The sequence below is a fragment of the Eumetopias jubatus genome, unplaced genomic scaffold, assembly GCF_037043125.1.
Source record: "Eumetopias jubatus isolate StellerSeaLion01/CBP00866 unplaced genomic scaffold, mEumJub1_p1.0 scaffold_15, whole genome shotgun sequence".
NCBI classification, from domain to species: domain Eukaryota; kingdom Metazoa; phylum Chordata; class Mammalia; order Carnivora; family Otariidae; genus Eumetopias; species Eumetopias jubatus.
Genome location: NW_028274821.1, coordinates 61,886,875 through 61,947,822, shown reverse-complemented (window position 1 = coordinate 61,947,822; position 60,948 = coordinate 61,886,875). Strand labels below are relative to the sequence as shown.

At 43.3% G+C, this 60,948-nt stretch overlaps 1 protein-coding gene across 1 annotated transcript; it reads right to left on the bottom strand.

Moving 5' to 3' along the window:
* Positions 1 to 2,701: 2,701 nt before the first annotated feature.
* On the bottom strand, positions 2,702 to 27,930 carry ANP32B (acidic nuclear phosphoprotein 32 family member B). The gene is made up of 7 exons (XM_028108822.2): positions 27,560 to 27,930; positions 17,265 to 17,414; positions 13,666 to 13,788; positions 8,045 to 8,234; positions 5,604 to 5,728; positions 4,312 to 4,381; positions 2,702 to 3,280 (listed from the first exon to the last, which is right to left on the bottom strand). Exons 1-7 carry the CDS (start codon positions 27,611 to 27,613, stop codon positions 3,213 to 3,215), a joined length of 780 nt encoding a protein of 259 aa, XP_027964623.1. The 5' UTR covers positions 27,614 to 27,930; the 3' UTR covers positions 2,702 to 3,212.
* Between the last annotated feature and the right edge of the window lie 33,018 nt (positions 27,931 to 60,948).

Below are 60,948 nucleotides of genomic sequence, written 5' to 3'. Positions count from 1 at the left end.
TAGCCTAAGCGTAGAACTACTTTTGTGGTTCTGTCTCACCTTTCTCTGGGGGTAGGGTAATGGAGCCCAAGTAGGAATGCCAGAATGGAAACATGGACTCTGCTGTAACTACCCTCATGCGAGGGGTGCTAGTCAGGAGTCCCTGTGCTGGTGATGGGGGTGGGGGCTAGCATCTCACACAAGATGGGTCTGTGTTCCCATCAGAAGTGGCTAGCACTCTTGGGCAGAATGAGGAAACTGAAGGTAAGGGCACCAAGTTGAAAACAGGGCCATATGGTTTCGAGGCCAGGTTCTTTCACTTCACCAGGAAACCTTTGGGCCAGTCCTTGACTCACCCTCTCCTGTGCCTCAGTTTCCCCATCTTTGCAATGAGTATTGGTTCTCTTGTATTTTTAAAGGATAAATGCTTCAGATGCAATTGTGACATTCCAACATATCACACAGGGAGAGCAGCTGCTGTGGCTGGAGGGCAGGTTTGTGGAAGACACACCCCCTCTCACCCCGCACCAGCCATCCAGCCCAACACAGCTCCCACCCAGCATAGACAGTACATTTGTAACTCGGATATTCACTGCAAAAGCTGGAAGCAAACCCGCTCAATGAGGGTCTCCTTCAGATGGGAGACAACTCCAGAAATATGGTCCACTCTGTGACCTCATCACCAAAAAGCTTGCTTCTCAAGAATATAAAGTCTTTAGTCAAGAGCAGCTGAGCCTCAAGGCCCTTCCAGAGGTCAGCATGTCATAGACTTCTGGAAAACCCCATTTTAAAAGAAAAAACAGGGGGCGCCTGAGTGGCTCAGTCGTTAAGCGTCTGCCTTCGGCTCAGGTCATGGCCCCAGGGTCCTGGGATCGGGCCCCGCATCGGGCTCCCTGCTCCGCGGGAGGCCTGCTTCTCCCTCTCCCCCTGCTTGTGTTTCCCGTGTCTCTGTCAAATAAATAAAATCTAAAATAAATAAAAAGAAAAAAACAGGGTAGGAATAAACACCTGGCTTGATAATTTTCTAGACATCCTCACCGGCCACATGTAGTAGGTCAAAGTGACATTTTACAAAGTGAATGCCCAAGAAAGGTTTGACCTTCAAAGACCTTCTAGAAGAAGGTCCCAAATTTACTACTCCAGTCTCACCTGCCATTGCCGCATTTCCCATCCTCCAGGCAAACTTACCTATTTGAATCTACATGTACTCAGCAGCTGCCCACCTCACACCCCAGCTCAGGCATGCTCCTCCCTCCTTCCCCCCATTCCTATTCTAAGCCCTATTTTATTTCTATACCTGTGTTGGCATGTGCAGCTCAAATATTTTCCTTCCTAGGGAGTCCCCCAATCCTCTTGGTTGGATGCTCTCTTTCCAGCCTCTGAATTCCCCTAACACTTACTGGACCTCCAGTTCCCGGTCCTAATAAGTATCACTCCTGTCTGTCTTCTCTTTTCTACTAGTTACTGTGAGCGCCCAACAGCTGGCTTGTCTCCATCCCAGCCCTCTCCCAAGGAGCCTGGCCCAGCCTGAGTGCTTGGTAGATCCGGCAAAGTTCTGTAAACGTGAAAAGGCAGGAAAACAATCGTCCAAAGTCACTGTTTGATATTTGGCAATACATGCAAAACCCAGTTACAGAAGAAACTGCTTCATGATGTACTGAAGATTTGCCAAATGGCAAAGGCCTTGTGTCTTGAGGAAAACATAGTACCTGTTAAACCAGAAATCAAATTTAATTTTTCGGACTTTCCTTTGCAAAAAGCAAATTCCACTTTAAAGCCTAGAGACTTCAATTTTAAAGTACACAATCTGGGGACGCCGTTAACACTACCTTTTTCTAGATATAAATTCAAATTAGATTCCAGTCTTTTAACACTACGTTTATGCATTAAAAACCCTACTCATTCCGGTGGCTTATAGTTTAAGATTTACTAAAACAATCCTCAATCTTCTACTACAAAAAATACTGACAACAAAGTCACGCATCTATTAAATGGTTGAGCCATTGAACAGACTGCAGAACATCTTACCCCTCCCCCAAATCCCTTTAAGAATAGAGAAAATTTCCATCTTCTGGAAAAGCCGAGCTGACCTTGGGCAGTGCCTACCCGCTTCCCTGGCAAGGCTTTTCACATGTCATTCCTCCTTAGCACGCCTGTCTTGGTAACAAACCATACTCTGTTCACTTGTCAGTCAAACCCTACATGTTTCAGCCTTGATGCAAAGCCCATTTTTTTCTTCAGACCTTCCTGTCAGTGAGGGTCACAGACCATCAGTGCTACAAGAGACTTCAGAAGCCATTTGGTCACACCCCCTCAATTTTACAGACTGGGAGGTGATCTAAAGGTCAATGCAAGGTCACACAGGAAATCAGTGGCAGAGGCAGAATTAGAATTAGGATCTCCCAGAACCCAGGGTAAGGCTTTTCCTTTATACTATCCTTTTTTTAAAAAATTCATCTATTACTTGGATCTAACATCTTTTATTGGCTTTCAGGGGCTCCAGAGCACTGAATCTCAAACTTTGTTTAAAAAAAAAAAAAAGTGGACTCCCCCAGTAGAGAAATGAGGAGAATCAAGATTTAAGTGTTCAAAGATCCTATACACTTGTGCATTTCCTCTCAACAACCATTAACATAAAAATGTCAGAGAAACCAGTTCTTTAGTGTTTTAACATGAGCTTACAATTAAAGTCTAATTTAAAAATGTAAGCATACAACTAGGCTTTACCAAAGAGGAATGTGTTTATTTCACTTAAATTCTTAAAAATACTTTTTTGGCAGTTGACACATAAAATGTCCTAATGTAAAAAAAATTCATTAAAAAGAAAAGAAAAGCATGAAAAAACAGACCCAAAATGTTAAGATTTTATTTACAAAGCTTCTTTGTTGTACAGAAAGTAAAAATGCTGTTACAGTCTCGGTGTAACTGGTAGCCACAGACGGCCGGCTCCCCAATCACAGCTCTCCACGCTACAGCAAGTCTGACATGAAAACCTAACAATGCTTACAATTTTGTTGGGGTGAAGTCCCCAAGCTTGGTGGTGAATTTCCAAGAGGGGCTAAATGGAGGAAGGTGGAATGTCACAGGAACTATTCTTTGGCTCTTTGGGTGGGTGGGTGTCCTGGGGTTTGTATCACAGCTACCTTTTTTTTTTTTTTTTCAACAGCTATCAAATCCATATGAGCAGTCCAACCAATACTGAACAGTTCTTTCTTTCCAAGTTATTTGGGGTCTTAATCATCTTCTCCTTCATCATCTGTTTCTCTCTTCCTCTTTTCACCTTTCCCACTTTCTTCCTCTTCTGCACAATAACAAAAATTCACTTTTGAGACAATCAGAAAGGTATTTGCCTAAGTTATTGCTAATGGAAGTAACAACAATGAACTTTTTGACGGTTGGGAGATTGTAAAAAAAAAAAAATGTAAGCTTGATTAGATTGGTAGGTTGCTGATTTTAAGAGGTATTAACTAAAAAGCATAAATAGCAACCATTGAATGAAGAAGAGCAAAATGCACAGCAGCATCTCAAATAACAGCAAGTTAACCCAGTTTTCTCCATTCATTTTTAACTTGCTCTCTTTAAGTTGACTCAAATTGTAGCAAGTGAATATTAACTCAGAAGGTATTTCTTAGAATCCTTAGGTATTTGAGCCAAGAATACCTATACATCATCCTGTTTTTTCCAACTAGTAAAAATTCATCGCTATGTCAATGAAATTACCTAAACGTGCAGGATGTTCCAAAAAGCTCCCTAAAGGCAGGTACTGATCCCTGCCTATTGTTGTACTAGTGTAAATTTAGTCCAGTGCCTGGCACAGAGAGCAGACGCTGAGAAAGCATGAACCAATGGAAAGCAGAGCAAAAAATCTGGTACTCTGAAACCCACACAGGTGTGAGAATCTATACTTCTAATGACTAACAAATAAATAGATGTTTCATTGGTTTTGTTTGTGGTAGGGAAAAGAAATAACAGTAATGAAGTTGGAAAGGTGCTATTATTACATTCTGCCAAAGTTATGATCCAGTTATTAAGATTTTAGTGAAAGAATTCCCAAACGAGAAATCTCATGTGTGGCAGTAATCCGAATGATGGTGTCTAAAAACACAACAAGTGTGTGACCAAGCGCAGCCTCCTGTCTGCACACGGGCATTACTGCCAGAGAGCAGGAGGTTTCACCAGCCTGGGCGCACCGACAGTGCTACGGAAGCGCCTGTGAAGGCCACCGGGGCAAAGGGAATTTTATTTTGTTCGCTGTAGTTTCAAATTCTAAATTAATGGACTTTCCCCATGATTTTTAACTGAGGAGGACCTAAGTGCATGCGTCAGACCCACCTTCATCTTCATCTTCATCCTCATCGTCTTCATCTTCATCAACTTCTCCATCATGTCCAAATTCTTCTTCCTAAAGAAATAGCGAGTGCTATTGGATTAATTTGCCAACTTGAGAAGTACAGAGAAAAAGATAATTTGCCACTAAATGCAACAATTCATCAAGGAGAAAACTTTTAATATATTATCTTTATCTACTTTAATGTCCTGAAATCTGTTCATTTTTCTGAATAAGCTTCAATTAAAATTTTCTTTAAAAACTGCTTCTCAGAAGTAAGCATTTTATTTGCCAGACATGTTTAATTAGCATAACAATTTATAACGGATAATTCGAGAAACGATTTTAAAATCTTGAATTTCAGAAGAGAATTTTCTAAATGCCCATTCTCATAAATAGCTTCTTTCAAGAACTTAACTTCATTAAACGCCTATGAGATTACACAAATTGCTCAGCTTTACTTTTGTACTACGAAGCAATGTGCTTTTTGATGACATCTCATTTTCTTTGCCTGTTTTCACAATTTCCTTTGAGGTTTCTCAGAGTCAGGTCACTCCTTTCTCCTGTCCTTCTGTGGCATTCAGTTCCTCAGAGATACTGTATCACTGGGTGTCCCGTAAACGAGACTACATGCTCTTTCAAGACAGAACCACATTCTGGGTCAACTTTGCATCCCCAACTCTTTAAAACAGCAGGCATAGGATATATTCACTGAATTAAGCTGAACATAAGAGAACAAGTTCAGACTTGGTAAACATACCCTTCCCTTCAACACAACCAAGGGCAGACATGCCAACAGCTCTCAACACTTCCAGTTTTCCCACCCTATGGAAAGGACACTCAACTCATTACTTCCCCCCAATAAGCTAAAGGGTCAAAACACCTGCAGAGCCAAGCAGTGTGTCTAATTAGCATTCTGTAAGCATTCTGCTTAGTATTTACTGAAAGGGGGACAAGAATTACATCAATCAAACCGTTACTAGTCTATTTACAAGTGTACTACTTTCATCAGAAGCCCTTTTCTTTTTTTTTTTTTTTAAGATTTTTTTATTTATTTGACAGAGAGAGCACAAGCAGAGGGAGAGAGAGGGAGAAGCAGGCTCCCTGCTGAGCAAGGAGCCCGATGTGGGACTCGATCCCAGGACCCTGGGATCATGACCCGGGCTGAAGGCAGCCGCTTAACCAACTGAGCCACCCAGGCATCCCTTCTTTCCTTTTTCTTAAAAAACAAAAAAAATCCTAAAAACACCCCTCCACGTTTTAACTACCAAGAGGAAACAGCAGCAGTTACACCAACCTCCCCACTGACGTCGTCTTCATCCTCTTCCCCTTCCACATCTTCGTCTTCGTCTTCGTCCTCTTCGTCGTCAAACTCTTCTTCCTCACCATCCTCATCCTCCTCGTCCTCCTCATCTTCTCCTTCTGAAACAGTCCAAAGGAATTCACTAAACACCCTCGACGGCCCACAAGGCACACCTGCCAAGGTGCCGGCGTGCTTTAGGTCTGCCCATGAGACAAACGCTGGGCTACACCGATGCCGAGGAAACCCACGCACCACGCCTGCCCCCTTTCTTGCAGGCAGCTGCAACTCAGTCCCTTTGTCTAGCAGAGCCCTTCGTATCTGGAGGCCAGGAGTCCTGATGGACTAGCTGTACAACAGTTACTGATGAAAGGACAGGATTCCTGGGATTTGCTTCAAAATAAGGAAGGGGAAGTGGGTAGGAGTGTGTACGTATAACGTAAGATCAGCCATGAACCAGTAATTTTTTTTTTTTTAAGATTTTATTTATTTATTTGACAGAGAAAGAGACAGACACAGAGAGAGCACAAGCAGGGGGAGCAGGAGAGGGAGAGGGAGAAGCAGGATCTCTCTTGAGCAGGGAGCCCGATGTGGGACTCGATCCCAGGACCCTGAGACCATGACCTGAGCCGAAGGCAGATGCTTAACGACTGAGCCACCCAGGCGCCGCATGAACCAGTAACTGCTGAAGCTCAGTAATGGGAATATGAAGTTAGTTTTACTATTATTTCTATCTTTGTCTATGTCTGAAATTTTCCATAATAAAAAGTTATCACCCCTGCCCAATAAATAAATAACAATGAGCTCCTTCTCTGAGGTAAGGGTACCACCACAAAGCCAGATACCAGATGAGGAACCTGAGAAACCCTCATAAGCCTGTGATGGGAGGGTCAGGGTGGGTGGGGAACAAGAAGCAGGTTGAAAGGCACCTGCAACCTCTGTGTCTCCACTCCATCTGGTGCAGGCCTGGAGGCAAGTGGTTCTTACCTTTCCTGGTCCTGGAACCTGGGTGCTGTCTGGCTTCCTATTCTCTGCATGCTCTTCCCTTTCTTTTCTGCCTGGCTAACACTGATTCAAACCTTTGGGTCTCAGTTAAACATCACTTCCTCAGGCAGACTCGCCAGACCTCCTAATCCCAGCTCATACGCTCACACACGAGCACCTGATACTTCTCTATTATCACACGCTTTACTCACTTGTGATTACTTAACATTTCTCAGTAGACCGTAATGACCAAGAGGACAGGGACCATGTCTGGTTTTTACTTTCAAAACTATATTCCATAGTGCCTGCCACATAACAAATGCTCAAACTTGTTGCTTGACTGATACTCCCTCTCAGGAGCTGCTCTCCTCACTCTCCAAGGAATTTCCTTATAGCCTCTTGCACACATGGCCATTCGACCTGTTTAAGGTGAACTTAAACAGACAACAAGAGGCACAAGGGTTTTCAGGACTACCTGAGAACCTTCAGTGAAGGGCGTAAGTGATGTGTACACCATCCTACCTCCCCTATTTTGCCTTGTCTCAAATCTGCTGTAAATTTGCGAAGATGCTACCACTGTATTACACCATTAATTGCACCCAAGCTGCCTGATGTTTTCCTCCTCTACTTTTCTTAACTATCTGTTTTGTGTATTTTCATCTTTAAAGAAAAGGTATTTAAAATAATGCTTCAAATACAGTAATACCACAAATTCCAGCAACATCAGGAATTCTAGGAGAGTAACTTCTCTTCGTGCTGACTTCCTCTAAGCTCTGCTTCCTCTAAGCCACTAGAGAGGCGAGAAACTATTTATCCTGAGTGGCTCAAGAGTCAGTGAGTCACAGTGCAAGGAGAGCACAAGCCCATCAGAAAAGCTATTTTATTTACATTTGGATATAATGGACATGTACCTAGTATCTATGAAGTGCTAAGCCTTGTGAATAAAGATGAAACAGACCATTCCTACCCAAGAAGATCATCATAGCATAGTTGAAAGGGACAAGAATAGCAGAGTGACAGGTTATGAAAGAGGTAAGCGAGGAGGTGCTTTAGCATGCACAAGGAACCTAACCTAGCTCATGGGCATCAGGAAATGCAATCTGGAAGTGTTGACAAAGCTGAGTTTGTAAGGATTAAGTCAGACAGTACCCAAGAATGGGGAGTAACGAATAAGGCAGGGAGACATGAGATGATGGTCCTCTTACTAAACTGTAAGCCACAAATATTTCAATGTGTGAGGGCACAGTCTCCAAATTTAAGGCTAACCATTTTTATTTTGAATCATTTGAAGGCTTCAATGTCCCAAGATTAAATAGAGGTTCCAGTTCCAAATTTAATGGAAATGTCTATACACATGGATAGTCATTATTGTTCTCAATAGCAAGAATATTCAATAGCTTATCATGACCTTTGATAGGCAGAAATTAGGTTCAGTGCACGTCACCCCCACTTACCTTCATCCTCCTCTTCTTCATCCACACCATCCACCTCCGCATCTGAGTCAGGGGCTTCCCGATCCTCCCGATCGTAGCCATCCAGGTAGGTCAGCTGGGGCAGGAGCTTGAAGACACTCTCTCGGTAGTCATTCAGGTTAGTAACCTCACAGTTAAACAGATCCAGGCTTTTCAGATATTCCAACTTTTTCTGAAGAAAAGGATTAAGAAACAAAATTCCTAAACCAAAGGAACATAAGCAACAAAACCCATCTGCCGAAGAGGTAAAATTCTAGGCTCTTTATTCATTTAGCTGCTACCAACGCAGCTTTATACACAGGAAAACATTTCAAGTCCTTTGCAACCTTTATAATAGGTCACTAGATCTTAGATTCTATAATCTACCTTCTACATCTACCTTCTCAGAGAACTGTCTTTTTCTGGCAGCACGAGTTTTAAGAAAAATGAGTTTGAAAAAATATTTATTAAAACGGAATCTTTTCACAGTATGAGACAATTCAAACAGAATTTTAATAAATTTGGTTCCAAACTACATTTTAACATTCAAGTAATCAAATGGCCAACAAGAACTTGCTGGATATCAAGCCTAGTCTTCAATGCTCTGGGGTGGCAGGATGGGGAAAAAAATTCATTCAATTAATCAATGCAATCAATCTTGAAGTACTTGAGATTTCTATTCAAAGACACAGATGTGAAACACTAGAGAATGGCATATAATAAAAGCAAGAAGTGTAGTGATAAGAGTTATTCTCCAGGAAGAGAGGAGTCAGTACAGACTGGGGAAAAGGAACGGGCACTCGAGAGTTGAAACTTGAGGAGAGAAATAGTCTTTTTTTAATTTGGGGGAAAGGATCAACACCATTACCAGACCTTTCTGATATAAATTTCTTCTGACTTTACCAGACCCTGAAATTTTGTTGCAATACCTCATTTGTTTAGAACTTTGATTTAATCTATCTAAAATACAGAATACAAAATAGCTGGTATCTAAAAGCTTGGGCTGAGGAAAGTTTTCTGAGTAGCCAAAGTGGGTAAGAAAATGTCCATGTATTTTACTCAGAGGTTCATTTGTTATTACAATTGTGTACTAGTATTTCAATCCCAGCTCTTGTAAGTAGTGACTAAGGGTGAAAGGAGACACTGGGAGGGCAGAGGCAGTCTATTACAGGCAAGTAGAAGAGAGCAGCAGGAAGTCACAGCAGACCCTCTCAGGAAGGAGAAGCGAACACAAAACATCAAGTAGTATGTAGCCTGGTGCCCTCTAGAATAGGGTCAATGAGCCTGGAGGGCAGAGGACATACAGCTTCATAAATGTCACTTTTAAGCGTTCTGAATCAGGAGAAAAAGCTTGGTATTCTCTGAGAAAGTAGTACTAAAACAAACAAACAAACAAAATTAAGAGGATCTCTGCATGAAGTTGCAAAAAATAAACACTGTTCAAAGGCTTTGATGCTTTATTGGGAAAACTATTTCAACATTCACAAGCACCCAGAAAGAAATGCAGATGAAAAAAACCTTGTCTTCAGGACTTGAGGTATCTTAGTGATTCAGGACAGTTACAAAATGGCTTAAAAATCTTTACCCTAAAGCAGGGCTTGTCAAAAGACGACTGGCCCATCCTGGCCCACTGCCTGTTTCTGTAAAATAAGTTTTATTCTAACATAGCCACTTCATTTGTTTATGTACTATGTACAGCTTCTTTTGTCCTAGAATAATGGCAAAAGTGAGTAGCTGCGACAGACCATATGGCCTACAAAGCCTAAAACATCTATGTGGCCCTGCAGAGGAAGGGTTGCTGACCCCTGCACTTACAGAATCTTCATCTTCCTGGTCAAAGAAGAGGTTCCCACACTTGTTTTATTTGTACTGAGCAGCCCTTGGGAACAGAGAGCCAGGCAGGGAACACAGAGCAGGGTTAGAGCAACAGGCAAATGCACTCCTCAAAACACCAATGTACAGTGATCCAAGAGTCTGGGGATCAAATAATGTGCTTATGTAAGTTAGTCCCCTGAGGTCTTAAGAAAGCCGTCCCCAGCCCTTCTAATCATAGGGAGAGCCGCTTTTATGTTGTGTAGCTTTCAGATTAGGTTCCCCACTGGGCAGGCCCTGACCTCCAAAAGCCCAGGTAGGACTTCTTGCCAAAGAGGGAAAAAATGTTGAAATACCACCCCAGACAACTAGCTGGCACCCTGGGAACTCTTTTCTCTTCTACAAAAGGTTGTCTCTATACCAGCTAAGATACGACCACAAGTAAATTTAGGCAGCTTTCCCAAAGTCTAAAAATTCTTCACTCAAGGGAATGAGCCATTTACTTCTCAAAATTATTCCCTAGGAACGGATGCACAAAAATGCATACAACCCCTGATCTTTCACACTCTACAGTGCCTCAAGCCCCTTCTCTAGTTCCATCTCCTGTCACAGTACACAGGGCCTCCAAGGCCCACCTATTTCTGAAACTCCATGAATCTGTGAGATTTTGGCTACTTCCTGAGAAAAGAACCCATTATGAATAATTCAAACATGCCAAACAGTAGGCTAGAAAATGAAGTGAAAGCAAATAAACAACAAAATTCCAAGTAACTGTAGTACTCTACAACTGTTAAGTAATAAAATTGTGCTTTAAGGCCCAAAATACACTACCCACAGATTATTCAGGACCCCAATGTAATGTGTAAATACTGCTAAAAAACAAACAAACCCCCCCCCCAAAAAAAACAAGAAACAAACAAAAAAGCCCAAAAATCAGAATGCTACCACACCAGAAATGTGGCCTAAAACTAATAGGCTAGCCATAATACACATTAAACATTTTATTAACAATAATTTTGCTTGCCTTCTTAGAATTTAGAAGGGCTTTGGGGGATGGTTTGGATGGCCCAGGTCTCTTAAAAAAGGTGTCCAAGGAAGTTTGGATTGATGCCTTCTTTGTCTCTCGATTAATATCCCTGTAGCAAGCAGAGGCATTCACAATCATTGCAATGACTGTAAGAACTGGGCTCAAAGTAGACGGTGTTCAAAATGTACGTGGTTAATGAGGATGAGGATGGTGTTCCCACTGAAGAATACTTTCAGAAGACAAAATGGACCCAACATACCCCCCTTCACCTTCTCCTACAGTTTTATTTTATTCCAAGATAAAACTTCAGGAGACCTACCTAGCACCCCCAGGCATCTGAACAGCAAGTTCAGGAGAATGGTGGGAAGTCAAGCCTTTCCAGATGGCCCTGGGTGTGCAGCACTGTGGCTCTGTCACTGGCCTAGCCAGGTGTGTGACTCTGGACAAGGGATTCGGACTCTCCCAAGCCTCAGCTTCCTCATGCATAAAACAAGGGCCATGTTATTTCTTATTCTCTTTGTAAAAATGTTTTTTAAGGATTACTAATGAAATAGCATACCTAAAGCATCTACTACAGTGTATGGTATGTAGCAGATCCTCCAAAAATGGTAAATACAACGATTATTTCCCACTCTTCACTGTTCTGGGGGACCTAGACTTTCACTGCCTCCAAAGGGCCCTCATACATCGCTGACCAGGTCAGTAACGCCCAAAAAAAACAACTCCCATATAACATTTGCTTCTGCTCTGCCTGTGTGTGCTACGACATGGACAAAGGCTTCTGGTGAAACACCAAAGAGGACTGGGGTTGCCACAAGAATTAGGCAACAGCCAGTGATCCAGCAATGGGAGGGTACTGCGTGGCACTCTGTTCTAGAAAAAAGGGGTTCGTATGCTCACAGTGACCCTGAATCGACAGGCCTATCATAGACACATAAACAATAAAGAAAGGTTCAGGGTAGCCTGTCTAGCTGGGAGACACCAGCACTCAATTTAGTGCTCCTGTTGGAATTCCCAGTTTAATGTCAATTTGGATATGGAATAAATACAAAGGCAAAAATAACAGGTCCCAAGGGCAGTCGAAAGAATGGTAGTTGGATTTGAATCTCTACTTTGCCATTTATCCTGTGGTCACTGAGTAATTATTTAAGCTCTCTGAACTTGGTTTCCTCATCTCTAAAAGGCGGACAGTCATTCTCTTTTCTCTGGGTTACAGGAGGATACAATGGGCCAATGTTAATGTCCTTGAATACAGCAAAACTCACTAATGTTTGCTTAAACACTGGAAATGGGGACTGGGTTAGAGGAAATGAATAGAACTAGTAAAAAGGAAGCAGCCCAAGTATCTGGGTGTACCTATAACGGAACAAAGGGGCAAATTCAAGAAGCAAAGGTGAGAAACAGGCTCCCAGCATTTGAGAAATAGGAGCTAACCGTGGTCCACTCAATGAAACATAAAAATAAAGGGACTCAATAAAAGGTGATTTAACCTACATTGGAGCAGAGCCTTAATTATTGATTAGGAGGAAAAAGATGCTATAATTCTGGCAGGAACTCCTCTTTGTTAGAAGAAGTCACAATTTAACTCTATCTTCCCTAGAAATATCGACAGAGCATTCTGTATAAGTTAGGTGAAACCCCAATATTTTAATGTACTGTGACACCAGAAAAGATAACGATAGCAGAGAAAGATGCCTTATCCTCTTGGGTTTTGCTCTTCTGGATCCTGAGACCCCTCAATATCTGCTTGCAAAACCCTCCCCCAATTAATGTTTGCGAGATAAGTCAAATGGAAACACTGACTTCATGTATACGTAAAAACAGAAAGAAACCATAGGTTTCTTTGGATAGTGTGAAACAAGTTGGGAGTTCCAGGAGCTTATTAAAATGGAATTCAGTCTAAATGCCAAATTTATAGAATGTCATAGTTAGACAAATCAGTCACTTAACAATCTTGAATTCATAGCACCTTCCAGGTGGCAGCCACACAGAACAGCCTGGGAGGCTGCCCCACACTTTACATTAACCTCTCCCTCCAGCTCTTTTCTGCCCTACAACTTCCACGTGGACTGGACCCCCACTAGCACAGCTTCCCAACTTACAGAGCAAAGTTAAGTGCACTACCTTATTTTATTTTCAGAACTCCTAAGTAAAGTAAGGCAAAGCTTATTATCCTCCCTGCTTCATAAGTGAGGAAACTGAGGCCCAGAGAGAAGAAGCAATTTGCCCAAGGTCACACAGTAAGCCTGTAACCCAATTGGCACTTAACTTTTTACAGCTTATCCCATTATGAAGACTGAGGATTTTGGGGTTCCCATGTAAAACTTAAGGCAACAGTGATCCAGCTGGGGCACAAGATCAATTAGAAGACCTAAAACTAACTGGAGCTGTCCTTGGACTGTTCCATCTGCAATTCAGGTATGCCATCCAGTATGAACAGCTTTTTCTGTAAAAGTATGAAAGTACAGAATAGCCTGGCCAGTTTGAGGAAAAAAATTTAAGATAATTATTTAAGTCTATGGTCAATATATGAAAGTTAAAAAGGACAAAAAAAGAAAAGAATTCCCCATTGAAGGAAACCACCACAGTATCAGGCAGGGAGAGAAAAGCCACAGGAACACATAACTAGAGAGGCCCTGATCTTTAAAACTTCTATAGAAAGTATTATAATAAAAACCACCACCTTCTTAATCAATTATTATTTCCAAGCATTTCCCTCACTATAAAGAAATATGAAAATGAAAATGACCAATAAGTCCTGGTTTCCAAGTTCTCACTTACTTACCAAAGGTTCCAAGGTGCTGATATCTTTCAGTTTATTTCCACTTAAGTTTAGATGTGTAAGATTTGGAAGTTTTTCTGCTAACATGTCCAGACCTCCAAAGATTCTATTGTCACTGAGCTCAAGCTGCAAGAGAACATACAACATACAAATACACAGAGAAACACTTATCACCAAGGTGTTATAAGTAGCAAATACAATTCTTAAATACTTATCAAAATCAAATAATATCTGTTCCTATTAGGGCATGTTTGTTCATTTTGTTTGATTAAAACCAGGTAAGTAGTTTACAGATCCCAAGAACATTTCAAGGCAGGAGGAGAAATAGGATGGGTAAGAGCTGCATTTCCTTAACTAGCTGCTAATTAAATAGTTTGCTCAAGATCTGGCCCCTAACATCTGTGAAACCGTTTTCTAACCTAAAAAGTGGGTCAAGACAAATTAGAATTCTTTGAGAAGTTGCAATAGTCTATACCTGCCAGGAAGGGTAAATGGTCTGTGCATTCTAAGCAGCTTATTCCGTGTGCCAAACAAAGCTCACTATGCCCACTTGAAACCTGTTCTGGTTCTGTATAGTTCTGACACACTGGAAGGTTCTCTACCTGGAAGCCACCAGGGAGTGTTGCTCCAAAGGCTACAGGAATGGCACAGGTCCCAAAGCAAGCCCTTAAAGAAGCTCCATGACCTCAGGAAAGTGAGTGGGGAAACAGCTTCAGGGTTGGTGAAACCAACTCCCCAGAGGCCCTTTCTTGCATAAACCTGGCACTAGCCTTTATGAGAACCTACTCTTAATTTCTTAGTGGCAGGTCAAGTAGCACAGCAAGTCGTGTGCCGATGAAGGAATGAGCCTTCACGGAGGAATTAGAATCTGAAGTGAAGAAATTGGAGCCGGAAAAATTAGACAGTCGAGAGCATATAATTCAAACTCTTCATTTTGCAGATGAAAAAACTCAGGCCACAGAACTGGCTTCACTTCTCTAGTTTAAGTGCAACAACAATGGCAACCAAATCTAACTCTTACATAGTAAGTGCCAGGCACTGTTCGAAACACTAGAAATGTATGAGCTTATTTGCTCTTACAACAACCCTATGGGATAGGTAGAGTTATTACCTGCATTTACAGATGAGGACAATGAATTATAACTCTATGACTTGCCCTAGATCACACAACAGTTACAGAGGTGATCAAGGACTTGAAGCCAGGCAGACTAGCTTCAGAAAAACTCACCCTTCCCACTATGCTATGTACTCAGAATAGCATGAAAACTTCATGTAATTTAGTCTTTGGCATGCAATGAAATGAACTACATGATGCAGAACAGAGGAACTTTTAAAAACTTGAATATTTGTTGAAAGAATGAGTTTAAAAAACAACTCAAGTCCTACTTAGGTGTTACTAAATATTTCAGAAGAGGAAACACAACATTTCAAAACTTTTTTTCCTTCCCATGAGATATTCCAAATTATCTAGTCATGCTCTAGATTTATAAATACAACCCTATGGGTGTCTGGGTGGCCCAGTTGGTTTAAGTGTCTGCCTCTGGCTCAGGTCATGATCCCAGGGTCCTGGGATGGAGCCAGAGTTGGGCCCCCGCTCAGCAGGGAGTCTGCTTCTCCCTCTTCTTCTGCCCCACCCCCAGCCCGTGCTCTCTCACTCTTCTCTCAAATAAAAAATCCTTAAAAAAAAAAAATACAAGTCTATCAATAAAGACTCAAGTGTCAGCTTTATTAAGATTTCAGTAAATCAAAACAAAAACAGAGACCACTTCCCATTTTCCTTGACTGGTTAGACTATCACACATATATAATATTCGTATCCTTTCAACATGAATATCTTAGGGAATAGAGACAGCAAGGCAATCTGCTAAAGCATTTAATGGCATATTTATTTTGAAATGAAATCAATGTGTAAATTTAGGAAACCTGTGATATTTACACACTAAAAATTCTTTCAGAATCTGTTTCTTTTTTAAAAAACAATCTATGCTCCAGGGTAGGAAGAAAATAAAGTCTGTATCAGTTGTGAGAATGTCTTATCTGCCTTTAAGTTTGATTTGTAGATCTCTCCACTCCTCCCTAACTCTGCAAGTGATTAACAAGGCTTCAGAAGGATTTGATAAAGCCTTTATATAGATGGTCACGGATTCACTTCTCTCCTATGTCTGATAGTACAGACCATAATAAATCAGGAAAATGTATCAGGATGCTAGGAAAAGAGAACACGAAATACAGTAGGATCATACTAGCATCAAGTTTATGCAGACACATGCTAGAAAGCCATCAGTTGTTTAATGGGGTTAATCAGAGCTCCCAGTGTCACCAATAACCCATGTAAATATAAAAGGATTACACTTGAACCTCTAAAGTAGATGCTTAGCAGAAGAAAGGGAACAATATACTAATTTAAATATAACAGGATTATTCTTTCTGATAGGAAGCTAAGTTATCTGAAACTCATGAGGACTGCCTAAGCATTTATTACCTAAATAAGGTCATGAATAAAAAAAGCTTCTGGTTTTTACTTCATGTACTTAACCCATAACTATCTCCTCTCAGGACTCAAGCAAGCTACAGAACAGCCTACCTGCATTTTGCCTAAATCTGATTACAGATTTCTATGTGTAGCTTTAGATAAAAGTTCTGCCTAAATTCCCTAATAAAGTAAACACCAAAACAGTGGAAAAGTCTGCAATAGTTACACATACTTTTCATGATGTAATAGAAAAAGTACTGGCTTAGGAAATAGGAGGTATGGGCTCTAGTTCTGGCTCTAGTACTAACTTTTTTTGTTAAGTGTGGCTTTAGGCAAATCACTGTACCTTGCTGGGTCTATTGCTATGCCTATAAAGCAAGGGACTAGGCTGGAAGATTCGAGCAAAGTTTCTTCCAATTTGACATTCTGGAGCTCTGAGACAGTTACATGTGCAAGGACATGAGAACACATTTTTCTTGAGGGTTTTTAATTGGTAGTGTGGAGGGTGATTTATAATTAGACCAATAAAGTACTAACAATGAGCCATCAGCTAGGATGGGAAATACAGTCGCTTTGTTACAGTGAACTCTTGCAGTCACAACCACATTTTAAACTTTCTAGTCATTAAGAATTACACAATGGGTTTGAATTATCACAGACTACACACCTGAAAAGTCTTTACTGAAACTCACCCTTAACCAACAAACACAGAACACGAAGAGTGGGAGGCACCTGTGGTTCCTAAACCAGAGCATACTAAGAAAAAAACACAGCTAACATTATAACATATAGCAATTAACCAGTAACAGCTTAGTCACAAAATAATTATTTTTCATAACTACTATTTATTGAGCATCCAACATGTATTATTTCTAACCATCACAGCAGTTGTGTAAGGCTAGGTGATATCACCAGTTTACAGGTGAGGAAATTGAGCCTTAGAGAGATTAAGTAACCTGCAGAAGATCATCCATCAGGGAACTGGTAGAGCTGGAATTCAATCCCATATATGCCCAGGTCCAAAGGCCACTTGCTTCCTGCTACACTAACTGCTTCCTTACAGGTAAAATCATGTATGTTTCCCCTTCTCAGGATGTTCTCTTTTACTGCTAAAGAAAAAAGTACTTACCTTTTTCAATTTAGGTAGTTTGGGGAGATTTGAAACTGAAATCAAGCCTACATTTATTAAACTGAGGAACTCTAAGTTCACAAATTCGGCTGTCAAGCCCTCAATTTTCCCATCATTTGATTTGCAATTATCCAGGACAAGTTCTCGAACCTGTGGATGACAAAGGGAAAAAAAGAAAAAAATAAGCTTTCAGAACCATACATAAAACAAAGAACAAAGCAAAACCTACAACCATAAACACCCAACAAAAACATCCACATACAGGGGCAGCCTCTACTTAGACCTAGATTACAGTTATAAATAAATGAAAAATGATTAAGCCTTTAGTAACAACATGCCAATAGATATCAAGGATGGGATTTTACACCATGGTATAAAGATTTAAACTCTTTACTTCCCAGAGACAGAACAAGAGTTCTTAAAATATAAGTGAAGAAACTATACCCCCTTATTCCTTTTCCCAAGTCTGTTCCCCAAGAGGGGGGCTTTAACTATAAAAGCAGAGAAAACACCCCCACCCCCATCCCCATCCCACTGGCTGAGTCTCTCTCAAGGCCCAGGGGACTGACACAAGAAAAAGAGGAAAACTTTACTTTGCCTATCAAATCCCTGAGAGATTTTGGCAACAGTACACATTTTCACTTTTGGTTTTATTAATCTTTACTAAGATAATCAGAAGGGGTCAAGATGCAAGAGGCCTTAATTCAAAACAAAGATCAATCTGGGTTACATGTGAAAGATATTTCCAGGGGAGAAAACTGTTAAATTAGGTTCCGTTTTCAGGCCATAAAATCTCCTTTGTGGGTTCTGAAATTCAGAATTCCAATCCATCCAAGGGTATCATATCTGAAGATTTTATTTATTTGTGTTTATTATTTTAAAGTAAGAACTACAACGCAGCATGGGGCTTGAACTCTTGACCCCAAGATCAAGAGTCATATGCTCTACTGAGCCAGCCAGGCGCCCCACAATTTTAAATACTGATCAATTAATAAACAGTCTACTGTCTATCTCCCATGCTAATCCCTACCTTCCATTCTTGCTCTGTGGTCGACTCTGAAACTTGCAACTTTTTAACAAATTTTGGGCAATTTACGGTGATGCAAATTAGAGCTAACGGCCAAAGGCACTCTTGCAGTAAATCTACTATGTTAAATAGCATTAATCAAGCATGTATATGGAAGGGAGATCCTCATAGTTCTAAAATGAGAATATGAGCTAATAATGTCTTCATCCTCCCATACAAAATCCAAGGATACTACTCTAGCAACTGTTACCATTACGGAGAATTTACTCATTATTCTTTGCACCACCACACCCTCCCCCCATTTACAGAGAAGGAGACAGATTTAGAGTCAGTGATACCCACAACACCACAACTTCTCACTTGCTTCTTTACTACTTCTCACTACCCTGTCTACTTCCTCCTCCTAAGCCCTGGTTACAGTTAGGATACATGCAGGCCAATTACACCTGTTACTTCTTTCCTTCCTTCATTCCACATTCGTTTACACACCTCTGCCGTTTTCCCCTTTTCTGGAGAAAATCACACCTGAAATCTTAAGGTGTCCAGTGAGGAGGGGTGGGCTCTAGAAACAGATGCCCAAGGTCTTATCCTGGCTCTGCCACTTACAACCTGTGTGACCTCAGAAAAGTCACTTAACCTCTCTGTGCCTCAGTTCCTCATCTGTGAAGGGGAGATAATAGCATTCATGGCATGCAGTTGCAGAGGAGTAGCACCTGGAACATACTAAATGCTGAAAAAAAAAAGTAACCTCTGGGGAAAGTGATGAGGGGAACGACAGGACCCTTTGCTGTTTATTCATATCTGTACTGAGCTTTTTATAAGCATGTATTTCTTTTGTATTTTAAAAAAAGTAAAACCAACAAACCATAAAAATAAAGTCAACCAGGGGCACCTGGGTGGCTCAGTCGTTAAGCGTCTGCCTTTGGCTCAGGTCATGATCCCAGGGTCCTGGGATTGAGGCCTGCATCGGGCTCCCTGCTCAACCAGGAGCCTGCTTCTCCCTCTCCCGCTCCCCCTGCTTGTGTTCCCTCTCTCGCTGTCTCTCTGTGTGTCATATAAATAAAATCTTAAAAAAAATAAAGTCAACTGTAATTGCCCACACATCTAATACAGCAATACAACTAAAAGTTCTTATTTGGTTCGGGGGATTTTCTACGACTGTAGCTCACAGAGAATCCAAATTATTATTCAGAATGACACTAATATGCCAAAAGCCAAGTGAGGAGGGACTAGAGTTAGCCATATTGCCTCCCAGCTCACTGGGAGAAATCACCTCTAGGGTATTTCTTTCAACTGGTAAAATTCCACTGTAACTAGGGTCATCAAAAACTACCATAAAGGGGTGCCTGGGTGGCTCAGTCGGTTAAGCGGGTGCCTCTGGCTCAGGTCATGATCCCAGGGTCCTGGGATAGATCCCCCCATCAGGTTCGTTGCCCAGTGGGGAGTCTGCTTCTCCCTCTCTTCCTGCTTGTGCTTGCTCTCTCCCTCTAATAAATAAAATCTTAAAAAAAAATTACCATAAAGATTCAAATGTGAACTAAAACAGGTCTGCTGAACCAACAGCAGAATAGGAATTAAGAGGAGAGAATCGGAAGGAAAAAAAAAAAAAGATGTTAAATGGTTCAAATCTGCAGGTTTAGTTGCTGGGTATGGAAGATGGAGGGGAAGCTGAAGTCTGGCTTAGAGAAATGGAAGCCATGTAGCTAGAAGGAAATAAGTAAGGAACAGCTTTCCGAGGGGCAGATGTAATGAATACTATGAGGGATATTGAGTTTGAGATTCCCTTGGGATGTCTGGGTCCAAGTATCTCCAGACAACGGGACATGTGGTCCGGGGCGCAGAGGAGAGTTGTCAGTTCTGTATTTGGAGTCCTCAGGGCAGAAAAAAAGAGCGGGAGGAAGGAATCCCCAGGAAGAGGACAAAGGCCAGAGCCCTGGGGAACGTGCAAAGATGAGAATAATCAGGAGTGGCACCGATGGTGAAGCACCGGCTTCAAACACCTGCAAAGGTTTCTGAAATAAGGCACAAGAAGTTATTGAGAAAAGAACTGAAAAAAATTAGAAAACAACTTCAAATGCCCATCAACCAGGGACTCATTTCCAGGATACACTGTGGGATGAAAAATGTGCAGAATAGATTCGCTGTCTTATATATACAGAAAATCTCTCAGGAAGAGAAAGTGAGCGGCTGGGAGACCTTCCTATATAACCTTACTTGGCGGGCACCTGGGTGGCTCAGTCGGTTAAGAGTCTGCCTTCGGCTCAGGCTGGGATCTCAGAGTCCTGGGATCAAGTCCCGTGTCAGGCTCCCTCCCTGCTCAGTGGGGAGTCTGCTTCTCCTTCTGCCCACTCCCCACTCATGCTCTCTCCCTCAAATAAATAAAATCTTAAAAAAAAAATCTTATTTAGCATTTCAATGATGATAATATTAATCTATTAAAAGAATAAAGATCTAAAAGTCACCGCTAGACTTCAAGCTTCATGATGGGCAGGGTCATGTCTGTTTCAGTCACCCCTACCCCAGGACGAGAAAGAGCTTTCACAACTGTTAAATGATGAAAACTGGTCACAGGCTTGTCAGAATACTGCCTACGGGTTTGTCAGGACTGTAGGGGATTGAGGAGATGCAGCAATAGAAAACTTGGATATAAAAGAGAACCTCTTTCTGATCACAAGCATTATCACATCAATGCAAGAAGTATGTTTGTCACTGTTAATATTTTGGTATATTAGCTCAGTCTTTCTTTGTATATTTCATAGATAGGTGAAATAAAACTCTATTACTTAGCATACTTTAACAACTCAGTACTTTTAATGGCTAAAGAAATTAGAGTATATGGATATACCACAAATTACAATCCTCCCTGTTGAATATATTTCCAATTTTCCCTTTTATAAATAATGGTATGGTATCTTTTTACACAAAACTTCTGTAATCAGGATTCTTTCCTCACAATCGATTGCTAGGTGAAAGAATAGACACATTTGAGTCTGTTGAGTTCCGAGTTCTTTATTTAAAATGGCAACCAACCCCTGTTATTTTTGTGACCTTTTCTTGATATCTGGAAATTTTAGGTATTTGCATTAATTTATCATTTTCTCAAGGATACCGTTTTTACCTTGAGAAAAAAAAACAACCCCAAAGAAACATGGACAAAAAACAGACAAGCCAAAAAAAAAAACCAGATCACATTAAAAAAGTTGATGTGCAACTACAACAATAAAAACTGCATATTAAAAATGAGATAGATCATCTGCTATGGAGAAAGCCAGGATGGATACAGGTGTAGGTGAGTTTACAAGTGGGAGAGCAAGAAGTTCAGGGAATGCACACCTGAGACCTTTAATAAATTTTCTCCACGAGTAGGAGGCAACAGAATTCACTGGGGTGAGTCAGGCAGAGGACTGTATGGCTCAGCAGAGAAGGCTGAAGTAGTAGTAAAGAAACGTGCCCCACCCCAGCCCCAACAAAGAGCCAGAGGCACAGTAAGAGGATAAGCCCCTGGGGAAAATGCACAGAACAGAGGGGGACTTACTGAAGAAAGCAGAGACCACAGGTTTCCACTTGGGGCTGTGCCCGAGGACAACACGTCTGGAAAGCCAACCCTCAGCAGCCTTCTTCTAGCCCCTATAAAGTTCTAAACAGGAGCACGTGAAAGGTGTTTGCTCTCAGGCACTGCGTCAGCAGCATTTGAGAAAACTAAGCCTTCCCCCTGCCCTATTCCTAGCTATGGAGGGACCCTGACTTGCTTGCAAGGGATAGAACTGTGGGAGAGGGGACAGAGGGCAGGGAGTTGGGGGTAGAAAACCCCGTGGCCTCCCAATCTAGTCCCAGAATAAATGAGGGATTCTAATCAAGAAAAAATGGCCCCAGGGCGCCTGGGTGGCTCAGATGGTTAAGCGTCTGCCTTCAGCTCAGGTCATGATCCCAGAGTCCTGGGATTGAGCCCCGCTTCGGGCTCCCTGCTCAGTGGGGAGCCTGCTTCTCCCTCTGCCTCTCTCTCTCTCTCTCATGAATAAATAAATAAAATCTTAAAAAAAAAAAAATGGCCCGTTTCTCCTTATGTTCCAAATCCTCACAGAGCTACTATCTAAGGAGATAAGGTTGGGCAGGCATTTGTACATTTATTTGTGTGTACAACTCAGGGAGCTATTTAGTCCAAGAAAAAGTTAGGTGGCCTTCTGCTTGAAGATAGATAGTTTAACTTTAGAGACCAAATTTACTCTTCATCCTTCATTTTCCAATTAAACCAGATTTTTTTTCAAATATGAATTCAAGGTAAATACTTAAAAACTAAAAATCACATTATTTCCTATTTAACTCTTGTTTTTGTTTTCTGCAACTATCAGAAAAGCAATACTATTTTCTACTACTTTTTAACCAAAAAATCTGAGAAATATACTGTAGTCAAGTTATGGGGATTGGTGCTAAGAGCCACAGACAAAATCAAGCAATTTTCCTTTGATCCTCTCCAACTTGCTCTCACCTTCCACTCCCCTGGCTACTCAAATCAATTTTACCTAACTGGTTTGGAACTGGTTGGGTGATTTTCCCAATTAGAATGGTTATAATTGTTAGAGGGGGAAATTTATGGAGGAATTATAGATCATTTTGAATTATCAATTCCTTTAGTTAAATTAGAAAAGTAATGCATGGTTATTGCAGTTAAGTGAAATAATCCAAAAATGTAGAAAAAGCAACTCCTGCCATCTTTGTCAACTTTCATTCTTCTGAGTTAACGGATGTTCAAACCTTCCACCTTACCATTATTTTAAAATAATGTTTTCAAAATGACAGAACAAATTTATATTAATGGTTCTCAATTGTATTTAGGTGACAGGACTATCAGCATTAAAGAAGGAAACACCCATATCCTATTGGTGGGTAGGTAAAGAAAGCAACCATTCTAAACAATTTGACAGAAGACAGGTTCACATTACAAGATGGTCATTTCAGTACTATTTAAAATGGCAAAAAGCCTTCTAACCACCCCCATAAATTATGATCTATGCAGACATTAACAACCAGACTGCAAAACAATAGTGACACAGAGAGATAAAGTTTACTGTATTTATATAAACATATGCATTAATAAAATTTGAATTTGGAGAAAATTAAATATATAAATATACTATATACCCCAATGTCTAGATGGTAGAAATCACCCACCCACCCAATTCTATTTTATTTTTATCTACATATACTATTTTTGGCTTACCTGTACCTATTTTTTCCTTCAATTTAGATATAATACTTAAAAAATGAAAAAACCAATTAGTTGCTATGCAATTAGAATATCCCATTATGCTAAAAATTACATTAATAGACACAAGATGACAAAAGTTGAGGAAAAAATTTTAAAAGGTATAAAGTAGAGGAAACTGAAAAGTGTCTCCTAAGACTACTCTTACTTATAGGGGAGGAGTGCCTAGTCTCGCACACAGCCCACCAGAGTCCCACAGAGGCATCCACTGAACCACAGGAATTGCCTAGCTTTCTAAATGAATGAAAAACTCAAACAGCTACCATCAAAGCTGGCTGTCCCTGGACGCATAGTTAATACGGTGCTCATAACAGAGTGCCATATTTGGTGCAATGGAAGGATGAGAGCCTCACATAAAGAACAGCTATTTTTTTCCATTTTGGAATATAACTAAATTATATCTCACTAGCCCCTATCAGTGTCTCATTTCAAAATCTGAAAATACCACCAATTTCTGTGATGTATGTGGTGTGTTCTAGCACTACACAATTTGTTCTCAGTGAACTGACAACACAATATTTTGTATAAAATATTTACTCTTGCCTATATTCTAAAATGGTGATCTCCATTCTTTATGTAGATTTTTAAATGCCATCTTAGGCATTTTCCACTATGAGAACACACCTGATATTAAGAGCTGTTTTGGTCTTAGAAAAAAGCCTGAAATACACATTTCTTTGCAAGTCCCCTCTTAAATGTGCATACTTGCGTTTATAAGGAATAAAAATATAGTAATAGGTGAACTGAACCTATTATCTTGGTCTCGCATACACTGGCCAAGGAACACAAGAAGGTAAAAGTGTTACCAGGGTCATCTTCACACCTCAAAATAAAAACAAAAAAGCCACACACACAATAAAAGCCCATCTGGTCTTAAAAAAAAAAAAATTACAAAAAACATTTGTGAACCTCTACCCTCCTCCAACACTTAGTTCTCACTTGATGGCATTAAGTCAATCATGGAATGCATGTACGCATTTAAGAGCCTCCTGTCCATACTCTAAATCCGAAAAAAAGGTTTTCTTTTCCCAAATGACAAGTCTGCAGGATCCCAGAGGCCAAGCCTACTCTCTTAACAGCTGGCCCCACAAACATAAGGAGCCATGTGACTGAGTTTGGTTTTAAAGGAGTCCTCTTCCAACAACTTTTCATTTGCCTCAAGGATGATTCTTTTGTGCAAAATATTATTTAGCTTTTTAAGAATGTCCTTCAAAACCTACAGCATTTTTTCCCTGGAAAGCCTTCAATTTAAGATCAAAGCTTTCCTCTCTTAACCTAACTCTTGGGGCGCCTGGGTGGCTCAGTCGGTAAGCATCTGCCTTTGGCTCAGGTCATGATCCCAGGGTCCCGGGTTCGAGGCCCGCAGCATCGGGGCTCGCTGCTCAGCGGGAGGCCTGCTTCTCCCTCTCCCACTCCCCCTGCTTGTGTTCCCTCTCTGTCAAATAAATAAAATCTTAAAAAAAAAAACCCAAAAAACCTAACTCTTGCTGTCTCAGTCTCCTCCTCAGGGCTCCCAGGGGAGCCTTTCTTCACCTATCCCCCAACCTTAGCAGGCTTCCAGGACGCAACCAAAGCCTCTAAATTGCACCAGTACAATAGATACCACCGGGTTCTTAGGCTCCAGGATGGAAGGGATTGCTGTCTAGTTCACCCTGCTTTTCCAGACCCTGCCATAACTGCTGGTACTCAAATATTTATTTAATAAACCAGTGGATTGCTGTAGGCTAGTGCTGTCCAGTAACAGTAGCCACTAGTCGCCTGATGGTGCAACTGAAAACTGACTTTTAATTTAACGTTCATGAAACAATCACATGACTGACCTGTCTTTGGCAAGAGCGTAAGACCTAAGTTGATTTTACTTGAAAAGTTAACACCTGGTCCTATTTTATTTAAGTATTTCTGAAAATATCCTGGTTACTGCATATGTGAAAAAATTCCATATAGTGAGAACATCAGCCCAGTTGTGCTTCCCAGAGGGAGCAACATTGCTCTTACCGACTACTTTAAAGTACTTTAGTTTTCGCACAAAGAATTGAAATTTTAGATTTTAAAGCGCCTTGAAGATCCACGTGCATACTTTTGGAAATTTTGGCTAAATTTACTCCACATTCTATTGACTTGCAGCTACGCAGCAATAATGCAAAGGTCTGAAGTTAACAACTCCTCAAAATGAGAACACAACTCTTCAAGTTTTAGGGTGCGAAAAGGCTTAACCATTCAATACACTAGCACGTGGCCGACACAAAATGTCTGACTGTGGACGGATGGGACTGCTGTGGTCGAACCTCAACCTGAAAACCCAGGGGACCAAGTGGAGACACCCACCCCTCCGGTCCTCCAGGGATGCGCGGGGCGCTTCTCCCCGTACCCCATTTGTGGGGACACCAGGAGAACGCAGGTGGATGAATTTCCACAAGTTGGCAACTTGTTACCCACAGCTACCTGACTGCACGAAGCGCGCCCATCGCTCGACTGGGGCAGGGTGAGAGGGCTTCCCCTGGGCTTCCCCACGGTGAGGGAACGCCACTCACCCGAGGCCCGGGTCTGGCGGAGGCGCGGCCACCCTGCGCGGGCGCCGGGGAACATGGCCCCGCGCCCGGCAGCACAGAGGGTAGGGATGGAAAAGAAAGAGGCGATTCTCAAAGGCCCGCCCGCCGCTCACGCAGCCGCCGCGGCGAGTGACGGCCTCCCTGGAGCACGTGCGGGGGCAGAGGCCGCCGAGACCGCGCGGCCCGGGAGCCCAGCCGAGGCCCGCCCGTACCCCCGGCGCCTGGCCCGGGCGGAGGCGGCCGCCTGGCGTTGCCCTTTTAAGAAGGGGGGAGGGGGACGGCGGCTCTCCCGAAGAGGAATCGAGCCGGAGGAGTCGGCGGCGGCCGCAGCGCGCGGCTCCCGCCAATGCCAGCCGAGCCCCGGCGAGGCGGGCGCAAAACAAGCCACGGGCTCGGCCCGGCAGCGGTGGCCCGAACCCACAGGCCGGCATACGCGGCGGAGGGAGACGAGCGCCCGCCAACATGGCGCTGTGTCGGACCGTGGCGCGCCCCGGCTGGCGCGAGGAGCCGCAGCCCGCCCACACCGAGGGGCCAGACTCCGGGCAGGGGCCCCGGGCTCCGCCGCCACGGCGCGGAGGAAAGGCGAAGCCGCCACCGCCACAACGGCTGGCCTGGGCCGACCGGGGCGCGCCTTGAGAGCCCGGGAGTGGGAAAGGCCCGGAGGACGAAAGGGGAACGAGAGAAATGGGGGAAAAAGTTTTATTTTTAGGCTTGAAAAATTGGCGGGAACCGCGTCCTTTTTTCAAACTTGGCTTCGGGAGGGGCGGCGGTTGCGCCACCTCCGCGGCCCGGCTCGCCCCTCCCCCGCTCCGCGCGCCAGGCCGCGCCCTCCCAAGCCCCCCGGCGCGCGAAGGGGGCTCCTCGCCCCCCTCGGAGGCCGACAGCCGCCTCCTCACCCCACGGCCCCTGCCCTCGGCCCCGCCGGCGCCAACCGCGAGGCCCGACTGGAGGAGTCCCCGCCCCGCCCGAGCCCCTTCCGCGGCCGGCCCGGGGCGCGCGGAGCCCCGGCGGGCCGGGCCCCGGCTGGCCGCGCGGCTCCTCGGCAGGCCCCGGCCTCCGCCCGGCCGCGCATCTCAAGAGGCTGCAAACATGGCTCCCAGCGTTACACAACCCCCTCCTCCCTCCCTCGCCGCCGGCCACATGCACACGCGCTCCTCCGAAAGAGGACCCCGGCCGGCGAGGAGCTCAAAGTTTGCTTTCCCCCACCCCACCGCCTTCCCCAGACGGCCGCGGGGGCCCTCGGACGCCAAAGAGTTAATCCCCGCGCGCTCGCTCCCCCCCTCCACGCCCGCCCGCCCGCCCGCCTTCCCCGTCCGAGCCCGCGAGCTGCGCCCTTCTCCGAGCCGGGGCCGGCGAACCCGCGGCCCGGGCCCCGCAGGTGGCCACCATTACATGCAAGTCATCGGGGGGGTGGGGGTACTGGGGGTAGAGGGCGCCCGACGGGGGTTCTACTTACAGCTGCCGGGGTCCGGTTCCTCAGCTCCAGGTGGATCCTCCTCTTCATGTCCATGTTTCCCTCTTCCCCCCTCTTCAAACTTAACTTTCCGCGGCGGGGGCGGAGGGGGGAGAGGCGTCCCGGCCTGCGCAGCGAGGGCCGTCGGAAGGGGTCTGCTGGCGGTAGAGGCCGGCGGCGCGGTCCCAGGCGGCTGGCGGCGTGCGGGCTGGCGAGCGGAGCCCCCCGGAGCCAAGTTACTCACGGGAGCGGAGAGAAACCATGGAGGGAAAAGGGGGCTGGAGCGCAGCGCTGGTCTCACTACCGCCGCCCCCGGCCGCGGCCCCGCACTGCGCTTAAACCGGCGACGCGGCGCGGGCGGCTGCTCGGCTCGACTCGGCCCCGCGCGGCGCTGCTCGGCTCGGCGGCCGCGGCTGCACCAAGGACGGGGCGGGGAGACGCGCGGCGGGAGGGGCGGAGGCCGGAGGGGGGGCGGGGGTAAAGGCGCAGCCCGGGGGACTGGAGCGACTTCCTCCCTCCCTCTGACTGCACGTGGGGTGGCTGATGTAAGACCTTGCTCGGGGGGCTTCCCCGCCCGCTGCCGAGCCGAGACCCCCGGGCCCCACCTCGCCGCGCTTGGAGGCGGGTCACCGGCCCGCGCTTGGACGTTTGCTCGGAGGGCTGCGGGGAGCCGTAAGGCCAAGTCCGTTCTCGGAGGCTCGACCAAGCCAGCCCGACGCCCGCTAAGTCGGGAGACGTGAGGGGAGCGCGGGACTGGGGGTCGCCTTCCGCTCCCTCACGCAGTTCGAGGCCAACAACCCGAACTCCGCGCTCCATGGCCGGGCCGGGGAGGGCAGTGCTGCGAGGACCCCCCGTCGGGGGCGGAATCGCTGCCGGCCCGCGTCGTACCGCGTGGCACCGGGCGGAGTCGGCCTTCGCGGCCTGCGGGCACCGGACAACCCCGGCCGCCCACTGGAGCCACAGAGGGGCCGAGTGTCCCCGAGCTTAAGAGAATCTCCGTGGGTTTTTTTCTAACATTTAAATATAGGCTAGCAAGGCAGCAATTAGCATTTCTAATGGGATCTCGGAGTTTTACAGTTTTCCCGCAGACTTTTATCTCATTTATTCCTCAGGGCACCCCTGTGAGGTGTGTAAATTATCTGTGGGCTCTGTTTCGGCGAAGCTTGGCAGGTAGCCGTTGTAATGGTCTGGCTCGGAGAACAACCACTCTGAGAGCCAGGGTTAGAGCCCTAAGTTTGCCGACCTCCGGGGAGTCACGTAAGGGTGTATTAAGCTTAAAATAAGTATGTCATGTGTCAAATCAGATGCCATCTTCATAGAGGCTCCAAAGATTGAGAACAACTTATGAATAGAGAAAAACTGCACAATTGTATGCAATAACCTAAGGTTTTCTTGAGGCGAAGAAAGACTCCCCATTTTACCTGAGTTCATTTAGTGGCAAACAAAACCGTCTATAGCAATTTTTTAAATATCCAGTTAAAATTTCAAAGCAAAAGAAAGTTTTAGAAGCATTTTGGGAAAAGGCAAAAACTTGACGTTGTTTCTCGAGTCTTGTATTTAAAATGTAAGTCTTGGGCGCCTGGGTGACTCAGTTGGTTAGGCAGCTGCCTTCGGCTCAGGTCATGGTCCTGGAGTCCTGGGATCAAGTCCCACATCGGGCTCCCTGCTCAGCAGGGAGTCTGCTTCTCCCTCTGACCCTCTTGCCTCTCGTGCTCTCTGGCTCTCATTCTCTCTCTCAAGTAAATAAAATCTTTAAAAAAAAAATAAAATGTTAGTCTTAGCCTACATCACTGTGATGGGAAAATGGTGAATAAAGTGGTCTTCACGATGTCACAGGAGGTCTGTAAATATAAGGTTATGAGATCCACAAGGCTATGAGATAAATGCTTTTATGAAAAACTAGCAAATCAGTTACATGAGCTAAGGGGCAATTACTGAGCCATCCGCTTTTAGGGTTTGAATATGTTTTCTCATTTAATCTTCAGACAACCCTGTGAAGTAGATTGTACTTTATTCATTTTACAGATGAGGATCTGAAGCACAGGGTCCTTAAGCTGCATGGCCAACAAGAGGTGGAGCTAAAACTTAAACCCAGATGGGTCTGACTCTAAAGCCTGCCATCTTGTCTGCTACACCATCAGTCTAACTAGAATGCAGTCATAGCTTGAGGCCTGCTTTGGTACAGTAGATTGAGAGCAATTGTAGAGGGCCTTTAATACCAAACAGAGCACGCAGGTGCCATCTTGCAGGTAAAGGAGAGATGCTGAAGGAGCCTGGAACATGGTAGCTCTGTGCTAGACAGAGTGGTAGCCTGGTGGCTGGTGGGGGAGGTGGTATTGATCCTTAGGAAGAAAAGGGGCAAATCATGAGATTCTGTCCTCTTTCTATAACCAACCCGAGGGTATGAAGGACTCTTTCCCCATGATACATAGCTCACAGGATAAATGTCTGTTTTATAAGATTAAGCTACAAAGTAATTAATAAACATAGCCACAATGTGCAAGCAAATAAAAAGAAAGCAAAAGAGCCAAAGGAGGAGAGACTACAAGCCCGGTACTGTCCCTTCTGACACAGCCGGTGCTGGTATGCACCTCTGTGAACAAAGAGCATGTGTTCCAGTGACATGCTTCTTTGTCAGGGGCTTCACTGCCAGAGGCATAAATAACACAGGCAGAACAGGGTGTGTCTCAGTGCCCTGCCAACATCTTCCACTGGACTGTCAGTCCACAGGCCTGAAGGGGCTGTTGTCATAGTGCCCTAGTTTTGAATGTTGCTGTACTTAAGTGCATCTGGGTGTGAAAAAGAAGTAGAATATATCATTGTATCTAATCCACAATTATGTCCAGAGATTTCTGGATTTGAACAAGGGCTGGAAGAGATTAAGGGAAAGTAAAAAACACTTTGTTTCTTAGGGAGTCTGAACTATGGGCGAATCTCTTTTTACTCCCATTAATGTTAATGTCTGCATATATATATATATATATATATATATATATATATATATATATATATATAATAATGCCCGATTTGGGCACTCCTTTGAGTCTTAAAGCTGCCTGTGAACCAGAATGTGTGTGTATTCCAAAAAGCTCCAAAATGTCTGAGAACACTCTGAGCTAATTTGTAACTCCTTGGACCTGCTCTCCACCCCACTGCCTCAGCAGCATCATCAGATGACCCGAGCCTTCCACAAACTCTGTGGCTGTGAACAGAATTTAATAAATCTGAAGGTGAGAGGAAACAGCCCCTCTCAGGCATTGGTTTAACTGACTCTGCAACCAGTTTAGCAGAATGGGCACATTTCCTCTTTAGTAAAGACAGTATATGAAGCTGATGCATAATATAGGGTGAGGAGATCATTGTTCTTTAAATACTAAATACTTCCATTCTTCCCCTCCTCTCCCATGCATATGTGCATACACTGGGAAATCTGCCTTTTGGGTTTCTACAACATATGTGGGTACCTGTTACAGCAGTTTGACAACAAATGGGAGTTGAAGGATCTAAATTCTCAACTAGACTGTGAGCTCATACAAATATTTCTGAGGATATGAATGGAGAGTAGAAGCCTGGGGCCATCTTTAGGACACAGGTGCTCTGCAAACGTGTGTTATGTTGAAAATAATGTCACATGTATTCAAAGATACTGTCTAAGCAGCTGCGATTGTTGAGACAAAGGGAGAAAGAGAAGCAAATAGGTGAAAATGGGGTAAGGAATGAGATCCTATTAGTCTCCAGATGGTAAAAACAGGGGAGGAGAGAGTGTCAGGTGTGTAGACAGCTGCAGGTCTAGTAAGGGGCCCCTGACAAGGAAACCAGATTCCTTTCTGCTCTCTGAAACAGCTGTAGGTGCTAAGCCTTCCTGGTGCAGCATGAAGAGCTATGACTAGTCAAGTTTAATGTTTATTAAACATCATCCTTATGCCAAGTACTTTGCTTGGGACTTTCATGTACACTGCATCTCAGTTAATCCTGGCAACAGCTCTCTGGGACAAGATTATAATCCCCTTTTATTGTTTAGGAAACAGGTTCAGTGAAGCCAAGTGGAACTCACATAACCAGTAAGAACCTGGATTTCTCTGTCATTAAGGTCTCACTGTAATTCACTCCAATTACTTTGATCCACTAGTCCTCACAACTGCTTCTGAAAAATTTTTTTGTTTTCTCTGCTTTAAGAAGATTTACGTGCTCATCATGGAGGAGGTGGAAAGTAAAAAAAAAAAAAAAGCAAAACACCAAAACCGAGAAAATAAAATAAAATTTAAAAATTAAATTCCTACCAATGAGACTTAGCCACCATTAAGGCATATATTCTTGCAGCTTTTGTCCACCTGTGTATTTTTTTTGTAAAAAAACAATATTCATATTTATCATGAGTATAAATTCTGCTCAATGTTTTTCCCTTTTCAGAGAGGGACTCTATTGAGTTAGGAATTCTGTTCCATTACTTATTGGCTGTGTGCTTTTGGACAAACCACATAACCTCTCTGAGCCTGAGGCTGCTTGTCTGGGGACTGTTGCAAAGATTAGACATGGTCATGTGAGTGAAGCTCCTGCCTGGCACAGTGCCTGGCATTCTCCTCTGTGCCCCGGGCATAGTCACCAAAAGCCCGAGTCCCTCCCTTACCCTAAGCAGAGGCCCAGAGTTCGCAGGCTTCCTCGAGGCCACAGCAGACTGTGGCCATCAGTCCTTCACCTCCACTCCATGTCCTTCATCTCCTGTAGGGACCGTGCCCCTCTGCCTGAGAGAAGGGCTCACCCAAAATCAATATATGTTTTCACGCTCAAAAGGGGCAGGCTCATTTTCAGTTTCACTCAGTCCATGGTTTCCCTTGAGGAATTGGGAATGTGTTCCTGAGCTAGTCTGGAATATATCTGAGTGGCCCCACAATGTTGAGCATCCCTCTCCATAATTAGCCATCGTCCCCACCATCTGGACCCTCTCCTACCTCACAAGGATTTCCTTGTCTTGTCCACACAGTACTAAGACTGAATCTCCGAGTCCTGCTCCTGTTGACTGAACTTTCCATCTGTTCTCAAGCTTGCTTTGTCAGCCCCTGCCTGGCCCAGGGCCCCTCAGTGGGCATGCAAGCTACTCCTCCCTCACTCTAGACTCGGACACTACTCAGGGAATTTATGTGCTCCCCAATTTGTTAGGTTCTTATTTTGGTAAAGGCCAGAAATCCCAGGTACCCTCACACTCTACTTCTTCCTTGAAAGCAGGTTCCTGGGTGATTTTTTTTTAATGTTTATCTATGCATGTACTATAGAAAACTTGGAAAATATACTTAATGAAAGAAGAAAATAAAAATCTCAATTCAGGGCTAAGCACAGCTTATGTTTTGGTGTCTATTCCTCCAGTCTTTTCTCTACCCACATATGACACTTTCTCAAGTCTCAGGTTGCCAGAAGCATCGTCTCATTAATAACAGCTTTTCGGGGGGGCAGGGAGGGGAGAGCCCACTACATTAAATATTCATATAGATTATAAAAGACATCCTTATTTCAGAAATAGCAAGTAGTGAAAAAAAGTATCATAGTACCTAGGAAATACTGTATATATTACATTAAAATTTTTTTCATAAGTGGAATGATACTGTAACCTGCTTTTTTTCGTTAACAATATATTATGAACATATTTCCATGTCATTGAATAGTCATCTACAATATATATTCCTTGAGGACATTCTTCTACAAAATGAAAATAGCTTTTCTTTTTCTGAATATAAAGACAATACATATTCATGTAGCAAATTCATGCAATGCAAAAAAGTATAAAGAAAAAAAAGCCAGCCAAAATCCCATCACCTAGTGGCCACCACTGTTAACATTTTTGTGACTATTTTCTGAGTTATCTCTATGAATGTAGATGCATGTGTAAAATATATAATATTATATAAGTGCAATCCGACTATAAATGGTGCTTTGTGACATGCTTTCCTTTTTCTCTTAGCAATAGATTGCTCCAAGTCAATAAATATAGGTCTCCATTGTTTTATTTATTTGTTTATTTCTCTGTAGGTCTCCATCATTTTTAAAGTCTGCATCATATTTCACTGTATGGATGTAGCATAATTTATTCACCTGGTCTCCTACTCATCGACATTTAGGTTACTTCCAGTTGTTCACCACTATGTTTAACAGCTTTGTGCAATTAGCTCCTGAAAATAAATTCCTAGAAGTACGATTCCTGAATCAAAGTATATATGTTTCAAATTTGGATGTGCATGGCAAATTGCCCTTCAGAGGCTGTACTTCTTTCATATTCCCATTAGCACCATGTAAGATTTTCCCCTTACCCTTTCCTAAATTAGGTATTATCTTTCAAAAAATCTTCAGCCAGTCAGTTTCCAAGTAATGACAAGGTTGAAAACCTAAGGGTGCCAAGACAATTCAATGTGAAAAGAGTAGTCTTTTAAACAAATGGTGCTGGGAATATTATACATCCACACGCAAAAGAATGAAGTTGAACCTGTACCTCACAGGATATACAAAAATTAACTCACAATGGATCATAGACTTCAGTATTAGAGCCAAAACCGTAAGATGCCAAAGAAAAGAAAAGAGTTCATCTTCATGACCTTGGATTAGGTAAAGCTTTCTTAGATGTGACACCAAAAGCACAACACACCAAAGGAAAATGAAAGATAAATTTGGCTAATCAAAATTTTAAAACTTTGGGTTTCAAGTGACACCATGAAGAAGGTAAAAAGACAACGTGTGGGATGGAAGAAAATATCTGGAAATCATATATCTAATAAGGGACTTGTATTCAGAACATATACAGAACTATTAGAATTCAACAACAAAAAGACAACCCAATTACAAATGAACAAAAAATTTGAACGACATTTCTCCAAAGAAGGTATACAAATGACCAATAAGCACATGAAAGGAGCTCAATATCATTAGGCATTGGGAAATGCAAACCAAAACCTCAGTGAGATACCACTTCACACCCACTAGGATGGCTATGATAAAAATGATGGACAACAAGTGTTGGTGAGGATGTAGAAGAATTGGAAACTTTGTGCGTTGCTGGTGGGAATGTAAAATGGTACGGCTGCTCTGGAAAACAGCTTGGCAGTTCCTCAAAAAGTTAAACAAAGCCAGCAATTTCATTCCTAGCTATATACCCAGGATAATGAAAATATACGTCCACACAAAATGTGCACATGAATGTTTATGGTAGCATTATGCATAATAGGTATAAATTGTAAACAATGCAAATGCCATAAACCAATGACTGGGTAAACAAAATGTGGCATATCCATACAATGGAATTTTTTTTCAGCCATAAGAAGGAATGTGGTACTGATAGATGCTACAACATGGACGAACCTTAAAAATATTATGCTAAATGAAAAAAGCCAAACATGAAGGCGACGTATGATTCCATTTATGTGAAATGTATAAAATAGGCAACTCCATAGAGGCAGAAAGTAGGTTAGTGGTTGCCAAGGGCTGGGAGTAATGGGGACTGAGCGCTAATGAGTATGAGGCTTCTTTTGAAGTAACAGAAATGCTCTGTAATTTGATAATAGTGATGGCTTTAATTCATATGCTTCTTGCCATCCCCTCCCAAATCCTTCAAAGGATTTAAAAGTAAGGTTGGGAAGGGGCACCTGGGTGGCTCAGCCAGTTAAGCGTCTGCCTTCACCTCAGGTCAAGATCCCCAGGTCCTGGGATCGGACCCCACGTTGGGCTCCCTGTTTAGTAGGGAGTATGCCTCTCCCCCGACTTGTGCTCTTGCTTTCTCTCTCTCTCTCAAATAAATAAAATCTTTTTTTTTAAGATTGTATTTATTCATTTGAGACACAGAGATACAGAGAGAGAGAGAGCATGGGCAGGGGGAGAGGCAGAGGGAGAGGGAGAAGCAGCCTCCCCGCTGAACCAGGAGCCTAATGTGGGGCTCAATCCCAGGACCCGTGGGATCATGACCTGAGCCGAAGGCAGATGCTTAACCATCTGAGCCACCCAGGCTCCCCACAAATAAATAAAATCTTAAAAAAAAAAATAAAGTTGAGGAAATTTTCCCAGAAAGCAGAACAAAAAGATCAAGAAATACTGAAGGAAAAATAAAATTAAAGGATAGCCCAGGTGGTCCAATATTAAATTAATCAGAATTCAAGAAAGAAGAATAAAATGGAGGGAATTAGTGGAAGTCTACATCCCAAATGGAGAGATACCCTTCCAATTCCCCTTCCAGAAGGCTACTAACTCATCTCCAAAGGCAGGAGATTGGAGAATTCTTTTCAGGGGAAAGTAATGATTTAAGAGAAAATATCTAAAATAAGCAGATTTATTTTTTCTTAGCTACATTTCTAATTTCCAAGGGCTTTCTCTTGTTCTTTATAATTGTTCATTTTTCATAGCATCCTGTTTTTATTTCACTGATGTAACATCTTTTCCTTTTTTTAAGATTTATTTTTTAACTTAAAGATTTATTTATTTTATTTGAGAGAGAGAGTGGGGGGTGCTGGGGGGCGGCTGAGGGAGAGGGAGAAAAATCTCAGACTCCCTGCTGAGTGCAGAGCCATCCTGGGGCTAGATCCCATAACCCTGAGATTATGACCTGAGCCAAAATCAGGAGTCCGACGCTCAGCTGAGACACCCAAGCACCCTCAAGATTTTTTTTTTTTTAAACATTTTATTTATTTGACAGAGAGAGACACGGCAAGAGAGGGAACACAAGCAGGGGGAGTGGGAGAGGGAGAAGCAGGCTTCCCACAGAGCAGGGAGCCCGATGCGGGGCTCGATTCTAGGACCCTGGGATCATGACCTGAGCCGAAGGCAGGCACTTAATGACTGAGCCACCCAGGCGCCCCAAGATTTTTATTTTTAAATAATCTCTACACCCAACATAGCACTGGAGCTCACAACCCTGAGATCAACAGTCGTATGCTCCACCCACTCAGCCACCCAGGCGTCCTGATATAACATCTTTTCTATCTTTGAAGAGATAAAGTTTTATTCTCCTATCTGAATTGTTTTCATTTTCTCCAAATTCCTTTTTACTAACTCAGCTTTTTGGCTCTTGTGTTAGAGTCTTTCCCCAGTATCTGATCATTCTTGAATATTCATTCATACTTACAAGAAAGGCACTAAAAAGGTGAGTGGAAACTGTGTGCACCGGTAGGTCTTAAAGGCTAATGGGCATCATGCCATGGTGATCAGGAAACGAGCTGCCGCTTCCACTGAGAGACCCTCAAATGTCAGTCTTTTCAGTACCTACAGCTATAAAGGATGAACTTATCAAGCAATAGTACAACACAGATCCTTTGAATTTCCTGATTGAAATGACCCACCACGTCACATTGTAATGAGATTTCAGAAAACCAGAAATCCTAAAGGTGTCCTAAGAGGCAAAAAAAAGTCATAATGAAAGGATCAAAAGTCAAATGGCATGAGACTTCTCAAGAGAACATGGGAAACTAGAAGACAGTGAACAACAGATGCCTTCTGAGGAAAAGGATCCTCCTCTGAGAACTTAACACATAGCCAAACGATCACTCAGGATGAGAGAAGACTACAAATGTTTTCAAACATTCAAGATCTCAGACTAGTAACCCTCCATGCACCCTTTCCCAGGAAGCTACTGGGGAATACCGTCCCACAAGAGTAGCCGTACAGCAGGCCTGGAGAGCAACCTAGTATGAATGGAGCAAGAGGTTAGAGGGCTCCAGAACGGATGCTGGAAAATAAAAATGCGGATTACCTCCCATGTAACCACACTGAGAGGTCATTTTACAGCTCTGATTGAGAAATGAAAACGATGGAAAGAGGTAATTCTTAACTCGAGGAAAAATAAAAAGTTGTATGAGAAATACAGCTACAGAGCTCATCTGCAAACATGAAGTCACACTAACATAAATAACCAGGACTGAAAGGAGGGGTAAGTCAAAGCTGGGCGGGAGTGAGGGTGGAAGAGAAGGAAATTCCTCTTTTTCAGGGTAGGAAGTCACTAGTTAGTGGTAGGGGCACCTGGGTGGCTCATCTGCCTTCGGCTCAGGTCATGATCCCAGGGTCCCTGAGAGCCAGCCCCTGCCCGCCCCCCGCCCCCAGTCAGGCTCCCTGCTCCGTGGGGAGCCTACTTCTCCCTCTGCCCCTCCCTCTGTCCCTCCCCCTGCTCGTGTTTTCTCTCCCTTTCTCAAATAAATAAAAATCTTAAAAGAAGTTTAATAAAAAAATAGTTAATGGTAACAGTTAATGTCTCAAATTTTAAAAAAAGCTAAAGAGTACTATAACCATATTAGTTATGTAAAAGGAGGCAAACACCTCAGAGGCAAGAGCTAAAAGAACCCGAATCACTGTCTGGGGAGAAGAGGGGGTGAGGTGGGAAGGGTGGCATAAGCCCCTGTCTGGGTAAGAGCTCTGTAGTCCTATCTGGCGTTAAAAACTCTGTTCATCGAACCATGAGAGACTATGGACGCTGAGAAACAAACTGAGGTTTCCGGGGGTTGGAGGGATGGGTTAGCCCGGTGATGGGTATTAAGGAGGGCACGTACTGCATGGAGCACTGGGTGTTATATGCAAACAATGCATCATGGAACACTACATCCAAAACTAATGATGTAATGTATGGTGATTAACATCACATAGTAAAATAAAATTAAAAAAAAAAAAAACCTCTGTCCATGTATTGTATTAACTCTGAAACAAATGAAAGTTAAATTAAACAGCAAGCGAGCTGGCAGAGGAGGTTCCTGGCAGTAGCTGTGGATGCTGAGCAAAGGTGTTTGGGCTGCCTCAGATCTGTTCCCAAAGGACTGGATGTCCCCCGAGTGACAGAGAGAGGACAGGTGGTGTGGGAGGGGTGAAGGGGCTTCATACCTTTTCTCAGGCATCTGCTCAGGCAATGGAAGTGGTAGGATACAAGCTCAGATTGCATCAGATTTTCTTAATCCAGCTGCAACATGCACTTTAAAAGAAAAGAGATGATGCCAAGACTCTCGCATTGCATTCCTGTCAGATTTTGCATGGTGTTGGGAGATTCCTAATTTCCCCTGTTCTTCAGATGTTCTTTAGTGAGAAGCTGAGAGAGGGCTGGGGCCTCCTAGGAAGCCACTGTTTTTCACCGGACGTCCGGGTTCTTCTTTCCACAACAGCCTGAGCAGGTGGGTTTGTCTCGCTTGCTCGCTTAAGTTGAGAAATAATTACATACAGTAAAATGTGCAGATGTTAAGCATACAGTTGGTGAGTTTTGACAATGGTATACATGTGTATAACTGATAGCCCAATCAAGTTAAAAAGTACAGCTGTCATGTTCCCCTGTACCCCTTCCAGTACCCTAGAAGAGAAAACCCTTATCCCAAATTATATTCCCAAGAGAGGATTTTGTCTGTTCTTGAACTTCATATGGATGAAATCATACCACAGGTACTCTCTTGTGTCTGACTTCTTTCACTCAACGTGGTAGTTTGGAGATTTATCTGGGTTGCTGGCTGCTCACTTCTTTTTATTAATGAGTTGTATACTAGTGTATAAATAAATATAATGCAACTTGTTTATCCATTTTCTGAGCAAGCTTCTTCTTTCTGGTGACTGGCCTTGTTCCTGAGCTGGAGCAAGTCTTTGCGTGGCACTTATTTTTCCACTACGCGGAGTTGAAGGGTAAATAGCTAGGCTTTTAAAAAGGCCAGCATAATTTACGCACAAGCTATAAATGAAAACCAGGTGTCATACATGTTCATTTAAGTTACGGCTATTTCTATGCCCAGAGGAGGTCATTTAAAAGCCTGTGACAATAAACTCTGTGTGAGGTAACTCAAATCCGGATCCAGTTTTTTGTTTTTTGTTTTTTTTTTTTGCTGTGAGGGGACAGAGGGAGGGACCGGCAAGAGACATATTTCACAGGAAGATTCAGCCAGGCTTTGTGTCAGGTGAGATGTGTGGCATGGAGGAGCAGGATGAGACAAGTCCTATTTCAAGGTGGTCATCGGCCCATTGAGTCCCTCTTCTCTTTACAGCTTGGGCCAGTCGGTCCCTCTGCGGGCTCTGCCCTGTTAGGGAATTTAAGGAGCCCTGGTTCAGTGGCTCAGGCTACCCTCCAGGCCGAACATACCTTTCATCCTGCTCCTTGGGGCTAAGTTCTTACCACGAACCGTGGTATTTTTCAAGGCATAGTGAGATTGTGAAAAGAACACTGAATTTGGAACCATGTGAACATAATACTTTTAAAACAAGTCACCCCTAATCAAAGAAACTATCTCTATAAATGGTTTGGTACTCTAGGCTGCTAAAAGGAATGGGTGCCAGAGACTGGCTACCTCCTAGAACCTTGAAGTCCATTAGCCCACAAGTCCTGTCACTCTGGGATAGCTGGATGATAGGGAACGCTTTCAGCCTAACGACAAAAAATAGGCTGCTTGGGTTGCAGTGGGAAGAACTCTGCTCTGAGGGTAAAGAGATCTGGATCCTGGTCCTGTCTTTACTGTGTAAGGTAGGTTCTTTCCCCTCTCCGTGTCTTCTGTTGAATGAAGGGGCAGGACGGCATGATCTTTGAGATGCTTCTGGCTCTGACATGCTAGAATATAATGTTAATTTCTAAGCAACAGAGGTTATCATGATGTGATATCTACAAAGGATTTGCTAGGGGCATCTTTATATCTAAGACAAGATACCTTTTCCCCTTTGATACTTAAGTAGATAACCAGAAGTGATGAGTCAAGTGGAGTGTATCCCAGGAAAAGGAAACTGAGTCATGTTTCAGTAGTACTACTGGTGTAATCCCAATGCTGTTTGCTGTTAAAATCAGAATAAGGGTGTATCAGTGATATTTTGTGAAGACAGGGCACTTTATATGGATATCAATGAACAAGATCTCAAAGATCATATAGTTCAAATTCTAAGAAGACTCAAACATGAAGCTTGGTGCTAAGGAACTCACTGCCTCCTGAGATGCTTCATTCCATTTTTACATTGCTCAATTCATTAGGAAACTGTTTGCTAGGTTGAGCTAAAATCTTCTTTTCACATAGCTATCAGACGAGCTTTGCTCTCTCGAGCTACAAACTACACCTGCGTTCTTTCTAGCTAAGGTGGCAAACTGCTGAAATGTGGGCCAGTATTGGACCAAGTCTTGATGGCTCTTCATGGCATTTAAAAATATCTCAATTAGGGGTGCCTGGGTGGCTCAGATGGTTAAGCGTCTACCTTTAGCCCAGGTCATGATCTCAGGGTCCTAGGATCGAGCCTAGCGTACGGCCTCCCTGCTCAGCCGGAAGCCCTGTTTCTCTCTCCTCACTCCTGCTCTCTCTCTCAAATAAATAAATAAAATCTTTAAAAAAATAAACTTAGAAAAAAATTAAAATATCTCAATTAGTTTCTAATGTGAAAACATCATGAGATTTTTTTTTTTTTTTAAGATTTTATTTATTTGACAGAGAGACAGCGAGAGAGGGACACAAGCAGGGGGAGTGGGAGAGGGAGAAGCAGCCTTCCCGCAGAGCAGGGAGCCCAATGCGGGGCTCAATCCCAGGACTCTGGGATCACGACCTGAGCCGAAGGCAGACGCCTAATGACTGAGCCACCCAGGAACCCTGGGATTTTTTTTTTTTTTTTTTTTTACATAAACTGCTTCTGGCTCTCTTGAAAGATCAAAAAAAAATCTGTATTGTTTCCTCCCCAATATGATTCTTCCCTTTTTTATTTATTTTATTTTATTTTAAGATTTTATTTATTTATTTGAGAAAGAGAGAGAGAGAAACAGCATGAGAGGGGAGAGGGTCAGAGGGAGAAGCAGGCTCCCCGCTGAGTCGGGAGCCTGATGTGGGACTTGATCCCAGGACTATGACCCAAGCCGAAGGCAGTCGCTTGACCAACTGAGCCACCCAGGTGCCCCTCTTCCTTTTCTTATTAACAATTCAAAGTTTTGTTCCAGTCCCCATCTTTCCTGCCTCAGCCCCATGTGCTCTGGGAGAGGCTGATCCGACCCCTGGTCCCGTAATAGGGCATGCAAATTAGTCCCAATTCATCAGCATAGTCGAACCTCTTGTCACCTTTGTTGATTCAGAAGCAAGCACTGTCTTAGATTGGGTTCCCTGGAAATGGAATCCTTGATGGAGAGTAGCATGCACAAGGTTTATTGAACAGTGTTCTTAGGACATACACCTGTGGGGACTTGAAGACAACAGGGAGGACATGGACAGAGTGGATCAGCTAACTGCAATGTAGTTGCAACCAAGGCCTCAGCAGATCCCACCAGGGACTTGAGAATGGGGATGGCCCTTCAGACTCGTCCAAATTGAAGTGCAGGGCCCAGGCTCCTCAGCCAGTTGCTAGCTTCAGGCTGCACCCTGGGGGAGGGTGGGGTGTAAAACCTTGGGGGAAGTGGTTTCCTGAAACCTGAGACTGACTGCAAGAATATTCCCAGGATCTGAGAGTTGGCTATATCCACCCTGAAGAGGGGAACTGAGCAGAGCTTCACAGTATCCACTACAGGCGCACGACCCAATCTAGACTAACAGAGGGTTGCTGAGGCCACTGAGAAGGAGGCTTCCAGAAATGACCCTTCACTGTCTGGATATGGGTGAGGACCCCGGGGACTGTTGGCGGCCATCTCACATGGAAATCAGCATTGATGACACAGGTGTTCTGCTAAATCAAACCAACCCTGAAGCTTGAATTACCCTGGACTGTTAGTGTGAGCTTCATGGTTAAGTCTATTTTTCAGCTGTGTTTTGGTGACTTACAAATAAACATACTTTGACACATCCTGCCAACCTGGAGCTGCATTCCTGGCGGTAACCTGCTAAGTAGCAGCTGTCTCCCTTTCAAATGGATCACTCAGTTTCCAGTTTACTCGTGCACACCCAGTTTTTCGGGGAGGTAGCGGAGAACTAAATCCTCATCTTCTAATAGTAGGAACTCAATATGTAATATCTAAAGTGGAAAAATCAAGAAATAGCAACAGAAACATGTGTTTATAAATATGGAGGTAAACCTCAGAAGCTAAAAGAGTTGGCAGTAACTGCCTCTGGGAAGATCTATCAGGGTGGTGTGGGACACGGGATACAGCTGGTTTTTGTGGGAAGCCTTGACATGTTCTTTGATTTGAGACTTTGTAACCCCTGGGGAGCATGCATGCTCTGGGGCATCTTGCACTGCTCAATGGCTCTCCCATGTCTTAGTTCTCCTGCCTTCCTCCTGCCTTCCTCCTGGGTAGGGGGTTTCCTTAGTGCTGGTTGAATAATCGTCTTAAGCTACCCTCTCTCTCTCTCTCTCTCTCCCTCTCTCTCTCTCTCAACTTATTCACTCTCTTCACTTCTGGGAGACCTCTTTCCTTGCTCCTGATCTCTCCCCTTAAGCCAGGGCCATGTCTCTTCCACAGGACCGCCTGGCAGCTTCCCTGTCCTATCTCTAACTTGCCTGGGGAGATAGCCAAGGTCCCTCCCAGCTCTAGCACTGTGAAGTCTAAAAGATATATGTAAACATTTAACAAGTCATAAGAATGGGACTCTTTTATTTACCCAATATTATTAGCCATTTCTTCTTTTGTCAGAACAGGCATTTATCGAGCACCAACCATGTGCCAAGTTTGATAGCAGATGCTATCCTGTGGTTTTACTGTCACATGGCTTTGATGGGTTGTTTTTTTTTTTTAAGATTTTATTTGACAGAGAGAGAGCACAAACAAGGGCAGGCAGAGAGAGAGGGAGAAGCAGCCCTTGCAAAGAGGAAAACTTTCATGATGAGAAAGCTCTCAAGCTTCAAAATTCTGGATAGGAAGAATTTCTCTTGTGGTACAATGGACAAACTTCATTCTCTCTCTCTTTTTTCTTTTTGTCTTTTAAAAAAATTGTGGTAAAATTCACATAACATAAAGTTCACCATTTTAACTATTTTCAGTGACATTTAGGACATTCACCACCACCACCACTACCTATTTCCAGAACATTTTCCTCGCCCCCAAAGGAAACCCTGTACCCATTAGGCTCTCCCTTCTGACCTCCCCTGGTCCCTGGCAACTGCTTATCTGTGTTCTGTCTCTAGAGATTTGCCTGTTTGGGACATTTTATATAAATTGAATCATATAGTATATAGTTATTCCATAGTGTGAAAAAGACAAATAACATCTTAATATTATTATACAAATAATTTGGTCTTACGGACCCCCTGAAAGAGTAGCAGGATCCCAGAGAGGTCTGCAGACCAGACTCTGAGAACTGCCCTTTTACGTTGTCCAAGACATGGGGTACTGGGTCATCATTACAGCTTCTATTCTATTCTTTTTTAAAGATTTTATTTATTCATTTGTCAGAGAGAGAAAGCGCAAGCAGGGGGGAGCGGCAGGCAGAGGGAGAAGCAGGCTCCCTGCTGAGCAAGGAGCCCGATGTGGGGTTGGATCCCAGGATCCTGGGATCATGACGTGCGCTAATGGCAGTAGCTTAACTGAGCCACCCAGGCGCCCCTTCAGCTTCTTCTATTCTAGCACAAGGTGGTTATCATGGCCCCATGTCCCACCCAAGGCCTCCCCCTCCCAGCTCATCTCCCTTGTAAACTCTGCCAGCCATTTTCTGCACAGTTGAGATGAGCAGTATGGTAATGGGTTCACATCTAAACTGCTCAAAGGAACCAAACAACCAAATAGGGACACATTTTTATTAGTAATAAATCTGAATGTGGTAAACAACAACAGCAACTATACCACATGCTTCCTTCCAATAAAATTCCGATCACTTCCTGCCACCTCATTATAGTTTATAATCACAGTCATTACCTTTTACCTGTGATGAGAGCCGTCATGTATTTTTGAATATCAAGCAGCAGCCATGCTATAAATTGCTAGCCCCTTCCTCCTCTAATGATCACAGCTTATTTCATTCTTCAAGTATTCTTCTCAGAGTAATTAGCACACTTATTATACAGCTTATTCGAATGTTAATGTGCACGCTGCACTGCTGCTATTGTGAGACCCATTTTGCTCAGGAGCTAAAATTATGTTGCCATTCTGCTTGGTGCTAGAGGTTCTGTGCCTGAAACCTGTTTTCTACATGCAAGGAGCCAAGGTTATTTAATTAGAATGCTGAGCTAGACTGAGAAGAGTCTGACACTTAATATAGAACCTGCAAGCTAAATGGGGTCAGCAAGTATAGGGCCTACACATTTGAATGAGCCATCCATCACTGTAGAGACAATCAATATTTGAGCAGACTGGCTTTGGGGCATGTTTAACATCGTTCCTCCAGGGGCTCTACCAAATTCTGCCTCTGCAGGTTAAAACGCCAAAAAATCACAGTTCAATTGGGAACATTCTCCTCACACAGAGCTGAAGTTGGCTTGAATTTTCACTCTTTGTTTTTTGCTCTGCCCTCTGGAGCCCCTTAGAGCGTGTCTGCTCTCTGTTCTCTGACTGCCCTGCAGAGACTAAGGACAGTGACCCTGTCCCCATGGTCTGTTCTTCCAAGGCTCAGGTGGCCCAGTTCTTATATGATAGGTTACCAATCCCTTTACCACTATGGCTAGTTAATCAATGTCCTCCTCCCCCCAACCTTTTTTTTAAAGTGCGATGCTCAGAACCTGAAACAATGATCCAGGTGTGGCCTGATGGGTGTGGAAATGCACAGACCTCTCTTGGATATGATTCTATAGTGCTTTCCCAGAGTATATTACCTTTCTTGTTATCCACCACTTAGTTGTTTCCTCGTGCACACCCAGCAAAACCACCAAGCTTTCTAAACCATGTATTGGCACATAGGCAATTAGCCATTTAGATCCAAATACAGGATCTGAGATTTGTCATCATTACATTTCGTCATGTTAAATTTGGCCCAATGCTTTGGCCTATCAAGAACATTTTTTTGAAAAAACTTTTAAGATTTTATTTATTTATTTGACAGGGAGAGATTGCAAGACAGAGAGCACAAGCAGGGGGAGCAGCAGGGAGAGGGAGAAGCAGGCTCCCCACTGAGCAAGGAACCCGACTTGGGGCTCGATCCCAGGACCCTGGGATCATGACCTGAGCCAAAGGCAGAGGCTTTAACCGACTGAGCCACCCATGCGCCCGAGCCTTCTTTTGAATCGATCCTGAATCCATCCCTTTCATCCACAAATGTAAACAATTTATCAATATTGCTATCTTTACACAAAACAAAGTTAAAAACAACTGACAGAGAAGGTCTCGGGATGGAGCCCTTCACCTGCTACCAGAGACCTCGGATCAAAGTATTCATTCAACCTGTTACAACCCTCCCTCCCCACCCTCCTTTTCTTTCAACTGTCCCATCCTCTAACTCAGGTTGTCAAGGAGGGAAAACATCAAAGAATATTCCATGTCACTCACTGGCTGGTTAAAGTGACCTAGAAAAGAAACCAAGGAAAAGGAGTGAATAAGACCTGTTGAAGGGCCTGATGTGGCAGGAGAGGATTCTCTGAATCCTTCTTTAGGCAGGTCCACACACTGGGACAAACTGGGGAGGTATTAAGGCCTAGGTCAAATGGAAGATAGTCCAGGGTTCTGTTATGATGAGAGAGAGAGGAAATCAATAACGAGGAAACAGAACCAGTGTTGGAGGCTGGAAGACAGCCAACTGGTAATCAAACTGGAAGGACCAGGCAGAAGAGAATAGGGACAGAGGAGGGTCACGAGGAGAATGAAGCAAAGAATGAACATTTGAAACAGAATCTGGGCCTGCTAAATGCACTCCAGAGCTGTGCTATCCAATGTGGTAGCCACTAGCTACAGGTAATGATTTACATTTAAAGTAGTAAAAATTAAACTAAAAATTCACTTCCTTAGTCGCATTAGTCACATTTCAAGGGTTCAATAGCCACATGCTACCATATTGGATGTTACAGAAGAGCATTTCCATCGCTGAAGAAAGTTCTATTGGACAGTTCATCCCTAGAGCACTCTAGATGTCAAACCAGGAAAGATACCATTTTAGGGCATTTGTTTTTCCTTTGCTTTCCTTCAAGACCCAGCTCAAATATCAATTCCTCTGGAAATTCACCCCATGCTTGGTCTGTGACTGTATACTATAGGCAGCAGAGCATTCTGAGCTATGCGGTTCTTGGTGATAATGCATAGGTCTAGATGGGACTTAGCATGGAGATCCTAGCACGGGTATTTGCCAATCCTTAACCAAATGTGGCTTTTTTTCTTTTTGGGGAAGGCATCCTCCTTGACAAAGCAACTAGTTTTGGGACTAAGACGCGTGGAGCAGGAGAGAAGAAGGAAGGGAATACTGGCCCAGTTAGCCAGATCTGCTGAATGCACCTCTGCAGCTATTAAAAATCATTTGTAAAAAAGCTTTTGACCTCCTGTCCACAAACATTACATAGGCCATCTTGGCTAGGCAGTCAAGAAGTTGAAGTCAAGTTGATGCAAGATATCTTGTCATCTTACCTGTGGGCCCTCACTAAATTTTCAGTCTGCCTTCTTTCTTTTTTAATTTCCTGTGCCAGAATCTCTTAGACTTTCGCATAATCAGGTCTATCAATTCTACCTCCTAAATCTCTCTAGGATCTGTCCCTTCCTTCAATACTCTCAGTTAATTTATCTTCTCTCTCCTTTCCCACCCAGCCCCCACACTGCCACCTAAATGCTCTAAGAACCTTATCTGACCATGGCATTCTCCTCCCTAAAATCCTTCAGTGGCTCCCATGACATCATAAAGGCCTGCTCCTTGGGCCCCCACTACCCTTCTGGTTTCAGGTCTTTCCACTTCCTGCCGTGTAGCACACACTCTAGCCTCCTTGTTACCCAGAACCAAGGTGTCCCCCCAACAGCTGTGTGCCTTTGTACTTGCAGCTCCCCCTGTCTGAAATGCCCCCCTTTCCCCTGGGGAATTTCTATACCCCTGTTAAGTTTCCATTTAAATCTCATCTCCTCTAGGAAGTCGAACCAGAGCCCTCAGACAAACTCCCATCAGCTATGCCCAAACACTGTTTGGACTTTGGTCATAACGCATCCTGTGTATGACACTCATGAGTCTGTTTCTCCCACTAAACTGTGAGGTCTCAGGGGAAGGCAGCACGTCTGACTCATCTCTCATCCCCAGTGGCAAGCACAGGGCCTGACGCATCACAAACACTGACTAAATGCCTGTTAAAGTGAACAACAGTCAGTGCCATTGGGAGGCTCCACTGTGACTGAAAACCGAGGACTAGGCGGATCCTCTGTATGGGCTGCTACTGCTGGGCTCCTCAGGGTTCAATAGAGGCCTGTGCACAGGCGGCCCTAGTAGTTGAGGATGTGGGGAGGAGCAAGAAGACCCAGCAGATGGGGCGCCTGTGTGGCTCAGTCAGTTGGGCATCTGAAAGCCTCCCTGCACACTGGCCCACCCCCACCCCCACCCCACCCCAGGTGCCTGCGCTGTGACCTGCACAAATCCATTCCTTGTTTTTCATGCAAAAGCCCAGGATCCCTCGATGAATGCTCTTGTAGGGACCCATCTGTGGATAACTCTACAAAAAGAATGAGGGGCAAGGGTGAGAAGCCTCTTCATGGAAGGGGGAGGGATGGAACACTGCTCCTCTTGCCCAGCATGAAGGATGTCACTGGTGAGGGAATAGCAACCCTTGTCATGTTGTCAAAAGTGCACCATACCTTATGGTTACCAAGACACTTCTACTGCTACCATCTTCTTTAGCCTGTTCTCCATGCTGAGGGGCAGGCAAGAGAGATCTGGGGCGGTTATTTATAGATGCTGAAACGAATAGCCAGAGAGGTCACAGTTTTGAGCAGAGACCCCTAAAAATGAAATGACTTTCCCAGGGTCATGAAGTTACAATGAGAACTCTAACAAATGGGGGTTACTTAAAAAGTATCTGCTGGGTTTCTTTTTTAAAAATTTTTAAGTTTTATTTATTATTTATTTATTTTAAGATTTTATTTATTTATTTGAGAGAGAGAGAATGAGAGAGAAAGCACATGAGAGGGGGGAGGGTCAGAGGGAGAAGCAGACTCCCTGCTGAGCAGGGAGCCCGATGTGGGACTCAATCCAGGGACTCCAGGATCCTGACCCGAGCTGAAGGCAGTCGCTTAACCAACTGAGCCACCCAGGTACCCTAAGATTTTTTTTTAAGATTTTATTTATTTATTTGACAGAGGGAGAGAGGGAGAGAGAGCACAAGCAGGGGGAGGGGCAGAGGGAGAGGGAGAAGCAGGCTCCCCGCTGAGCAGGGAGCCTGATGTGGGCTCTCGATCCCAGGACCCTGAGATCATGACCTGAGCCGAAGGAGATGCCCAACTGATTGAGCCACAGAGGCATCCCATCTGCTGGGTTTCTTTAACAAAATGCTTAAAATCAGAAACATTTTCTAGTAAACTGAGTCTGTAGAGGGCTTTCAGGCATCTCTTGGGAAATGGGACCAGATGACATTAAAGATTTCTTCCAGCTATGAGATTCTGTGAAATTTAGTGCTTACTGTGTCCCAGGTTCATGTAACTCCACTAAGTACAATTCTGAGCTCCCTCGTAATTCCCAAAATACATAACTCTCCTTCCCAGCCTGGCATCCCTGTCTGACTTACTGAGAAGTCTCACACCCAGTACTTACTTATTTCATCACCTGGCCATCAATCTCTTCTTTCCACTCCTACTCCTTACAACATAGCAACTCTATTACTTGATCAATGGTTCACTTCCTCTGTCAGAGATAACTACGATTTAGCACTAGAGGCATAATTTCTATATAAGACTAGAAAGCAGAACTGTCATCATGTATTATTGAGATCTTAATTTAATTCCCATTAAAGGGGAATTAAATTGCCTGGATTAGTGTAGGTCCACTCTATTCTTTCCTCTCAGAGAGATGACTAAATCCATTTCGGTGCCATATTTGGTAGTGGGCTATGGGAATGGAGGTTTCCATAAGTCAGACTAGGTGTGTGGTTTCTAGAAAGGAAAGTCTGCCTTCATTGGATGGACAGATGAAGTTATTTACATTCTGTCTGAGAAGGTTCTCCCCAGTCTGCTTGCATGAGAACGAAGTATTGTACACCCATCTGGACTGGGTGAAAACAGAAGCTAATAGCAGTTCTGTGGAAATAGATACGCTATTTATCTTCTGATCCAAGAGTCCAGGCTCTACCCACTGCACCACATGGTGTTCAGGGTGGTAGTTTTCCTTTGAGTTAATGTTTCCTGAGAAGTAAGGTGCAATGTCTAACTTTAATGATAAAGGCTCTATCAATAATAACACATGACTCCTATTTCAGAGAGAAGAATTATGGGCAATTCTGGGTGTTGCTGGCAGCCTTGGAGGATGGCTATTCTGTCTGGGTTTGTTTTAATGTCTCTCTTGATGACCAAGAACATTCTGCCTCTTACATGTAAGAATAAGATATGCTTCTTGCTGACGGGGGTGGTTGGAGGGCTCACTACCATGGGCTGGGCCAGGCCTGTCACCATCTTTTCCAGTGGAGTGTCACTGTTATGTGACTCCCACACAGGGGAGTCATCTCATTTCCTTAAAATGAGATGAGACTACTAACAATGAAGGGTGACAAGACAACGCATAAAGAAGCACAAAGGAAGTCTTCATCCTCACGATGAACTTGCCCAGGATATGTGCTGATAAAATCAGAGCTGAGCATATCCTGAACTCCATCTGTCAAAGGCGCTCACAGCCACTTAAGAGAATGCCAGGCAAGAAAGACCTGGCAATACATTTTCTGCCTGCCAGAGTAACTCCTTCTCTTCCTTCCCCAACCTGGCTAAAAATACAACCAACGTGTCACTGAACACACACACACACACACACACACACACACACAAAACAAAAAAGCCTAACATTTGTTGAGCAGATTGTGACAGAATATCAATTAGCTACGTGTTTGGTATGCAAACATCCCCAGTGCTAACTCACCCAGAGGAGGGGGCTTGGGGAGAGGAGGAACAGAGTGTCAGAAAATGAGGGAGCAAGGCACGCTGCCTCCAAGAGAAAGCGCTAGAGTCAAAGCTCTTAGTTGGCGGGTGAGAATGGTGCAATTGCCATATATGTCCACCTAGTGGCAGCAGTTCTAGCCAGAGCCACCTCTACCTCAATTGGTGCAGGTGATGTCTATTTACTGAAAGCCCGTTGGTGCAGGGCCTTCACATAGGGTGGGGTGGGTGGTGGTGGTGTGTGCTGAACCATTCTGAAGGTTGCAATTTGTCAGCAGTGGTCCCTTTTGGGCAGGGACTGATCTAGGTTACTTGAACTCTAAATTCCAAGTCCAGGGGATAGAATCTGCTGGAAGCAGGGGTTGAAATTTCCAAATAAACGGAACCAAAGCATCATGTTAGTTTCTGTATATATTCTATGCCAGAATAGCTAAAACTCCAGGAGATGAAGACATAGCAAAAACAGGAGAGGCCAGTGTTCAACTAGAGACGCCAATGAGAGTAGCTGATATGAATAATAGTGGGACAGTAGCAGGCCAGAAGGAGTGAGGTGAGTCTTTTGTTCTGTTCCTTTTGAGTTATAAACCAAACCACTACAAAGGGCAGTTTGGCTTTAGGATAGATTTGAACATGATCTAGACGTTCTGTGAAATGAAGAGTTCACTGATTAATTACATGGGCCAGCATTTCCCAAGAAGTGGTATGCATTCCACTTGGGGAAGTGCAGATAATTAGATGAAATGTCTTTTATTTTAATAGTTTGGTATTTATTTATAAAATCCATCTATGAAAAACCCACAGTGAATATCATCCTCAGTGGGGAAAAGCTGAGAGCCTTTCCCTTAAGACCAGGAACACGTCAAGGATGCCCACTCTTGCCATTGTTGTTCAACATAGTACTAGAAGTCCTAGCAACAGCAATCAGACAACAAAAAGAAATAAAAGGTATTCAGATTGGCAAAGAAGAAGTCAAACTCTCTCTTTTCGCAGATGATATGATACTTTATGTGGAAAACCCAAAAGACTCCACCCCCAAATTACTAGAACTCATACAGCAATTCAGTAATGTGGCAGGATACAAAATCAATGTGCACAGAAATCGGTTGCTTTCTTATACACTAACAACGAGACTATAGAGAGAGAAATTAGAGAAATGATTCCATTTCTCTATATTCCATTTCTCCATAGCACCAAAAACCATAAGATACCTCGGAATAAACCTAACCAAAGAGGTAAAGGATCTATACTCTAGGAACTACAGAACACTCATGAAAGAAATTGAAGAAGACACAAAAAGATGGAAAAATATTCCATGCTCATGGATCGGAAGAGTAAATATTGTTAAAATGTCTATGCTACCCAGAGCAATCTACACCTTCAATGCCATCCCAATCAAAATTCCAATGACATTTTTCAAAGTGCTGGAACAAACAATCCTAAAATCTGTATGGAATCAGAAAAGACCCCGAATCACCAAGGAAATGTTGAAAAAGAAAAACAAAGCTGGGGGCATCACGTTGCCCGATTTCAAGCTATATTACAAAGCTGTGATCACTAAGACAGCATGGTAATGGCCCAAAAACAGACATATAGACCAATGGAACAGAATAGAGAACCCAGATATGGACCCTCTCAACTCTATGGTCAAATAGTCTTTGACAAAGCAGGAAAAAAGACAGTCTCTTCAATGAATGGTGCTGGGAAAATTGGACAGCCACATGCAGAAGAATGAAACTCGACCATTCTCTAACACCATACACAAAGATAAACTCAAAATGGATGAAAGACCTCAATGTGAGACAGGAATCCATCAAAATCCTAGAGGAGAACATAGGCAGTAACCTCTTTGACATTGGCCACAGCAACGTCTTTCAAGATACATCTCCAAAAGCTAGTGAAACAAAAGCAAAAATGAACTTTTGGGACTTCATCAAGATAAAAATCTTCTGCACAGCAAAGGAAACAGTCAACAAAACAAAGAGGCAATCCACAGAATGGGAGAATATATTTGCAAATGACACTACTGAAAAAGGGCTGGTATTCAAGATCTATAAAGAACTTCTCAAACTCAATACCCAAAAAAACGAATAATCAAGTCAAAAAATGGGCAAAAGATATGAAAAGACACTTCTCTGAAGAAGACATACAAATGGCTAACAGACACATGAAAAAGTGTTCATCATCATTAGCCATCAGGGAAATTCAAATCAAAACCACATGAGATACCACCTTACACCAGTTAGAATGGCAAAAATGGACAGGGAAAGAAACAACAAATGTTGGAGAGGTTGTGGAGAAAGGGGAGCCCTCTTACACTGTTGGTGGGAAATGCAAGTTGGTACAACCACTTTGGAAAACAGTGTGGAGGTTCCTCAAAAATTTAAAAATAGAGCTACCCTATGACCCAGCAATTGCACTTCTGGGTATTTACCCCAAAGACACAGATGTAGTGAAAAGAAGGGCCATATGCACGCCAATGTTCATAGCAGCAATGTCTGCAATAGCCAAACTGTGGAAAGAGCCGAGATGCCCTTCAACAGATGAATGGATAAAGACGTGGTCCATATATACAATGGAATATTACTCAGCCATCAGAAAGGATGAATACCCAACTTTTACATCAATATGGATGGGACTGGAGATTATGCTAAGTGAAATAAGTCAAGCAGAGAAAGTCAATTATCATATGGTTTCACTTATTTGTGGAACATAAGAAATAGCATGGAGGACATCAGGAGAAGGAAGGGAAAAATGAAGGGGGGGGAATCGGAGGGAGAGATGAACCATGAGAGGCTATGGACTCTGAGAAACAGGGTTTTAGAGGGGAGGGGGGAGGGGGGATTGGTTAGCCCGGTGATGGGTATTAAGGAGGGCACTACTGCATGGAGCACTGGGTTATACGAAAACAATGGTTCGTGGATCACCACACCAAAAACTAGTGATGTATTGTATGGTGACTAACATAACAAAATAAAATTTAAAAAAATAGTTTGGTATTTATTTTAATGTGCCTTAGGTGAAATATAATTTATTATAGCACAAGCCTGTGATTGGTTTTCTGTTTACAATGGTGATATAAAATTTCCATTTGAAATACTTTTAGTAAAGTTCCGACTCTTGATCTCAACTCAGGTCTTGATCTCGGGATGGTGAGTTCAAGCCCTGTATTTGGCTCCACACTGGGCCTGGAGCCTACTTAAAAAAATGTTTGAAATACTTTCAGTAAAATAAGTTTATTTGAGGAAAAAATATTAAGTACATAATAATATAGGAGACGTTATTACAAGAATCTGGCAAAAGTCACAAGTAGGGAATGCAAACAATTGGAAAGTTTGGGAAATACTCATTAATCGAGGGAATGAAATAGATTGACTTGTAGACAGGAGAGTTCAGAATACCAGACAAGTGAAGGGAAAATGGTAGAACTCTTAAAGGATCCAGATTCCAGTTCTAACTGCCACTAAGCCTGTGTGACACTGGCCTCCATCTGGATCTCCACTTTCTTACCTAGAAAATGACTCTAATGCCTTGCTCAGCTTTCCTATTTAGTGGTTCTGTTTCACTTATTATTAGATTATGAACAATTATAATAACAGCCAGCGCATTAAGGTCGGCTGTGAGCTGGATGGTTTCCATAATTCATCATTTTAAATTTCCATGGTAGTCATGAGAGGTAGGTGTTAGTTAATTCCTATTCACCCTTCAAAACCAAGCTCAAGATCATCTATTCAAAGAAGTCCCTCTCTTTCCATCTTAGCCAGTGTCCCTCATCCGTGTTCTCTTACTGTTCTATGTATGCTGTTTTTTTTTTTGTTTTTTTTTTTTTACTTTGTATCCCCAACACCCTGCATTGTTTTGGGTAGAATAAAGAGTCAACAAATGGCCAAAAGAGGGGAAGTTTAAGGGAGAGGAGGGACGCCAGGAGAGGGAGGGGATTGGAAAAGAAAATATATTGCTATCTTATTTTATTACATATGAAAGAAGTAGAATTAAGAGGTAAGAGAACAAAGGGATTAAGTATATGATCTTCTATATCCAAACTCTTGGATCTTCTATATCCACCCAGCTGTGCCACTTACTAGGTGAGTGATTTATGGCAAAGGGTCAATGCCTGTCCTTCAGTTTCTTCATCTATAAAACAAGGATATCAATACTTACCTTAAAGGATGTTGCAGAGACTAAATGAATTATATATAAAATGCTTAGAAGTGTGCCTGGGGTATGGTAAGCAGGTGCTCAATAAACATTTGTTATTATTATTTTTGTGAAATGAATAAAAGGGGAGAAACCCTTTTATTAATTAAGATTAAAATATTATGTGATATTTATCATACAAGAAGCCCAAATTAAGTGTGATTATAGCTTGGAAGGGAGAGATCACTTCTAGATAGGAAGAGGAAGTAGAACAGAATGGTGAAATCTGGACTTTAGAGACAGACGGCCTTGGTTTTGAGCCCTAACTCTGGCACTAATGAGCTTATATGATCTTGGGATATAACCTAATCTCTTTAAACCAGTAATGTCCTTATCAGTGAAGTATGGATAATATTAGTTGGACAGACTAAATGGGATAATGTATGTATATATCAGGTACCTATTATGTGTTTGTAAAGTGGCTAATATTTCATCATCATCATCATCATCATCATCATCAACAACAACAAAGGCTTTGTGAGGCACTCACTATCTGGATGGGCAGATACAAGGAGAGAGCACTGAACAGCCCGGAGGTGTGAATAAAGGTACTGTGGGTGTTAGAGAGAGCCAAGGGCAAACAGGGAGGACAAATGGCACTGTTTAATTAGAATAGCGGATATTTTCAGGAAAGTAATGGGAGGGAAGATTGGGAAGTTGGCTTTAAAGGCCAGGCTGAGAAATTTAGTCTTTAGACTGCAAGTATTACTGAGACTTTACAGTATTCTACACATGGTAATGACCAGTTCAGAGTCAGCCATAAGGGCAATGTTCTAGCTGTTTGTGCAAGACAGTCTGGGGATGGTGAGGGAAGAGGGAAACAGATAAACCACCTAGGAATCTTTTCCAGTATTTCCAATTAGAAGTTGAGGTCCCTCTCTGGGCTGGTAGCATGGGGAAGGATAAGAGGGAATGAACATGTGGGACACTGGGAAGAAGAAACTCATAGAACTGTGTCCATCTGGATGTGAGAAGCGGTGAGGAGGCAGAGGCCAAGACAACTGTGAAGGTTTCCAACTAGATGACCACGAGCATGGTGCTACTGTTCTAATAGAAAGAAACCACAGAGGAGAGTGGCCTTAGGGGGCAGATAGATTTGCTTTTTGCTATGCTAAGTTGGAGGTGCAGTGGGATATTCTGTAATGAATGATATCCAAGAGACACTTGAAAACTTGAGCTTGGAACTCAGACTGATATTTATTTAGAAGATATCTGCACAGAGGTAATAACTAAATGTATACAGTGGATCAACCATCTAAGAAGGGTAGGAGTATACAGAGGAAAGATCAGGGAGTCATCCTTGGGAAATACCTCCCACATTGAGGGAAGTGAAAGAGAAGCCTGTGAGGAAGGATGAGGAAGAGGGAGAGAGGTGAAGAACATATCCCCACAGATGCCAAGAGCCAGAGCAGGCTTCAAGGGGGGTGGAAGTGCTGGGAGGGGTCATGAGTGAGTCTCTCGGAGAGAGAGAGAGAGAACTGTGGAGGGGCCACTGGACTTGGCCTCTAGGTATTGCTGATGAGAGAAGAATATGTGGAAAGAAAGACTAGACTGCAGGTGTGAAGGAAGGAAGAAGGGGTGTGGGGGAAAAGGAGGTCAGCTGAGTACGGTAGGAGTTCAAGACGTTGGGAAAAGAAAGGATAGAGATGTGGTGGCGGCTCAAGGTTGGAGCAGAATTGTTCTTCCCCAGATGAATGACCACACACAGTTCATCCGGAGATGCCTATTTGTCTATACAGGAAGAAGTAGAAAGAAACATTGGTGGAGGAGGCCAGAGGAGGACATTTGCAACAAACTAGATTGAAAGGCAGGTTGCCGCCATTCTAAAGCCGTAGACCATGTTATCACTAGGAGTCCAGCAGCATCTGCTTTAGCGGAGACAGAACTCATTTATCACGCATCCGCAGACTGTGAGAGAGGGAAACCAGAAACTCTCCCTCTCCACTTAGGAAAACAAAGTTTGATACGCTCTTTGAAAAGAATTCAAAAGCTTTGGAAAAGTATTTTAGCAAGGAAGGAACACTAAGAAAAATAAGTGCATGATATCTTCCCTTTCCTGACTTTTGTGCCCAAATGCACTCTAGGAAAATGCCTCGGTGCATCATTAGACCACTCCAACAATACCTATGAACACCGCCCAAGTTTAGGACCTCCTATCCGCACAGTGCTTTTCATTCTACAAAAAGCTCTCATGATCGCTTTCATTCTCACAGAATCCCTGTGAGGTTTTACTTTTCCTGTTTTACAAGTGAAGAAGCCCAGGATTAGAAAGAACTGAGCAATTTCCCCCCAAATTACACAGCCAGGAAATGGTACAGCTACATACTCTTTGCTCTTTTTCGTACACATTCTCAAATATCACTCACATGGTCCTCACAGTATGATGCTCTAGGTATGGCATGACAAACCACAATGTAGCAGGACTCTGATCTCCCCCTGGTGTGGGGGCTCTATAATTATCAGTATACCCTAAAACTACATTAGCTTTGGAGCACTTGTGTCAGATCATGTTTTTGATGGGATAAAAGTATCCTGTGTGCCCTGCTCACCCCCATCATGAGAGCCCTAGGGGAGAAGCTCTTAGCCATGTTTCCTTCCCTCCCACACCTGCCTGGTTCATTCAGCCCTCTGAAATGCATGAACAAGTCCTCAATATTTAAACTTGCTCCAGACGGGTCAGGAGGTAGAAAAGCCATCTCTCCCTCAATAATGGGTTTGGTCTTGTAGGTAGAACACCAGACTGGGAAGCTGAAGGCCCAGGTTCCAGATTTACTCTAGCTCTGTGACCTGAAATCACTCGATACTTAGCACTTAGTACCTTGATCTGAAAAATGGCGATAGTTATTTTATGTCTACTGCAAGAATCCAGCGAAAGACTTGTGAAAGTAGGGAGGGCCCCGTGCTGGGTTTAATTTTCTGCTATGGTCGGCTTGAAATTCTTTTTTTTTTTTTTTAAGAGTTTATTTTTATTTATTTATTTTTTTTTGAGAGAGAGTGTGCGAGCAAGAGGAGGGGCAGAGGGGCAAGCAGCCTTCCCGCTGAGTGTGGAGCTTGACATGGGGCTCAATCCCAGGACCCTCAGATCATGACCTGAGCTGAAGTCAGATGCTTAACTGACTGAGCCACCCTGGTGCCCCTTAACTTGAAATTCTTAATTTTTGTAGGAGGAGCTGTGCATCTTCATTGTGCACTGGGCCCTGCAAATCATGTAGCTTCGTCCTGCCTATATGACCTCTCTGGGCTCCAATCTATAATTAATTGAATTGTTAGGAAATAGACAACCCTCAATACTTCTTCTACTTTACCTTTATATATATATATAGGTGTATATATATATATATATATATATAACTCTAGAATACTGTTAATCCTGCATTTCTCACAGACGGGTATATATATATATACCTATAACAATATCTACTTTACCTATTAGCAAAATTTGACACAAATGATCACTCCCTTCTCCTTGAAACATATTTTCCACATGGCTCCTGGGACACTATACTTTTCCGGTTTCCCTCTGCTTCACTGGCTGTTCCTTTGCTGTTTCCTCCCTAATCTGTTAGCATGTCCCAAACTAAACTCCTCATCTCCTGCAAGTCTGCTCCTCCCAGCCTTCCTCATGTATTGATGGTAACTCCATCCTTCCAGTTGCTCAGACCAAAACCCTTGTCTTAGTCTTTGACCATCTCTCACTCCATATCCAACTTGGAAGCTACTCCAGAATCTGACCACTTCTTTACCACTCCCATCACAGTTCAAGGCTTAATCACAGCTCACTTGGATTATTGCAAGACCCTTCTAACTGGTCTCCCTGCTTCTGCCTCCTCCTCCGTCGCTAAGAGTCTATTTTCCACACAGTAGTCGGAATAATCCTTTAAATATATGTCAGATCATATCAGTCTTCTCTTCAAAACCATCCCATGACTATCCATCTCATTCAGAGTAGAAATCCCTACAAGATGCAACAAACTTACCCCTCTGAACCTATTTCCTACCACTGCAGGCCATTTGCCCATGTCTCTTTGCCTGGAATGCCCTCCCAGCTATCAGCTTGGCTGGCCCCTCCTTCGTTCTGCTCAACGGTCACGCTATCCATCAAGCCTTCCTTGACCACCCTATTTAAATAGCAACCAGCATCGACCTTCCCCTCATTCCTTAACCTATTGTTCCCTGCTCAATTTTCTCTAAAACACTCATCACCATCTGATATATTTTTAAAAAATTTGCTTAGTGTTTCTCTCTCCGCATTAGACTGTAGACTGTACAGGCAGGGTCTTTTGTCTTTTAGCTGCCGTATCTCCAGCACATAGGACAGTGCAGTGAATGACAGCAGGCAGAGTTCTGGAACAGACAATGGAATTACTTTTATTAAGTCATAGCCAGGTCGGGTCCTCTGAGTGTATGAAGTACCTTCACAGGCTGCATGCCCTGCATAGAGGAGTGTGGGCATTTATGGGGGGCTCCTGTGGCAGCCTCTCACTAGATTATACTGTGGGGATGGAAAGGTGAGTCAGGAGAGGTGACTACCCCCTAAGAGTTTGACGCTTAGAGAGAGGTTTCACGTGTGTTTATATGCAAATAACTCTAGAACCAGGCAGCATTTGTTAAAAAATATCCAGCCTTTAATGGCTAAGATCTCACATTCTGGCAATGACTCCAGAGTTTTCTACAGAGAGAAGGGACAATGAACTATGGCTTTTGAACTTGCTGTGTGGCTACTTCTGCCCCAGGCAAGTTCCTGCTCTGGCCTGCTTATCACATCAAAGACACCTTGCCCAACTTCCAATCTAGTTTGCTCCAAAGTCCCTCCACTGGCTCCCTCCACCCACTATTGGCCCTACTACTGTTAACTTAAGACCCCGCCCTCTCATAGTCCCTCCACATTCTGCTTCTAGATACAAGGAACATGAGACAGGAGTGGAATCAACTTAGGAAGGCTGCAGCAGGCTAACGAATCTATTATTTCCTTACAATAAAGATGTGTATGTCTATCTTGAGCATATGGTGCCCAGAATTCAGGGACTACACCTGTTGGTCTTTGCATCCTGACAGTCTTGGTCAACATTTGGCACAGTACGTGCCATTCCCTAAGGTTTGCCGAATCATTGAACTGAATGTAATTAGCCCTGAGTAAGGATCATTCTAATTAAGAAGTACTTCTGCGCATGGAACACTGAGTGTTATACGCAAACAATGAATCATGGAACACTACATCAAAAACTAATGATGTAATGTATGGTGATTAACATAACATAAAAAAAAAGAAGTACTTCTACATCTTCTGTAAGGTACCCCAGAGATATTTTATGAGGTTATTTTATTGAGCTATCATAAGAAACAACCAGTATGAATTAAAGCATCAAATAAAGGGACCAATATTTGAAATACCAGTTTAAATGATAAACACTACTACTTTAAAATTTTTTATTTTTATTTTTTTATTCAGTTAGCCAACATATTACTTTTAAAACTTTTGAATTTGTATTTGATTTCTTTAAACCCTATATCTGAAAATCCAAAAATTGTCAAGAGACAAATTGCAAATTACACCTTCCATTCCCTCCAGGACTCCTTTGAAGAGAGAGTCTCTGAGGTTATGAGTTTTTAGACCTTTTCTTATGGGAAAGACTGGAGAACTGAGAAACTTAAAGCTAAAGCATTAGGATCTGGTGACTGAAAACCACATTAAGTCTGGGTGCTGGGTATATGGGTGTTGGTTATGTAATTCTCGATATTTTCCAGTGTGTTTGAAAAACTTGCTTCTCTCATCCATTCACACTACACATACATTTTCATACGCAGGTAAGATCAAGCCTGAAGAGATAACCTGTCTTATAATCAGTAAGAGGTGCTGTTGGCAATAAGTAAGAAAATTTGGGGCAGGTAAATCATTCCTCTCCTTCGCTCTCAGTTTATCTCTATATAAAATGGGGGGAGGGAACTAGATGGTTTTGGGGACTCTTCTACTTCTAATGCCTTACTAGTCTAGAGAAGTAGGAGGCATCTATTCACATTTTAAAGGTTTTCTCTTTATAAAGGATTCTTTTCAGATTTCCTGCATTTCTTCAGTGCATTTAAAACTATGACTTGGGGGATGCCTGGGTGGCTCAGTCAGTTAAGTGTCTGACTTCCGACTCAGGTCGAAGATCTCAGGGTCCTGGGATCGAGTTCCGCATAGGCTCCCTGCTCAGCGGGGAGTCTGCTTCTCCCTCTGACCCTCAACCCACTTGTGCTCTCTCAAATAAATAAGTAAAAAATAAAATCTAAAAAAAAAACCCCATGACTTGGTTTACCAAAATCTGGTTACTATATTTTTATTATTAATAAAAGCAGCTAACACTTGTTAAGCAAGTTCAATATGCCA

Bases quoted from the DNA above. Each gene is read 5' to 3' on its own strand.
- ANP32B (XM_028108822.2), bottom strand. From the start codon at position 27,613: ATGGACATGAAGAGGAGGATCCACCTGGAGCTGAGGAACCGGACCCCG. The intron at 8,235-13,665 runs GTAAGTAAGTGA...CCTTTTCTTCAG, and splicing joins TCAGCACCTTGGAACCTTTG to AAAAAGTTGGAATATCTGAA. The intron at 4,382-5,603 runs GTTGGTGTAACT...CTATTTCTTTAG, and splicing joins AAGACGACGTCAGTGGGGAG to GAAGAAGAATTTGGACATGA.